The sequence below is a fragment of the Diadema setosum genome, chromosome 2, assembly GCF_964275005.1.
Source record: "Diadema setosum chromosome 2, eeDiaSeto1, whole genome shotgun sequence".
Lineage (NCBI taxonomy): Eukaryota > Metazoa > Echinodermata > Echinoidea > Diadematoida > Diadematidae > Diadema > Diadema setosum.
The window spans coordinates 32804933-32877021 of NC_092686.1; the positions used below are offsets into that span (position 1 = coordinate 32804933).

At 38.7% G+C, this 72089-nt stretch overlaps 2 protein-coding genes across 2 annotated transcripts; both read right to left on the reverse strand.

Annotated features, from left to right (window-relative positions):
- Window positions 1–7406: 7406 nt before the first annotated feature.
- On the reverse strand, window positions 7407–40953 carry LOC140241885 (ATP-binding cassette sub-family C member 9-like). The gene is made up of 32 exons (XM_072321640.1): window positions 40908–40953; window positions 39768–40368; window positions 38424–38666; window positions 37376–37564; window positions 36449–36610; window positions 35919–36074; window positions 34704–34838; window positions 32763–32925; window positions 31798–31838; window positions 30894–31130; window positions 30177–30362; window positions 29435–29513; window positions 28456–28558; window positions 27717–27815; window positions 27120–27285; window positions 26581–26718; window positions 25507–25741; window positions 23333–23541; window positions 22623–22789; window positions 22134–22203; window positions 20774–20931; window positions 20083–20175; window positions 19259–19361; window positions 17387–17500; window positions 16762–16873; window positions 15648–15775; window positions 14924–15002; window positions 10707–10815; window positions 10091–10194; window positions 9339–9472; window positions 8694–8756; window positions 7407–7868 (listed from the first exon to the last, which is right to left on the reverse strand). The coding sequence occupies exons 2-32, from the start codon at window positions 40359–40361 to the stop codon at window positions 7731–7733; spliced, it is 4707 nt and encodes a 1568-aa protein (XP_072177741.1). The 5' UTR covers window positions 40362–40368; window positions 40908–40953; the 3' UTR covers window positions 7407–7730.
- Window positions 40954–52578: 11625 nt separating this feature from the next.
- Window positions 52579–60076, reverse strand: LOC140244187 (cytochrome P450 1A1-like). Its single transcript, XM_072323822.1, has 4 exons — window positions 59701–60076; window positions 57909–58555; window positions 53913–54239; window positions 52579–52692 (listed from the first exon to the last, which is right to left on the reverse strand). Exons 1-4 carry the CDS (start codon window positions 60074–60076, stop codon window positions 52579–52581), a joined length of 1464 nt encoding a protein of 487 aa, XP_072179923.1.
- Window positions 60077–72089: the final 12013 nt, after the last annotated feature.

Genomic DNA, 72089 nt, shown 5'->3' on the forward strand with positions numbered 1-72089 from the left:
TGGCCCATGGACTAATAATGAAAGATATAGGAAGTCATATTGGAAATGTAATAATATAGTTTGTGTTTTGATATGGAATGATTTGTACAGGGAATGAATGAAGAAATATAGAAGTCTTGAATCACAGTGGTTGACGGAATTTGATACTAAATCTTCTTAGTGGGATTTTTTAAAGATGAAAATAAGAAATTTTCGCAATGAAATTTTCGAAGAAAAAATCAAAGGAGAGAAGATTAATATACAGCAACTTGAATATGAAATAGATAATTGGAGAAAGATCTTTTGTCGTCTCCTGATAATGGTGAAATTTTAAAGGATATAGAGAGTGAAAAAAAGTGAATTGAAGAGATTGTATAATGTGTATACGGATGGACCGAAAGTTAGTTCAATAATGGTTTGGTATAAAGAGGGTGAACAGAATGAAGAGTATTCAAAGCAGTTGCTTAAGTCAAATAAAGAGAAAACAGTTATACGGGAAATGTATGATGATAAGGGAGAGGTGATAAAAGAGAAAATGTGATAATGCGATTGTTTCGAGATTTTTATGGAAATTTGTACTCAAAAAATTAATTAGTGTTTGATGATTTTAGAGAAAGTGTATTTTGTAAGGATATTCACAAATTAAGTGATGAAAGTAAGAGTTTTTGTGAAGGAAAAATTACTAAAGAAGAATGTTGGGAGTCGTTAATAAGTATTGAAATTGATAAATCACCTGGAAAAATGGTCTCACGGTTGAATTTTATCTAACATTTTGGCCACAGATAGGAAGTTCATTGGTAAAAGTTTTTAATGAAAATGTTCATTTTGGCGTTATGGGAAGGGACCCTATATAGAATAAAAATTATAATACAATAACTACCATTTTGAAGTATATCATTTTCAGGGGGAAATTCCTACTTTGGGGGAAATTTATAAGAGAATAATTATTCAGATTTCGGGATGAAGAAAAAAAATGCTTTAAAAAGAAATAAGTTGTGATTACATTTGCGAAAATGGGAGAATGTTTCTGAAACAAGAGCCTAAGCATTTTTTCCCTTTAGTATTTACCATTGGTGAAGGCAATATTATGTGTTACTGGCCGCGCGCGGGGAGGGGTAAGCTGTGGCTTCTGCTGGCATAAAGGTTATATTAATTTTGTCAATAGCTTTGAGTCTGATGAGTTTGTTTGACGGATTTGTACACTTGTATTAGAATTCGGAGCGGGTGCTTGCGTGCGGGCGTGTACTGCTTTTATGCATACTGTCCATTATGTTTTATGTAACATTTGGAAGTTGCTTCATCAGGAAGGAAGATGATATCGGTTCGGGTTTGTGTGTGTGTGTGTGTGTGTATATATGTGTATGTGGGTTAGTGGTTGCGGTTGTGGGTGTGCTTTTGGTTTTGGTGAATCGGGGGGTCAATGGTGTGATTGGGATTTGATTTGAAGAAGAATATTATAAATTGTATGAAAGATATTGATAGGATTTAATATTTAGGATAGATGTAGATTTGTTTTGGTTTGGAGGGGAAGGGGTGGTAAGGTGTTTTTCTTTTTAATGAATTATTTCATTGTAGATTTGTATAATGTATTTTTTATGCCTCCGCCACGAAGTGGTGCCGGAGGCATAATGTTGTCAGTTTTTCCGTCCGTCCTTCCGTCCGTCCATTCGTCCGTCCGTAATGATTTTTGTGGACAGCGTAGCTAAAAAACCTTTTGAGGTCTCCTAATGAAACTTGGCATGTATGTGTATTAGGGAGTGAAGTTGTGCCTATCAACTTTTGGGTGCACATGCTCAAGGTCAAAGGTCAAAAGGTCAAGGTCAAATGCTTAGAATTTCACTATTTCCCCCATATCTAGCTGCAATGCCTGAAGATATTTTCTTGAAACTTAGTGTATACATGTATTACCCAGTTAAGATTCTCTTGTGACAGTTTGGGGTCACTAGGTCAAAGGTCAAAGGTCAAAAGGTCAAGTAAAAAATGTTAAAATTTCACTTTTTTCTCCGTATCTTGGAAATTGTTCAAGGTATCTTCATGGAACATAGTATATGTGCATATACTGACTGGCAGTGGTTATCTAGGAAGTTTGGTGTTCATGGGGTCAAAGGTCGGGGGTCAAAGGTCAAGGGCAATACTTCAAAATTTTACTATTTCCCTTTTGTATGCAATGCCAGCAGGATTTTTTTTTTTTAACGTGGTATATGAATGTATAACCCAATAGAGATTCTCTGGGATTTTTTTTTTTTTTTTTTTTTTTAGCCAAGAAGGTCAAAGGTCAAAAGGCCAAAGATCGAGTGAAAGTGCTGAACTTACTTCTTTCTCCATATCTCGGAAGTGGCTCAAGTTATGTTGAAACTTAGTATATATTTATGTATGTTTTGCCTGACAGTGATTCTCTTATAACTCTTCGGGTCAAAGGTCAGATGAAAATGATAACAATTTACTGTTCAATACAAAAATTGCACTTTTTTCTCCATGCCTGGAAATTACTCAATGCATAAACTTATGAAAGGGTCAAAGTCAAGATAAAGTTCTTAAATCCCCAAATACATGCTCTCCTATTCATCCAATTAAACCTAGGTCAAAGAAGGTGAACATTCAACACATTTATGACAAACATGTCATTTTAGATATTTTGCCAATTTTGTGAAAATGTAATCACACATTGTCCACATGAACTAAAGATCTATTAGGAGAATCATGCATTATGGCGGAGGTATGCCAGTCGCCATAGCGACATTTCTAGTTGTTGTTGTTTTATGAATATGCTCTTGTAAGTGAGAATGAGTTATAGGCCCTAGATTCAATATATTGACGGGATATAGGTTTGGTATGTGACAATACTTTCTCCTGCAGGAATTACCTGTTGGACTGATTCATAGAAGACTGAAGAGAGATTATTTGCAGTATAAATTGAAAAATTAGTTTGTGTTTTGAATTGCATTTGTACTGTTTTTGTTCATGTTACACCCAGAATGGGTTGATTAATGAATGATTTGAATGAAATCAATAAATATCAAGGAAAAATGTAGATATGGGTTTTTCTGTTTGCTGCTACATAATTGGTGAGAACTTATCCTTGATCTAAAAGAACAACGTGAGCTTGACACTGTGGCTTCATCAAAAACCAGTCAGTGCATCGCTTCATTTCCTGTGGTTCTGCTCTATAGTTATTTGCGTAGTCAGATATTATCAGTCAGGCGCAACATCCAATACATTATGCAGTGTGGCAACGTTGAAAAAACAAAATTCCGAGCCCCGAGGCCAGAGTTTCTGAATTGTACACTTTTTTTTTTTTTTTGGGGGGGGGGGGGGGATAAGATAAGAAAGTGATAAAAAAAGTGCAAATGCATTATTTACATGATAATCTATTGTGATTTTCGAAGGCGTGAATGAAAGAGGTATTTTAGAAGCGGAAGTTGGAAACCATTCCTTCAGTATGTAATTCAAGTATAGTGGATCCCATAAGGTATATATTTATTTATTTATCTATCTATCTATTTATATTTTTATTTCTTTCTTTTTTTGCAGACAGAAATTCAAGGCGTTAAAACGTCTACTTTGCATGAACTGGCGACCATATCTGAGCCTCTACTTTTTTTTAACCCAAGGTATGCTCAACAGAAATGCCAAATAAAATGATATCACCTTATCGTTTGTAATCTGGGTTACAGACAACGTTTTAGCTAATTGTTGGTTTACAACATTGTTTAAAATGTTGATTGTTGCCAAAATATACCACAGATACGGGTAGTCGCACTAGCAGTGTAGTTGGTGAGAATTTATGATTGTTTGTTTGTTTGTTCATTTCCATATTTTCATTTTCCCCTGACGATAGCCCATAGTCACCTGCATCAGTGCATTAGCTGGTCTTCCTAGGGCCCTAAATGCATTTTCATACTTCTAGTAACTTGCACGATGGGTTGAACGAAGGTTGAACCACTTAATAGTAACATGCACCCTGGACTTTTCGATGCATGAATGAAGCGGGATTTTTCACGTGGGTGGATTGTGATTCTCTCACACACGGGACCCCTATTCTATGTCCTATCCTATAGGGACTCTGTGGTTTGCCTCTACTACGCTATATTAGAGTCTAGACTACTAGATTGACGTGAATGAGCAACGTATTGGTTGTGCTCATTCAGTGGTTTCATGTCTGGTCTTTGGTTTGTTCAACAATTATTTTTTGTGTCTATATTTACAGTAGTTCTTCCCGTGTTATATAAATAATAGTTATTTTTATTTCTTATTTCAAACAATATTTTATTTCGATTGATTACAATAAATTGGACATTGAGTTATTGTTTGCTAGCCGAGTGACATCTCAAAATGTTACAAATAATTTCCATGGGACTGTCATTGACCCAAATGTGTAATTGTTAGACATTACAAAAACAACACACAGTAATTGCATTCATATTACATGTATACTCATCCCCGCACTAATTATTGAATAATGGAATCAATCATTGACAATATGTCAACAAAACCTATCACATAACTCAAATATAATACCCTTTAACTGCATTCGGGCACCACAGCAGTAATCATTATTGAATAATGGAATCAATTATTGATAAAGGGCCAACTAAAAACCTATAAGTCTATATATATATATATATATATATATATATATATATATATATATATATATATATATATACATATATACGAAAACTACTGGCTTAATGCTCATAATCAATGTCTTTGTAGGCCTACATGATCCATGCCTATTTAGAAAATTACCACTCCAACGTTCACCCGAATCCACCTCTTCAACAATTCCCACCTAGGCACACCCAGGGCATACCTCACTCAATATAAGCACAGATACAAGCACATACCCCCCCCCCCCCCATACACACACACCCACACACACACACACACACGCACACACACACACACACACACTCAAAAGAATTAAACACATAACCTGTTCACCAAACACAATAATCATTCATCGTCTGGCGTCCATGGTTCGTCGTGCGACGTGCGTCTGTCTTTCTTTTCATCTGTTCTGTCTGTAACTGTGTGTGTATTATGTGTATACTGTATGACGATTGTAATATGCTCTGTATCTCAAATCTGTGTAGACCTGTCTTAAAGGTATTAGCCCACATTTGTAAACCTGCAGCAATTGGTCTCATAGTTAGCATGGAGTTTGGGTATGATTGCAGTAACACCTGTGCAAAATTTCGTTCCAATTAGTCCATTACTTTCATAAAAATAAATGAAAATGCACCGTAATCCGTATGCATGCGTATAACGCTCGCTAGCTCCGGTCCACGTACGTGTTACATGTACAATGTACGTAGCTATAGCCCGCGCTCGTAATTCGATTTTGGGTCGGGTTGACCCGGTTTGAAAATTGATTTTAAAACGATGATTTTTCTCTCTTTTATCGAATGGTATAGACAAAGAGCGAGAGGTGAGGTATGTTACTGTTATAACTTGTACTTGAAGTCATATTGGACCTGTTTTATGCAGTTTTGATTTTCGTGGGTTTGCAAATGTGGGCTAGTACCTTTAAAAGCAGCCTTGGCTGACGAGGATGCTCCAACCCATGAACGGGAAATAAATACTGAATTGAATTGAACTAACAGATCAAGGACACAGCATGTACATACTTCAGAAAAATACATACATTCACTTCCCTAAACACACACACACACACACTAACACTCACCCATAACAATTAAAACTACTGCACATTCACTTATTTTGACACACACATACAACCGCACCAAATCATATCATTTTAAATCTTTTATAGCCACTTATTTTGACACAATACTGTAGGCCTGCACACCTGTACCCATGCACATCATAATTAATACAATTTGACTTATTACAGCTCAATAGTTTTTTAATTGTCATGTATTTCATACGTTGATATCGATATCATTTCTTGTATTCCTATAATATCTATACTACATACCTGTGTCTCTCACGTATGCATTTTACGTAAAAGTGTACAGATAAGGTACTATGTATGCATGCAAACAAGAGAAAATTAAATCGAATTAAATTGAATTGAATTGACAGAAACACATTATTCAATACACAACAACAACAACAACAATAATGAAAGTATCTTCCAAAATTTTACGAACCTGCCCTACTTCCAAATCACAGATGTCAATGAGAAAAGCCAATTTAAACCATTCTCCATGTTTAAAGTTTAAACCACAAAGTTTGTCTCAGACCGGAAACCGAAATCGACAGCTGCATGGATATCACATAAGACCAGGAAAAAAAAAGAAATAAGTGTAACTATATCCTCTAGACACAGCTGTATATTAGCTTCATACATTCATATCATGTGATAAAAAGACACTTCGATATGAATTTAACTTTCGGTATAGTAACAAGGTCAGGACACTGGTTTACAAAACATAAACAAGGTAACGCATGGGACAAGTAAGTAGGAAGTGACAGTTTTCACCCTATGCAAAATGCAATGAATGTTAAGTTCACAAATATATTTCACGAATTCCATTGCATTCTCTGTCTCCCCCGTCTCCAAGGGGGAAAAAACTGTTCTCTAACATTTAATGAATAATAGTCCTGCTTTCTATCAAAACCCCGTAGAATCTAAATGGAGCATAAATTCGATTTATTATATCACGAAGACATATTTTTGATATAGTCTGCATGGTGGTAAACAAATTCTTAGTCAGAGCATGATTCGGTGTTCTTTACATATTGTTTTCCGTTACAAACATTTTAGCTTGACAGGCTGCCTGATCCAGTCCAGGGGGGCATTTCATGAAGCATTTTTTGTCGGACAAAATTGTTGGACAAATTTGCTCTCGGGATTTCTGTAGCGTGTAACAGTTTGTTAGAAAAATATCCGACCAAAATGCTTCATGAAATGCCCCCAATGCTTCATTCATATATGCATTATCATGGCTTCATAGCTATTGGTAGCAGGTCCACATTAAATGTTCTTATTGCTATTATGTTATTAACTGTTATAAAAGGAAGGAGAGGTGTGATACAGACAGCAAACCCAAAAAAATAGAAGGTGATAGAAAGATATTTTCGAAAGACGCGCGAAGAAATTTTTCAGGAAAGATCTGAACTTGGTAACTAGAAGAAGGGTTAGATTATGGTTGAACAGTCACTTGAAGATTCGCAGTCTCCTAGCTAGCTATAGGCATACGTGTCTGTTGGAAGCAGGTTTGGGCTACGTTGCTTTTAGAAACGTGTCACCCCCCCCCCCCTTTTTTTTTTTGGAAGGGGGTGCTTGACATGTATAAGGAAGGGAAAGATACTGCTTCGATGCAACTTAATTTACAACTAATTTAAAACAAATTTTACGTATCAAGTATGATGCTGTTTTTTGTTTTTTTTTAACTACCGTTTGAGTTGCATGAAACGTATTTCAGAAATCGAAAAATGGACAATGAACATACCTGAATACACGCGCATGATGAAGCAAAACACCTAACTTTATGTCTTCATTCTTAAATTGAACTTCTTGAAATTCTTTCTTGAACTCTCTGAAGCAGCTTTATACAGACAAGGCATCAAATGCAGTGCTGGCATTCTGCCAACATGTTACCTATACAAACCATAGGTGTGTCAGAAATTTCAGTGGAAAAAATAATGATTTCTAAACGACGAATGAAAAACTTGGTTTGTCGTGTTCTGCTCACGCGTATAGTCATGTACCTCTTCATAGCAGACCACCAATGACACTGCCCTTTATTTCAGTTAACTGTAGATTCAAGAAAGCATAGCTTTCACTTTCCGGCTCTAACCAGGGACGCAAACACGCTGTCCTCGTCATCCAACAGGTTGTTTGGGGTGTCGTACTCGATCACGTGACCGTCACTCAGGGTGAGGATATGGTCTCCATTCAAAATGGTGCCGACGCGATGCTGTCAGTACATGAAAGTGAAGATCAAACTGGCTTTAGTTATTTTCCGTTTGGATTGGGCGATGTCATACCAGTCCTAATGAATTTGTCTTATGCTGGCGTGTGATTATGAATTATTATACGGGCCCATCAAACAACAACAACAACAATATATATACATGTATATATATATATATATATATATATATATATATATATATATATATATATATGTGTGTGTGTGTGTGTGTGTGTGTGTGTGTCTGTCTGTCTGTCTGTATATCATATACACATATGAATCTTCACCTTGACCACTGTATCAATTTGATAAGGGGAATAATCTACCACACAGATAGTTATTGATTATAAATTATTGAATTGTCATTATAATTATCCCAGGGTGTTAAAAACTTCATTAATATGTCGCTGAATAATAATAAGTTTCCATCATCATCGATAAGTTTGTCAGTCTGGTTCATATCTGCTTGATTTTCTTGCCAGTGGTGGATCCAGAGGGGGGCGCAACCAGCGCAGGCCCCCTTTATTTTTCGTTAAAGACAGAAGAAATAAAAAATAAAAAATGAAATGAAACCCGGAAGTGCCACCAGAAACATTAATTGCCCCCCCCCCCCTTTACAGAATTCCTTGATCCGCACCTCCTTGCGGTAAGGATTTGACAAATGGATATATTGCAAAGTAGCAGATGAACCTTGGGGGATTTAATCTTTTCTTTACATATTGATTACAGAATGAATTTACTGTTAAAACTGTGTACCCACTTAATCATCCATGTGGAATTATAAGAGAGAGTTTTGATGTGTTGTTGTTTTTGTTTTTTTTGACTTACCGCTATCGTCAGGACGGTTCTATCTTCAAACACATCGGCTACGACGTCTTGCAGTATGCGATCCTAGCAGGAACAACGAAAAAAAATGTGGAGCCCAGAACACTTTTTCTTTTCTATGTGATGATTTAGATAGTGCATTAGTATCATTTATTGGTAATCTGTCAAGGGTAACGAGACGTAAAGGAGAGTATCATTCACGAGGTAATTAAAAGTATACCACTGTATGTTTCTACGCTATATACTGGTCGACATCTAGCCAGAAACTTTGATGATTCATAGCATGATTATTATGTATGGCGCCATAACAGTATGTGTTTGAAAAAAAAAAATAGCGGCATTCCTATACCAGAATTATGTCCACATCCCCTTAGCATTCATGCTTGTATTTACAATTTGGCGGCATGAAAACTGAGAGATTGTCAGTGACACGAGTTTAAATGATGTGTTGTCTTGATAATATTATCATCAGTTACAAACTAGCGTGCAAGAGGCAGTGACCAAGAAATTCGTTACCGAGTGGTGATGTGTGGAGAATGTGGAAAATTAAGAGTGTTATGCGCTTAGGCCATGTATTACGGGGAAAACAGAGTCATTCCCTTTCTGTCCTTTTTATGACAGTATTAGCTTGAGTTTAAGTCAACTTACAGTTTCGTGATCGATGGAAGCCGTAGCCTCGTCCATGACTACGATCTGTGAGTTCCTCAGGAAAGCTCGGGCGAGGCAAAAGAGCTGCCTCTGACCCACGCTGAAGTTATCACCGCCTTCAGTGACTTGGTAGTCTTTGCACAAGAGTGATTGAAAGGTTTATCATAATTCATGTTAATTAAAGGTTTAAAATATGGGAGCTGAAAGTAGGCGAACTCTTCTCCTCATCTCTTATAGATCACGTTAAAACTTAAATCCGTTTTCGTGTTCACGGAGATTATTGTGAAATATCCCAAATGATATTAATCGAATAGATTTCTTTTGTTGTTTGTCCCGACATAAATCATGATGGACAACCATTTCTTCGTGTCCATGCAAACTGAACATGACTTGAAATGATGATTGTGAGGCCTAAGACTTTAAAGTATCATGATTACACACAGGCAGAATGGAGAAAAAAGAGATCCGCAGAAACATTTGCCATCAGATTAAAATTCTTTTGCTACATAATAGATGACTCCCCTTGGGCTGTGAAATGGATCTAGAGATTGGAGTACAATATTTGGTGATTCTATTTTCTTTGATGATAATTTAACCTACATACTATGAGGATATTATTTGTATCATTTTTGCTCACTCCACCGTAGTGTACGTAGGACAGGATTTATCAAATCTTGGCACTGTGATAATGAGAAATGTATGAAAAATGTAAATTGAAATGAATGATATTTGCAAGGACTGGATGAACGCACCAAGGCCTTCTTCTTGGCCGGAGACTATATCCTTGAGTTGAGCAATTTCCAACGCTTTCCACAGCTCCTCATCCCGTTTCGTGTTGGTAGGATCAAGGTTGCTCCTGCAGGTTTGAATATTAAATCAAAACAGGATAATATTTTAGACCATCATGTGCATTACCATCCTTTTCACAAGACAGAATATTTTTCGTTCGAATTTTGCTAGTGATGAGGAGGTAGGCAGAGCAAATAGTTTCAAGTTTTGCCCAACAATTATGAGTAAACTCAAGTAAACTATCTCACATGGCCTTTCAAGTTCAGCCATCGCTCATGGCGCAAAGAGATATAATATTTCCAGTAAGGGCATGGACCTGCTGTAGACAGGCTGTAATCGTGCAGTGAGATATACCTCGGGATATACATGTCACGGCAGTTTAAATAATGTTAAAGCTTGAGATTTCAGGACATTTACAAGTTGCAGTAGAAAGTTTGGAGTGCACTACAATGTCAGCCAACATTTCGACGCATAGAAACTGCAGACTCGCTTAATTATTAAAAAAAGGTCATGCTATGCACGACAGACCGCGAGAAGAACTCGAGAATCTTTAGAGTGGAGACTTTGGTTGACACAAACCTTATTGTGCCCGTGAATAGAAAGGCATCTTGTGGAATGATGGAGAGACGTTGACGTAAAGCTCTCAGTGGAACAGTGGAGATGTCTATCCCATCGATCACAATACGACCTAAAACACATTCCAAAAGAAGAAAATTGCATAGTGGACAGGTCAGTCAGTAAATGATAACACTGTCCGCTTTCAAACCTTTTCAAGAAAACATATCAAACTGTCGATCCGCATGACGCCGTCATGGTACAAGTGAAAAAAAAATTAAACAAACTAGAACGAAAATCATTCATATTTGAGCAAGTCTTCTCATCTTTTTTTTTTTGTGTGTGTGTGTGTTGGATTAAAACAAGTGACAACAACATAATAACGACTTTTTGTCATCCTCTGTTGTTGTTTTTTCTCGGTTGACCATGGACTTTGAATTCTATAAGACGAATAATCAGATTAGGAGTCAGCACATTGTAATTGCAGGGGCGTCACCAGCTTTTTTTCAAGGGGGGTGCGTTTTGACACTAATTGTAACGAGATTTTTTGGACAGACATTTGGAATATAGGAAGCTCTCAATCACTAGACTTTTACTGTTTTTTGAGGGAAACCAAGCGAGGAAAGGGCACCGGCGCAGCTAGGATTTCATCTTGGGGGGGGGGGGGGGGGGAGGGGGGTTAGTATGCGAGGGAGCGAGTAAGGGGGGTGGAAGTGCCTGTTTCCCCCCCCCCCCCCCCGTTAGGACTAAAATTGCATTTTGATGCATGTTTTGTTTGTTTTATCGACTTGAATCAGTCCCACTTGTTTAAGGTATCAGTACATTTTGAAGTAAATTGTTATACAACACTTTGCCTATAAATGGTATAATTCAAATAAACTTCTAGTAATAATTCTTACACTGATGTCATGAACGCGACCGAGCCCGAGCAAAGGGGGAGGTTGTGGGAGGGGGTTGTTTCCCCTATAAATGGATTATGGAATGACGGTGTGAAACGACAAATTACGGGCAGCAATATCAGGAGAATGACATAACGATTACATGCGAGCGAGCGGAGCGAGCGAGCTTGAAAATGTTGCCATTTTACAGTCCAAAAACTGCCGTTTGTAGCCATATTTTTTTTTTTTTTCGCTTTGGAAATTAAGGGGGGGGGGGGCGCACCGGGCGCAACTGCTGGCAATTACTGGCAGCAACATCAGGTGAGCATAACGATTACATGTGAGCGTGCGGAGCGAGCGAGCTTGAAAATTTTACATTTTACAGTCCAAGCACTGCCGTTCTTAGCCATATTTTTTTTTTTTTTTTCGCTTTGGAAATTAAGGGTGGGCGCACCGGGCGGAACCGCTGGCAATTACTGGCAGCAACATCAGGTGATGAGCGAAGAGAGTGAGCTTGAAAATTTTACATTTTACAGTCCAAAAACTGCCGTTCTTAGCAATATTTTTTCGCTTTGGAAATTAAGGGGGGGGGGGGGGGTGCACCGGGCGCAACTGCTGGCAATTACTGGCAGCAACATCAGGTGAATTGCAGAACGATTCAATGCGAGCGAGCGAAGAGAGCGAGCTTGAAAAATTTTGACATTTTAAAGTTAAAAAACTGCCGTTTGTAGCTATTTTTTTTTCGCTTTGGAAATCAAGGGGGGGGGGGGGCGCTTCGGGCGCAACTGCTGCCTGGCAGTAACATCAGAAGAATTGCATAAAGATTAAATGCGAGCGAGCTTGAAAATTTTGACATTTTACTGTCCAAAAACTGTCGTTTGCAGCTATATCTTTTTTGCTTTCGAAATTAAGGGGGGGGGGCACCGGGCGCAACTGCTGGCAATTACTGGCAGCAATTATATCAGGAGAATTTAAATGCGAGCGAGCGGAGCGAGCGAGCTTGAAAATTGTGACATTTTACAGTCCCCAAAGTGCCGTTTGTAGCCATATTTTTTTCGCTTTGGAAATTAAGGGGGGGGGGGGGGCGCACCGGGCGCAACTGCCGGCAATTACTGGCAGCGACTTCAGGACAATGGCATTACAACTAAATTTTACAGTCCAAAAACTGCCGTTTGAAGTTATATCTTTTTTTGCTCTCGAAATTAAGGGGAGGGGGTCGCACCGGCGGGCGGAACTGCTGGCAATTACTGGCAGCAATATCAGGAGAATTTTAATGCGAGCGAGCGGAACGAGCGAGCTTGAAAATTTTGACATTTTACAGTCCAAAAACTGCCATTTGAAGCTATATTTTTTCGCTTTGGAAATTAAGGGGGGGGGGCGCACCGGGCGCAACTGCCGGCAATTACTGGCAGCAACTTCAGGAGAATGGCATTACAACTAAATTTTACAGTCCAAAAACTGCCGTTTGAAGTTATATCTTTTTTTGCTCTCGAAATTAAGGGGAGGGGGGCGCACCGGGCGGAACTGCTGGCAATTACTGGCAGCAATATCAGGAGAATTTTAATGCGAGCGAGCGGAACGAGCGAGCTTGAAAATTTTGACATTTTACAGTCCAAAAACTGCCGTTTGAAGCTATATTTTTTCGCTTTGGAAATGAAGGGGTGGGGAAGGAACGCCCGGTGCGCCCCTCCCACTGGATCCGCCACTCGTAGCCAAGGGTGTCGGTTTATGTTCATGACTGGGGGAGGTATGACCAGCGAGGTGGCGTCGAAGTGACCAAGCGGGGGAAGGATGTCCAAAATATGCACTTTAGAGCATCTCTTAATAAATGTGCGTGTTTGATTGTGTGTGTGTGTATTATATACATGGAAAAGTTAGGAATTAGCCAAGGTCAAGTCTTTTCATTAGCAATGCAAGACATTTTTATATAGACTAGTATGTAAAGCAACACTGCAAAATCACGAAGCGAAGCGTATAAGGTACAAAGGTGTAAATTCTACATCACATTGCGCAACATTGTAGCGACTCTTTTTACCGTTCGGATGTTCTGATCTGAGTACACACTGTGCACATCCTGCTTATAATTATGCAGAATGCCAACCAGGAATCACGCTGAATCACAATCTTTTGTCGGCTCCGGGCTTTTTGAACAATGTTTCACAATACATATACCTATTTAATTATGGTTAAAAGAAATCATAGAAAAATATCTTATTTCTTGATCACCCTTTCATTCAAAAGCAGTTTACTAATCCTTGAATTACTATTTTGGTAAGTCTTTTTTTTTAACCAGAGGATGGGGGAGGGGGGTACCCCCCGCCCCCCGTGCGCGCCCCCCCCCCCCCCTCGTTGTACAGATTTCTAACAAAAAAGCAAGAAAATCTCTTCATCGCGGGAATTATGATTATGTGGGGTGGGGCAAATGGTGAGCTTACCTTCCAATATTTTTTTATGCATGGGGGCAACAATTTTTTTTTCTTTCAAAAGCAAGAAAATCTTCTCATTTCGGGAATTATTAATTATGTGGGGGGGGGGGCAAAATCATAATATGCTTGCCCCTCCGATATTTTTATTGGGGCAACTTTTTTTTCTGTCAAAAAAAAAAGGTAAGAAAATCTTCTTGTCTCTGGAATCATGGAGGGGGAGGGGTGGGCAAAATGATATGCTTGCCCCTCCATTTCTTTTTTTTTTAATGAGGCAAAGGCTCGCTCTTGGGCTGGCAATATGGATAGGTCAGAAGTAACGTAAATAGACCCTACATACTTGTAAGTAGCACACGTACATGCAAACGTGTACGTGCTCCGTACCGTACGGATGTACATTACGTTCGATAAAATAGTAAACACTGTATAGAATACTAGTAGATACGTATAAAATCAGCGCTGCCATATCGGGTGCGAATTGTTTTTGCCCACGATATATACATATATATATATATATATATATATATATATATATATATATATATATATATATTTGTCCCTGGTGCAAAATTGAAGAAAAAAAAAAAGAAGAAAATGATAATTATTTAGCGTCCGGCGTTGAGGTCGCTCGCGAACTGAAGGTTTTTTTTTTTTTTTTTTTTTTTTTTTTTTATTTAAGGATCTGAAGGGGGGTGCGTTCGCACCCAACGCACCCCCCCTGGTGACGCCCATGAATTGCTCATAGCATGAACTTTCATCCGAATCCGGAAAAGAAATTGTTTAGTAATGGTCGTGGTAATGGTGATGTCATAGGCAGATATGCGAAGTAATAAAGATTTAAATACATCATCCCTGTAGCATGGAAGCTTAGTATTCTTTATACCATGAAGCTATATGTAGCTCCGTGTTCATGCAGTAGGCAGCCATAGTAACAAGATACCTTGGTATGTGTCGATCATTCGGAATAGCGCCAGCGTGAGGGATGACTTTCCACTGCCGGTTCTGCCACATATTCCAAGCTAATGACGAAGAAACACAATTAACGACAATACAGCATGATACCAAAATAAATTGTAAATAAGTCTAGGGCAACATTAATCTCTGACATTGATATCCATGTACTCTTCTGTATCGTCTCCTTCGTAACACTTGAAGTTGAGGTTAGACATCAGTCTTCACATCAAACAAATTGACAAAGCAGGGGAATGTATACGACTCTTATCAGACAGTGTAATGTGAGTTACTGTCTCAGACAGCGATTGAGATAGGAAGTTACCAGTCAGCACAGTTTTGTCTTTGTAAGGATTGGATAAGGCGCTGTTGCATTACACCCAAAGATACATGTTGCGTGGATCATCACGCCATTGTCGTATCCATGTGGCAAAGCAGTTGATCACGCCATCCAGTGGCGCCCTCGTGAATCCAACTTCTCAGAGGATTAAATGGCACCATCAACAGTAGTTGCCACTAAACTTGGCTGCTTCCTGGATCACATCTGTATTTTTGTCTTCATCAATACGTTTTTACAATCATACAGAAACGAACTCAACTTAGCATGACAAATGCTGAACTCGAAATTCTAACTCAGGCTGCGTTTAATATCAGGCACATTATTCCTGCTGGCCCAGAGAGGTACCGAGTGTTCGTGCCTAGTGGCGGCCTACCTTGTCTTGAGACGGGATAGTGATGTTGACGTCATTGAGTACGGCGTCCAAGTCGCGAGCGTACCGTACACAAATGTTTTCTATCTGGATCTCGCCTTTCTGTGGCCACGAGGGAGGAGGTTCAATGCCTATCAGGAAAAATATCAGCATTTACTATTAGCACCTAATCATAGACGCGGTTCAGATGGGAGTATTCATCCTGTCTGTCTCTGAAATATTAACTTTGAAGATAGGTATATTTGATTTATGCGCAGTGATAATGCTCACACCGCAAAACGATGTCTTTCTCAGTCAAGTCAATCTTATGTTATAATCTGATCCAGAACTTATTATTTAGAGTATTTTCCACTAACCTAAGTCGCAAGGGAAGAAAGAGACTCCGTAGAGCTAGCCGAATAACATACAGACGGTGTACAAAATTTTATTAAAGGGACATTCCAAATGATTTTCATAATTTCACATCATGTAGTACATAAATCAACAGCTCCATGTATAGATTTGTGGAATTTATTGTGGTTCTTGAGCAGAGAAATAATACGTTGAAAAACCCTAAGCAAATTACACTGAACAAGGATGATGACATAGGAGGCTCACATATTTCAGAAATGTAGCAGTGTAATTCCATTACAATACCGCTTGCTTGCGAGTTCACCTGTGTATAATCTATGCATGCCTTCTTCTTTTGTTCTGTTCCTTGAGCCCCAACTAAAGCAGGCTTATGGTGACCCTGCCATGTCATCATCCTTGTTCATTGCAATTTGTTATAAATTTCAAAAAATGTTCTTATTCTTCATCCCAATTATCATAAATTCTGAAACTCTGTCCTCGGTATAACTACTTTATAGTTGTTCACATGTAAAAATCTGAAAATCATTCGGAGGTCTCCTTTAAGATCTGTATCACTAGGGCAATATTCATGAGGCTGGTGGTCCCAAAAAGGTATACGAACACAATACTCTGAAAGCATACAACGTTCTGTGGGGTTTAACATTCATTCAGTATTTCACAAAAGCGGCTAAGGCAAGGTAGCACAGGGGTATAGGAAAATTATGATTGAATTTCGACATGTTCCATTTAAAGTGATATGATGCATAATGCAGGAAAGTTCACCCACCACCATAGTCCTCTCCTTCAATATCGGAGTAAAATTTGACCCTTTCTACGGCATTCATCTGCAGCTCCAATTCTGCCGCCGCTCGAACCGTCAGGGTCATGTACAGCGATATCTATACATGGAAAGTACACAGGAATCATGAAGTATTATCCAGCATATATGATTAGTTAAGTAAAATTAGATAATTAATTAGCAATTTCTTTGTAGTTTTGGTACAGTATCACTTTTCTCCTAATACCCTGCCTCTGGAGAATATTTGTATTATATTTTCTTTTCAGACAAACAGCGAATTTATGAAGGTAAACATTCAGTGTGAAACAAAAATGTTAATGAAAAACAGTGGTTACCTCAAGTGAGCATGTAGCACCTAGTGATGGGGTAAACACGATACAGTTCCTGATTTTGAAAGAGTAAGCCGTCAGTTTGTTTATTTGTTTTTTGTTTTGTTTTTTCGTCGTAAAGTCTTTCATTTAAATCAAATGGTCTCAAAGTAACATAAAGTTGGACGCTGCTATAGGCATGGGGGGGGGGGATCGATTTTCTGAAAGGTTTTTCTCAGATATACAGTGAACGAAATTGAATATTTAGAATGGAACAAGAAGGTTATTGCAGAATTGGTGGTTACCTCGAGTGAGTATGTAACAGCCAGTCCAACGTAACTGGCTTCAATACCGAAGTAGAACGCTCCCAATAGACAAAATAGACTGGAGAATAGCACCACTGTGGCACCCAGCCATTCCTTGTGGAAAAGGACATAATAAGAAAAGCGGGATGATTACAATATTAGTCACTTTTTGTCCCCGCCGAACGAGTTCGAGCAGGGGACTATGAAACGGGCTCCGTACGTGTGTGTGTGTGTCCGTGTGTCCGTCCGTCCGTCCGTCTGTCTGTGCGTCCGTGTGTGATCAAAATGTTCAATTTGCTACTTCTCTGTCATTCATGAGCCAATTTTGATTCTGTTTGCTTTATATGATAGCACTACATGGGAGCTTTGAAACTTCTACACAGAATTTCAGTTGTGACCTTTGACCTTGACCTTTGACCTATATTGTACATTTTACTTCAAAATGCTACTCCTTCGCCATTTCTAACCCGATTTCGATTCCGTTTGCTTTATGTGATGGCACTAGGTGAGGGCTTCAAAACTTCTACACAGAATTTGGACCTTTGACTTCTTTGACCTTTGACCTTGATTTTTGACCTATATTGTACATTGGCTACAAAATGCTACTCCTTCGCCATTTCTAACCCGATTTCGATTCCGTTTGCTTTGTGTGATGGCACTAGCTGAGGGCTTCAAAACTGCTACACAGAATTTTGACCTTTGACTTCTTTGACCTTTGACCTTGATTTTTGACCTATATTGTACATTTTGCTACAAAATGCTAGTCCTTCGCCATTTCTAACCCGATTTCGATTCCGTTTTCATTATGTGATGGCACTAGGTGAGGGCTTCAAAACTTCTACACAGAATTTTGACCTTTGACTTCTTTGACCTTTGACCTTGATTTTTGACCTATATTGTACATTTTGCTACTAAATGCTACTTCCGGCGGGGACATATTTTACGCACCGCGTAATTTCTACTTTTCCTTGTTTTCCTTTGTTTATGATATGCGATGTTCCCGTAGAGCTTTATGGATTTTTTTTTTTTTTTTACGGCGTTGTATTTGCACGCAAGGTACAATGTTGTTTAGTTCAACTTATTTTCACATTTCCTTTTTTTTCACATTCCTTGAAATTGATTCAGCAAATAAGAATACAAAATGCATACAATCATATCTTGTGATCGCTCCAAATAAAGAACGTAATAAACACAAAATAAATGCCAATAGCCGTGTTATGGTATGAAGGCGTCTCAAAGAAGTAACAGAAATATTATGGGGCGTACACAAGCTAGCTTATAAAACTGTATAGGTCCCAAAATTCATGGGTGTGAAATTTATGAAGGACGGATATGAATGTCTAGACCAACTAGAATTATTCAAACAGTGATATCAATACGAAAGCAGCATGGTGTGCATTAATACATATAAAACTATTATAATTCATATATGCTACATTTATGCTGAGGTTCAAGATAAGAAGAAAGGGCGTTTTGTTTGTTTGTTCTTTTTTTTTTTTTTGGAGGGGGGTTCCGTTTTCCATAGAGTCGGTTGTTTTATCAAATCACTTTTTATTATCGTTGTGAAATGTTTTTCTTTGTTGTGTCAAACTACATATAATGCGACCAAGCATATATTATACGGACTTAGGCTTTGCTCCCTCTATTCGAGTGGGAATAACGACGTCGGGTTATTTCGAACAGATATCAAAATTATCTTTATAAACATTGCATATACAACTTGGGATCGTTCAGGAAGTGTATGTTACAATGCTGAGTTTTTATCAGTGTTGTACCCTAAATATTAATCATTTCTTTTAACAAATGCTAATGCGGCCAGTTCCTGTAATAGAGGCTATTTCTACGTAAATATAATTTTGACAAAATATATACCAGACGAAAGCCGATCCAGCGCTGAGACATAATAAGGTAGGCATACACTCTGTTGTTGACCAATATTCTGTCGAGTGCAGTCTGAAAGAACCTCTTCTGGTCCCTGCGCACAAAAGAATTATATACCGGACAAAGTAGAGACGTTTTCAGAAGAGAAACTTGGATGGCGATGTCGAAGAGAATGCAAACATTACCTTGGAATGACAACGGGTTTGACACTTTAACAGCATTCTTTTTGAAGGGAAAAATACACAAATAACGTGGATTTGGGTAAGTGGAGCAATAGCAGCTTCTCGGGTACAGTATACGCCATTCAATATGTCACATCTGACCAGTTTGACTCTCGAAACTACATGCAAGTTTCCCTTTCTTCTCCTTTCTGCTCCATTATTGTTTGTTCCCTATGATGTCATCTTTTTTTAAGACACCGGTCATTGTCTACTAAAGTTTTCGGTTTTTACTTCATTTCCTTGCATGCTCTTTTTTTTTCCTTTATTATGGGGTGAAGTAAACAAACGAATAAGTGTATTAAAGGAAACACGTGTGCAAAATAATGTAGTAAAAATTGGCCCATGAGAATCAATATAAACACATTTATCGTCTTTGGCAATGAATCCAGAAAATGAAATGAATAAGCGCATTTTGAGAAGCTAAACTATATACGCTTACTTAATGTCATTCAGCATTGAGTAAAGTGTTCACAAATTGAATTATAATGACTTTCAGATCTTTAGCACCCACTACTTTGCGTGAGACCTTACAGTGTAAATAAACCATAAAAGTCCTATACGAACAGTTTATAACATTCGAATAACTCAACGAACCCGAATGATCGGATGGTCGGCAACCCGTTTAGAGTCTCTGAGAAGTGAGCGAAGACCGGAGAACGCGTCACACTTTCGCATCGTTGGAGCTCCCTGTATGAAACATGAAAAGAATGTCAATGAATGCAGTTGGGTTGAGAACTAACTACTCTTGAACGTTTTCAGTTGCTCAAGCAATATTGATTAATTGGCAAAAGTTGCTTTTTTAAATAATTACGCTCTTTTAGGACCTGCGAATTTGCTGCCGTTTACAAAATATCTGGAAAAATACACTTCTCTCTTTTCTCTCGACAAAATGAAATTGCAGACATACACGTGATGTCCTAATAACAAGCTTTTGTGAAATACCGTTCATCGTCTTTATTACTTGTGTATTGATCATCTCACTTTTTAGGGTACAAATGTATATCATCTCTTTAACTGGATGATAAACTCCATGGTAACATTGGCATGATTTTTATGCCACCAAAGGCGCAATTGAAGAACAGATTGCACATAAATATTCATTTACAGCAGAGCAGAGTACTAAAGTGATTTTCTAACCATACTACAAAATTTATCAAGAATTTTATCATGAAATACAATGCACGAAGACAAATAAAAACACATATTGTCTTCCGTATAAACTCGTAAACATCCCGGAGTTTCAGAGAATCTGGGTGTTAAAGTGTAATGTTTTCTCCCACTTTACCTAGACGTGGTCACGTAGTAGACGGCCAGTATGAAAAAGACGATGCCGACGGGGATGATGAAGAAGATGAAAAAGACTTCGACGGAGATGATGACAGCGAATACGGCAAGGACCATGGAACCGAGGTTGAGAAACATGCGAAGGTTCTGAATGAGGCGCTGTAAAGAGGCATTGTTGATGCTGTTGATAAGTTACATTTTTATTGCATGAATAGACAGTATGAATCTAATTGATAGAGTAAAATCACACAATCAAAGTTGTCAAACTTCCTAAGGATGAAACACACATCAAGTAAGAAAGTGACAAGATTTTCTAGTTTCACCCGTTGTGAAAGAAATAGTAGTGTCACTCGAAACAATACAAATTCATAAAGAAATCAATGATTTCATCTTCTCGCAGATCTTCAATCAATTTTTACATGAATCTTCACTATATTACCTTCTTTGAAATCAAACCAAAAGCAATGAGTTGTAGGGTACCCATTTTTCGCATAAAAGTATTGTAGTGCTGTAACAGCCTAGCTCTGATTTTTTTTTTTTAATGCGATACGTTTACACCATGTTCAGTTACCAGTATCAGTGATTATCCAAAATGTAGCGTATCGTGTAATTTTGTCACTCTCCGTATTCAACTTTGTGAGGTCTTGGTCATTCTGCTCACGGTGCGTCACGGTCTTCGGAATAGTGACGTCACACTGTCCCGAAGTTAAAGATGGCAAGTATACGAATAATGATGGTGTTTTAAGTTTCGTGAGAAGTCGGTCCCGACCATGGTCAATGATGGTCAAAAGCCAATCAACAGCCAAAGCAAGTGCAGAAGGTCACACGATGGCACCCGCACCATATACGAAGGCTACATAAAGCTTTATCAAAAAGTTTACCAGAAAGACAAACAAAGGAAACACAATAGGGGGTAAGAGCTAAACCTCGAGGTTTCCTAACCTCGAGGTTAGGGTCTGCCGTCTGAACGTAACTAATGTGTGCACAAAGATTTCGTCACCGCTCATGAAGTTGCTGCTGGAGCTTGAGAAACTCTACCGGCGCGCCGGTGCGGTGGTCGTATGGGTTCAAGATGCCCTTATGAATGACCCGGAGCCGAATTTGAACATTTCCTTTGTCGTGTGTCTGATTTTACTAAAATTTCAGGACGGTGTGAAAAGTAACTGTTAAGTCTCCGATGCACTCACGGCCCAAAACGTTTCGGACCGTAACTGCCGTGAGGTGGTCGCCAGGAACATGGTGTAAACGCAGCATTAGACTCTACGGATACAGTCAGGGCAGTAGGTCCGCAGTCTGCCTCGGATATTAGTACGTCCCCTCCCCGTGTTGAGAGTCAGGGTATACTTAAATTGAAACGATACCTGGTCAATGAGTTGTGTGTCCGACGAGAATCTGTTTAACACCCGTCCTGTTGGAGTCGTGTCGAAAAATCTGTGATGTGTGAAAGATGGAAATTATTAGATGGCATAAGTTTGTTTACATCTCGTTTGCATGACTGGATTATACAGAGCAGAAAGTGAAGTGTTGGTTCTAACTCTACCACGATCTCCACTACACAACGCTGCATTAAAGACTTCACGATACAACTTGGTAAGATAGCATCTGTCGTTGAAACAGCAGTAGCTAGCAGAAACCACAAGCTATGTCAACACAACAAAAGTTGTCGAAACGGAATCACCCTATGGAAACTTTAGTTATCATCAAGGTTTTTATGTCTCTATATATCTCTTTAGCATGGTAATGTGCAATGCTGTAATGCTGACGGAGCCCTCAATAGAAGAATACAATACCACCACTGAAAAATAGAACATTAATAAGTAAGACAATACCATTACATGACCGAAACATACCTCATTGGGGCTTTGATAATGTTGTCGAGCATGTCAAAGTGCAAATTCTTTGAAGCGTAGTACACACCAGCAGTGAGGAAGAGTACGGATACGATTTTGAAAAATACATTGCATCCCGAAAGTGCGGCGTAGATCGAAATATAATAATTCGTGTCGTCGAGAACATCCTATGGGATACAGGGATTAATAGAGAAAAAATATGAGCGTTAGGGGTTACGTCAGAGCCATAATTGTGACCTAATCTGAAAATTCGCATAAAAATGAGAATTTCCATGTACTCAGTACTTCATACTGCACGATGTACATAGCAGTCGAGTGGCAAATTGAATGCCTGAAGAGTGTCCTGGTAATTTTATGTTATATCAGGCCGGTAAATCATCCAGAACGTACGATTTTGACCAAAGTTTGACGTAGCATATGCGGATTAAACTCTTCAAGACTTCGTTAAATAGTCAATTAACATTTCAAGAACAATACAATGTAATCATGGGAAAACTTTTAATGTGTATGTATCTGTGTATGTCTATGTGAGTGTGTGTGTGAACAAGAGTGAGTGGTGTGTGTGTGTGCGTGCGTGCGCATGTACGCTCTCGCGCGCGTGTATATAACGTATATCATAATTCATATATCTGCTTGTACATTGTGGGTGACCACCCATCAGGCAAACACTAAATATTGGCGTCTCATACTTACAATGCATCCTCTTTTACCTGAGTATTGTTAGCCTCCAAACTAGCCTCGGACCACGTGGCCAACCAAAAGTTAGTTCCGATTTCAAAGCCGCACCCTGCCAGCACAGTGAGTACCGCCGTGATGCCAACCACGTAATTCATGGCTTTCAGGTAGAAGAAATAGATTTCGTAGGACACGGATCCAGTCTCCTGGTCCTCCTTGACCACCAGTTTGCCTCTTTCGTCATCTACAGCAGTGAAAAAGGAACATTTCGATACGGCTTTATCAATTAAGACTTAATTCTCATCAATCACGTTAAGATGGTTATCCTTAACTTCAATGATAAGCTCATAGTCAAGAATGGGGTGCCAAGTGTCGCATTGTTTTCGTGACGAAATCGGTCATTTCGTCACGAAATGACAATCTCATCACGAAATGACATTTTTGGAACAAAATTGTTTGTTCGTTGACAAGAGACAACGTCATCTTCGTCACGAAATTACAATTTTGACAACGAAATAGCAATTTCGTCAAGAAATTGACGTCGTCACTTGTCAACGCAAAAAACAACAACAAAGTCAACGAAAAATGACTGATTTCGTGATATGAAAGGGACTATGTGACACTTGGCGCCCCATACTCCACTACGAGCTTGAACTTGACTTGACTAGTATCACCGCCTCCAAATTTAGCTCATCATCAATGATTGAACTATTCAACCACCTAGAATCCTACTGATGTTCTCGTTCTACAATGTAACTGTTTTTGTCGAGCCCACCGGAGGTGTGGGGAGACTAAGGGCTCGCCTGCGGCATCTGTCCGTCGGTCGTCCTTCCGTCCGTCGTCCGTCCGTCCGTCGTCCGTCCGTATGCTACAAAAACTTTAATAACTCTTTACTCTGGGATTCAATTGCAATCAAACTTCGAGAGAAGAGGGGTCATACAAAGTTTCACATTTTACCATATATGAAGGTCACCTCAAGGTCAAAGCTCACAGGCAGGGGTCAACGAACTTTTAGAGCCCAATGTTAAGTTTTTATGGCGCGTTTCTATTGTGGGTCATAACTTTTGATCCATAGGTCCGTTTGTGACCGAACTTGGATGGTAGATGTCCCTTGGGGAATGGATGGTCACCACAAGGTCAAAGGTCACAGGCAGGGGTCAACAAACTTTAAGGGCTCAATGTTAAGTTTTTATGGCACTTTTTTGCCATAAATTTTTACCCTTTTATATCTCTTTTTATCTAATATATATCTTTTTTCATCTGTTCTATCCCATTCGCGTACAAGAAATTGTACGCGAATGGGCGAGACACATTATGGCACTTGCCTTGTTTTCACTGTTGCACCGCACTCAACCTCTGTGCGAAGAACACGGACTAATTAATATCAATTAATTTCTGCATAATTTATGTATCTAATAGGCCTAAATCTTAGTTTTATGTTCAGTTGCACTTTTCACAAGTCTGGTAATTCGTTGCAATACGTCAAAATTACAGCTTATGGGGATCCATGGAGTGTGCGCTTAACAAAACTCATTGGAGCCGCAAAATCGAAGCCTTTTCTATACAAGATTAAACATTTACAATACCCAATCCATAACAAAAATTTGATAACTTACCACGTGGAAAGACCATGGGCCATTTATCTTACACTTAACATTGGATGATTATAATCAGTAATTGATTTACGGCTTTTAGAATCACCGTAAACACAGCAAACACCGTAACATAACACCACAACTACATTTTTTAGACTGCATGCGCTGTTATTGTAGCCGGCCGTGGAAGCTCATTGCTAGAGAAAGCTGCGCATTGACTGTGTTCATAGGAACAGCAGGAACCTCCACAAGTCCGGGCTAGCTTTTAAGTAGGGCCTAACTGTTATAGGTAGAGTCAATTCAGAGAAAGTAAATAAGCCTCAAACATTCATCGAAATACCAATGTGACGATATTCAGGAAAGACCCTCCCCCCCCCCAAAAAAAAAAAAAAAAACAAAACAACAACAACAACAACAACAACAACAAACAAGAAAATAAATAAATAAATAAATAAATAAATAAAACCGCACACATAAGCACACACACACTCAGTATGTCACAAAGACAACACCCAAATTAAACCAAAAGGACGTATGACTACGAAAGCATGCTCAAACCAGTTTAGAGTGAAACATTGCACATCCTCCAATCGTAATTCTTTATGGGCAATTACCTTCATCGATTTTATCGTCTGCAGTTTTCATCGACGCAGAAAGCTGAGAGATCTGCTTCTTCAACGATCTCCTCTCCTCCAGGGTGGCTTGGGACTCGCCACCAGACAATTCGGCCTCCGATTCGGTCATCACTTTCAGTGCCCTCTGCGACTCGGCCATAATGGATGGGTCAGCCTGGTTTATATCGTCCGGATCTCCTTGGTGAAGAATTCGACCATCCTTCATGATGAGGATCTACAGATAAAAAGAAGGTACGTTTTAGTGTGAGTTTTTTCAATTTGTCTCCCTCTACAAATGAAATTAAAGGGATGGTACAGTATTGGTGGAGATGAGAATTGGGCTTTTAAATTTTTATTTGCGAGATACCAAGAAAACATTTGTGAAATACTATAGAGCATACCATCTTAAGAGGAATTCAAAGTTTATTTGATGAAAATCAGATTTGGAATGGCTGAAACATCCAAAAACAAAGTAAAACAAAGCGATTGTAATAAAAGGTGGGTCCCACATTTTATTAGGATTGCTCTGTTTTGGATGCAGCCATTTCAAAACCGATTTTCATCAAATAAACGTTGAATTCCTCATGGAATTACATGCTCTTTCATATTTCATAACTGTGAGGTTTCTCATTATCTTACCAAATATATCAGAAATATGAAGTTAGGTCTCAACCAAAACTATACGATCCCTTTAAGATCGCAACAGCTGATCTGTAAATTAACAAACGTGTCGGAAAAAGGAACCAGTGGGACTCGAACATGTAATCTACTGCTTTCGGGGCAGCGACACTACCACTAGGCTGTCCCTTGTTGCCCGCAGTGACACGATGAACATGGAACAAATACCCAAGCTCCAAAATTCCGACTTCGTTATATTTAAGTAGTCCAAGGCGGACAAGGCATATTAAATGAAAGCAAGATGTTATTCCGAGGAATGAAGGTTCAGGTGTGATTTTCTTTAATTTGTCTCCCTATTTGAAACCGTCTTCTTAAATAAGCTTCAATAGTATAACATCGCAGCTATTATGAGGCTAACAATTACTATAGCCAAACCTCAATAGTAAAAAGTCAAACCTTATCAGCTTCCGGTAGGTATTGTAGCTGATGCGTGACGAGAATGATAGTCTGTTTGCGCTTCTTCAGTATTTTCAAGATTCCTCTCTCGAATAGATGACTTCCAACATGCATGTCAAGGGCAGACAGAGGGTCATCCTGTGAAAACAGAAGAGGAAAGAAAAAATAAAAGAAACATAGGGGTAAAAGTAAACAAGTAAGGACATATCATAGAAAAACGGTGAAAAGGTATATGATTATGTATAAGTTAGAAGAGACGGATACGAAAGTAAAAGTGAAAAATAGTAGAAAAGAAGTATTGAATGGGATAGAAAGTATAGACGATACAGGTAAAAAAAAGGAAGTAAGAACTAGTGAGAGAAGGGAGGACGGTTCAAAAATAAGTGGTGCGATTAGTGGATGATGGTGAAATCAAAAGAATCTCGTAACTTGACAGAGAATCTATGAATTTAAAAGTTCATGATTATGTGGTCGCTTGACGAACATTGAAGGGAAGAGGGTATAGGATGACGAAATATAATCATATAGAATATTATTACCAATATGATAATGTCTCGTCCAGAGTACATCGTTCTCGCCACGCTGACGCGCTGCTTCTGTCCACCACTCAGATTGAGACCCTTCTCACCGATTTCGGTATTGTCTCCACCCGGAAGCATTTCGATGTCAGCCGTTAGTGCGCATGCGTCGATTACCTCTCGGTACCTATAGAAATATGAAATGTAACCGTTAAACCGTCAAACGAAAGAGGAAGGGGAAGATTACACCTATGTCGCTAGCATGAAGACGGCCATTTTGTCGAGAAAACAATGAAAAGGAAAGCGGGAGATGCCAATAATGCAACATTTTCTTCAGAACGCCTAGTTCATTGCATTTTCTTTATATCCAATTGGGATGTAGCAAAAAAAGACAACCCAACGCACGCGCTCATTTCATTTTGTTGAAAAAGTTACCCATGCCCTTGACAAATTTTCACATACATTGTACAATAAAGCACTAAAGAATTGAAATGAATTGAAGCTGAGACAGCTATTTCATCGTGACTATCCTTTACAAAAACACAACATGAACGAACTTTTGAATTAACTTATCCCCTCATTTTTCTCTCTTTCTTATTCCTATAAAGTCAGGCTTACCTGTCACTGTCATACGGCTCACCGAAAGTAACGTTGTCCCGGAGGGAACAATTCACCAGCCAAGCTTTTTGTTGACCAAGTGCTATTTTCGCTCCTTCCCTGCGAACAGATTGGTCAGTAACGTTTCGTAAATTTATGAATTTAGGTACATGCTGAAATGGGAAAGGTATAAAGGTTGGTAATTTCTTTCCACTCTTTCTGTACATCTCCCCTGTTCCCTTTATTGTGCAATAATTGTGTATATAAAGTGTATGCAGGCTAAAAGAAGAATTTCGATTGTTAAAATATATAACGTATTAATTACATTGCATCTACTTTACATTAATACTGTAAGGCTGTAAAATGTTTGGTAATGTATGTTTGTGTGTGTGTGCGTGTGTGTGGGGTGGTCTGTTTATTCCTTGCAAAAAGGTGAACCGGTGGAGATGGATGGTGAGAAGGAATTTGCTGGCGAAGGGCAGACTGTCTACTTTGGTTCTATACAAATGATTTTTTTTTTACAATGCTGTATGTAAATTTGCTTAAAATTCCATTTGCCTGTTTTACACTCATTCAAGGGAATTCTTATGATTTATGAAATAATGAATTATCACATGAAATCAAATGAATATTCCTTTAAAAAAGTAATATCAGTCATTCTATTAAAAAAAAAAGAAAGAATTACACTCGGTTATATCGATGATCTGGGTTCCCAATAAATTAATGATAATGCGTTCGACGACGGGCTTTAAGTCCTTACCGTATTTGTATCCTGCCCCTCAGAGTCGTCATTTCTCCCAGTACGGCTTGGAGGATGGACGACTTTCCGCTCCCAACCGTACCCACGATGACGGTCAGTTTGCCTTTTAAAAATGACCCAGAGAATATTGCACAGATATGGATATTAAAAAAAAAATTGAGAGATATTATAGACAAAGATGTATTTATATGTAGACGAAGCGAACATAAGTTTCTCAAAGATTACGCCATCTGAAAACCAACATACTTATTCGGTATTCGGCATTTTGCTTTCCTATTGATGATTTTTTTTTTAAATAATTGTTGTGGTAGTTGTTGTTTTTTTTTTTGGTTCTTTTTTTAGGGGTATTTTTGGTATCGGAAGATAGTGTATGGTATATATTCAAGTTGCTGACAAAACCTAGTCAGGGTTGTAATCTGCATAAAGTGTTTGTGAGTAGGATGCATTAATTACAAGGTGATCAATGTAGCTAAATGCAATAAGATCTTGGAAGAAAAGTTAACGTCTTGTTAAATCGTGATTGCTGCACATTTCCTGAGATTGACTTGTTTTTCGATAGCAAAGATCATATTGTCTATATGGTTTCAGCCATCCTTATTAATCAATTACTAATTACCATATTATCATTTACAAAGAAATTGAAAATCGGAAAAAAATAAATAAAAGCTAATGCCCTTTTAATAGCTCCATAGGGATTCTCCCTGAAATTCTTCCAGTTGAAAGGACGGGGGTGATCACAATGTTTTGTCATTTGATTAAGTATGTTTGATCGTGTGTGTGCATATAATGTGTGCGTATAAGAACAAAGGTTTGTTTGTTTGTTTGTTTGTTTGATTGATTGTTTCATAGATTAAGATACTCACCACGTGAAAGCAAATTCTTCATTTTGGTCTTTCAGCTAACCAGTAACCATGATAACATATGAGAAAAAGAGAAGATCGGAATTCAATTCTATCAAGTCACTAACTAGATCTCGTACCTTCTGGTATGTCGACATTGATGTCATGTAAGACTGGCTCTTCCGAGTCCGGATCCCACGTGAAATAACCGTTCGAAATCTAAGTTAATGTGGATTAATAAATGAAACTACTTTAAGCTGACATTCCACGCTTGCTACGGACGGGCGGTGACCCACATCAGCTAGATTTACAATTTTACTTACAGGTTTACTCTTGATGCTTTTATAAGTGCGAAAACAGAAATATTAAAACAAACTTAAGAATACGGATAATGATTATGAAGAAAACACTCTTTCTACCTATTATGGGGTACATCACTTGTTTGAACACTCGTACATCAAAATCTAAGTCAGAATAAACCATCTGTCATCATGACACAGTAACAGTGCAAACAGTCTCATCAACTCCTCTATAATCATTGTATAGGGTATACTAGATTGTATCAAACCATTAGGACCGTATACGTCCATATATGAATATGATTTCGTACAGATCCATCACGAGATGACACAGCTCAGTATAACCAACGGATTTTACTAAAGTTAAGTGCATGATTCTGTGGCATATAATACAGACTGAGCTCAGTAGCCCTGACGCCTTCGATACAAACTTTAGTTTAAGTTTTAAGTATTGTAACCATGGATACAGTCAGAGAGGATGTGCACAGCTCTCTTTCTATATATAAACATCTGTTAATATCACAATTATAATCGTTGGAGATTAAAAGCGGAATACTTTCACCAATGCGCTTAGAAAACGTACCTGGATGGCAACGCCTTCCGGTAACGTCGATCCCGAAGATTTTGGAGAGCTGTCCATTGCTCCGTAGGTCTTCATGGCAGGGTTTTCTGCCAACAGTGACGGCGTGTATCCGTTCACTTCTCCGTCCATTGATGACCGCCTCAAGTCCCGATAGGATTGCCTAATATGTTGCTTCTCAGCGTTACCCTGAAATAACACATACACAAACATTTCAGACTTGGGATCGACAAAGTGTAAACCAAACTCTTAAGGGCGCCATTATTTCGAAAGCTTTCTCCACATCCACAGTAGGCCTACTCCGTCTGACAGTCCGGTTTTGTCATTAGATTTTTTTTAAATCGTTATTTCTGAGATTTTAGGACTGACATGTAATCACTACCTTTCATCTAATTTCTTTTCCTATTTCTATGTTCATCCATGAAGCTTGTAGTCACATCTTTTTACAGGAAAGTGTCGACTAATCAGTCAAGAAATGAACGCTTTGATAAGTACATGAGTACAGCGTTCCAAACAGTAACCGTTGCCTTTGTTTCACTGTACTTAATGATAGCTATCAACCTCGATCATAGCTGTCCAAGTATTCATAAAGGAAAGGGTAAACTAAACGAACTACAATAGTCTTAGCTTAATTCCCTGCCCCCCTCTCCCTCACTCTCTCTCTCTCTCTCTCTCTCTCTCGCTCTTTCTCTTTCTTGTTTTGCGAAGTGAGAGAAATACCTTGTTCGACCCATTATTGTCTTGATGGTGAGCAGTTTGGGGTTCCCTTCCCTCGACCTCCGGAGCGACGAGGAAGAACTTCACGCGCTTTGTGCTAATGTGTGAGCTGACGTAGAGACTGATGACGTAAGGGAAAACGAACATCGGGTCCACGAGGGAGTTGAAGAGATAGAGCGAAGAGAAGGCGACGTCGGGAGAAAGAACTTCGCCAGTGATGGCTGTATAGATGCTGAATGACTTCAGAAGGATAGTGAAAATGGCAGACAGGCGAAAGGTGAGTGAACGTGACAGTTACATAGCCGCAAGACGAATATACCATTTTACTTTTTGTTGCAGGTCATGGTTTAGCCATCAAAGTACACGCTGTAAGGATTTATTTACACATAACGGAAACAAGTTGAAAGTTAATTCTGGTATCAAACAGTAAAACCAAGGTGAACACTGCGAATGAATGATAAAAACATTCCAAACATGATTGGAGGGGGGGGGGGGAGAGGGGATGCCTTTGACAGAGACATCGGGGTCGAGATTGCACACCTAATTTAAGTATATTCAATATATTCAATATGTTAAAATTATAGTCAATTAATATTCACCACGGACACACGACATACACAATTGACGTCATAATTCTCTTAACACGATTGTATTGGTCAAAGACATTAAAAAGAAAATACATAAGTCTTTTAAGAAGCATGATAGATATACAGTTTCATAATATGTCCCCCCCCCCCTTTTTTTTTATTCCGTCTTTGATATTATGTCAACTATTGTTTTGCCTCATCAGCTTTCCGCAGTCTGGAAAAACCATAGCACTCGATGTGGAAAAAAAAAAGAATTAGGTACATCGGATGTCACTTTTTCCACTCACGCCAGGGTTATCTGACAGGAATTTACAACTTACCACCAGATTCACAGTGATCGGAACTCCAAGGTTGACAACAACTATATAGGAGAGAGAAAATTAAGCGATTCTCAATACAAAGCAAAATGTACTCTTAAAGGACAAGTTCACCTCCATAGACATGTGAGTTGAGTGAATGCAGCAATATTAGTAGAACACATCAGTGAGAGTTTGAGGAAAATCAGACAATCCGTTCAAAAGTTATTAATTTTTGAAGTTTCTGCTCAGTCACGGCTGGATGAAAAGACTACTATAGCTTGTGATGTAACATGAGTACAACGATATAAAGAAAGAATAAAAAAATTCAACATATTTCCATTTTTCTCGCATAACAAAAGAACACTCGACTTCTCTCTTTCAGAAGACAGGGGGAATAATATTACCCTTAACATACGTCAGTAGCAAGTCGAAGAAATGTGCACTTTATTCAAAAAGTAAAGTCTTGTAAAATTCTCTTTTTATTTTCCTTATATACTTGTACGCATGTGACATCATACACTGTAGTAGTCTTCTCTTCCAGCAGTGACTGCGCAGATACTTAAAATATTCGTAACTTTTGAACGGATTGTCCAATTTTCCTCAAACTTTCACTGATGTGTTCTACTAATATTGCTGCATTCTGTCAATCCTTATGTCTATGAAGGTGGACTTGTCCTTTAAAGGATAGCTGCAGGTTACTGCCTCAATATGGAAGTGTCAAGGATTATGATACAACGTTATAGCTGTAATCAGACCAGAAGAAACTGTTTGGAATACATGACAGACAGCAGATATCAAATCGATCGAGGAAAAAATGTTACTTTATCACTCTGCAGGTTTTGAAAACTGTTAGATGATGCGTTTTAATTCTAGTCTTCAATCTACTATTATTGTCTTTGCTCCCTAATTTTCTTGTGTTTTTTTTTTCTCTCTTTAGATTTGAGAACAGATAATTCTACGGAATCGAATGGGCTTATGGGTCTTACAATTCACAGCCTGAATGATGAAAACGTTGACAAGCTTGCTCAACTCGTCCTGTCTCGTATCCTTCACAGATTCACAGTAGAGACGTTCCCAGCCGTAAAGTTTAAGGATCTTAATTCCTTGAAGCATCTCATTAGAAAACTTCATGCGCTGGTCGGAACGAAGCTAAGGGGATTGAAGATCAACAAGATAAATGTTTCAGTTAGAACAGGTGAATATACATCAGAAACCCATATGCACGAAAGTAAACTCATAAACTCTCACACACAATATCAGTAACTATATGATACAAACAGCGCAACACAGAGCCCAAATACAAAGAGATATCTCAATACATCGTACACAAGTATATTCATTGCTCATACTGATTTACATACTCACTCTTTAGATTTTCATTAATGATTTCATTCGTGTATATTTAATGATGAAACAAATAAGTTATAGAAAGTGAAACTATATTGAGTAGGTTTATTCCGGCGGGAAACATGCTAATCAATGGGGTTTGAAAATGGTTGATATCGGAAATCTGTGTGGGTCAAATTTATTTTAGATAATACTTTTCATAGTCGGGGATAGTGAATGGAAACGAAAAGAAAACTTAACTGAATATCGTGATTTCATGGTCTTATTTGGAGCACAAGCTACCGAAAGTGTTCTCTAAACTTTAAATTTTCAACTTACAGACACTTTGAGATTTTGGCGAGTGCCTAAGTCAAAGAATATCAACAAACTTGAACTCAAGTTTGTTATCAATGGTTGTGGTATAACAAGAACAGTTGTTTGAAAACAACAAAACAAAACAAAATATTATCCCGTCTGGTATAATAAAGGTATTAGAGCAATTAATACAGGATGTAATTCATAATAATAATCGCTTTAAAGAATTTTTAAGAATCTGTTGGAATTTCATATTCCAATTCGAGTTGAGAGGAAATTCAATTCTTTAACAATGGCAATCCCTTTGTATAGATTGTGGTCGAACGATAAAAATGCCCATTGACTGATTAAAGGAAATATTATTGAGTGCTAACAACCTTTCAAGGTTTGCCTGTTCACTTTTCATTAAACCTCTTTTACCCCATGAATGATGTAGAAAGTGGAATGTAAATTTCGGTAAGATCTAAGTAGTGAAGAATGGTCCGTTATCCACAAGAATAATTTCAAATGTGCAATTGCAATACAATTGAAATCCTTTTATTTCAAGAGTTTTTACAACGCTATAGCCACGAACGATTTTTGTACAAGATAAAAAGATCAGGCAATGACCTATGCAGTTTATGCAATCAGATGTCAGATTCCACTGAACATTTTCGTTTTTATTGTGCACTTATTATCCCTTTATGGAAATGTTCAGAAAAATATTTAAACTCAAAAGTAAAAAGAGATGAGCACAATTGTCATCTTTCAAAAAGATATTTGGTTGAGCAAAGACCATTTTTGCATTAAGTTTTCTTTTTTGTATCCGCTTTTACTATCATCGTTGTAAGTTTAGAAAAGAAAATCCCAATATTCAATCTCTTATTTCTTTTATCAAATTAAAACATAAATCGGAATACCTTATTGCTGCTAAGCACAATAACACTAGGCAATGTTTTTAAAAGTTTGCATTTTTTTACTTGAATTGTATAGACCTGTACTATTTGTGTGTGTCAGCTGCTTGTTGAGTACCCAGTAAACCCCCCCCCCCAAAAAAAAAAAACAAAACAAAACCCCGAATAACCAAACATGCAGTATGTTTAAGGCATTTTGCGTTCACGTGTACCACCACGCAAGTATTTGGGTTTATAAGGCAGAGATGACTAGATGTTCAATTCATATTTTCGTAGCGTTGCAATGAACGAAATATCAGACATGAAATGTGTGATTTTAATCGAATGGAATGAAATGGTTATTGTCTACTTGGCATTATCATTTTTTCGCCCTACATTACGTGATTTCTTTACCAGAACTTCTTTGATGTACTTGGACGTCAACCATGCAAGGACCAGTTGGAAAGGAATTACGAGGATGAAGACTGAAGCCCCAATAAGTGACGGATATCCCAACTGCTCGTAGAGGAGGTACAGAGTCATTCCAATCTAGAGAAAAAAAAAATGCAAGACATAAATTAATCAGTGTTTCATGAGGATTTTGCTTTTCTTTTTTTGCCCATCAGTCAACAAGAAGATCAAAATAATGCTTTATTAAAACTCGTGAAAAGGGAAAGGGCTGCACAAAATAATGCACCATGTGATACGCTAAGAGATGACCAATGATTGGGCTCCTCTTTACAGAAAATAATATTTTTGCTATCTAGAGTGCCCCAAAAGCGAAAATTCATCAAAAGAGCACCGAACAGATTTGAATCTAACAGCTGATTAACTGTTTCTTCTTTTCTGTGTGTATTTGTTTGTATGTGTGTGTGTGTGTAATAAATGCGTGTTAAATGAATTATTCGAGATAAAGCCTGGACATGGAAAAGACTCCTATTGTAATAGCTATTATGACGAAGATAATGATGTTTAGAATCAGCAACGGTTGTGGCAGGATGCAATATCTAGTAGTCATATAAGACACGTCTCTAACTGCCGAAACAACCCAAATGAGATGTAATCAGTTATGGTCGTGAAAACACCACAGTCGATCAACACTAGGTAAGGACCCTCACACCACGTAAACACTTATGTAAGAGAAATGCGTGAAAGAACGCCATAAATAACACGATTGCCGTTGGGTAGGCCCTAACGACGGAAATGGGAAATATTAACCAAAAAAGTTAAAGTTTCAGAGCTTCGATACCCGATCGTGGTTGCTACGGAATATTTTAGATTCGATAACATCGATCACAAATATATCGGAATAGCGGTATCCATTGCTCTACATCACCCTTTGATCTCAAGATAGTACCAAACTAGTCGATATCCTAGCTAATCTCGCTAGCCAGACAAGTTTCTTGGTAGAGCTTTTCGATACTTGGTATATAGACAGCAGATTCCACCTGGCGGAAGATAAATGCAGAGTACCATGTTTTTGCTGTAAAACACAAGGCAACAACCCGCATAAAATCCCCGCTTGTCTGCATGAAGAGCATTTAGTATGCACTCATTACTTCACTGTCTGAACCAAGTGTCAAATCAGAACTGATCTGGAGATAGACTGCCATCAGTATCTAATGATACCTTCACTGGTATTGTAAAGATTTCGACACCATAGTTGAAGAAGAACTGGACATTGGTGGCGTCTATGGACATGTGGTTGGTGATCTGGCCCATGGTCATCATCCCTCCCGACATTGCGTACGTCGACAATCGAAGTGCTTTCTCGTACACCATGCTCTATAAAGAGAAAAAATAATATACAAACAAGACAACATGATCACAGGTGAACAATTTTCAAGCAAATCATATTACTAGTATTAAAAACGACATCATTCTATAGTTATAGTACATGAGATATACGTTACAGCCCATGGTTACTGCAGCGGTGATGAGGTGCGTTAACAGCGGACCATATTTGTGTGTGTGTGTGTGTGTGTGTGTGTGTGTGCTTTCACAGGTTTAAATAAAAATTGTGTCTTCTTATACTATACCTATCATGTATATGTGTATTATTGGTAGGACTATGTATGTGTGTGTGTTTATGTGTGTGTGGATGTGTTTGTGTCTGTGTAGTGTGTATGTCTGGCGTGACTGTCTGTATGTGTACCGACCTGGATAGCAGAACGGACGTGAAGCCCTTCCATCAAATTCCAGTAAAAGTAGGCTTGCTCCAGAAGTCCCTTCACCAATGCAGCTATGAATATACATCCCACCAGGACGTAGCCATTGGAGAAAAACTCAGAGGCGGTCACGTGGTAAGGAGTGACATCAACCTGTGAGATGACATGAAGATGTTGCGCAGTTATATCATACTCCTGTTAAACGATGTTTAAATGACATAACGCACTGCACTACTTGTTCACTGCTGGCGCATTTCAGAGCCAGTTTGTACTCCATTCCCTTTTATGCTACAGTCCGTCTAAGTTTCTTAAACTTCTAACAGATATATAGATAGAGCACCGATAGAACACGTAATTTCTGTGATTTTCGCAGTTGACAAGGAGATAATGACACTTATCATAATAATCATAAAACACAGTGGAGTAACAACGACAAAACAGTTTTTTGTTTTCTTCCTCATGGCGTATCTCAATGGAGGAGACATCGTCGTGACTGGTCAGTCGCCGCGACTCGTGCAACTCGAGAGACCAAAAGATGACTTGCATTCTCACAGAGACGGACACTCCGGGGCGACTTCAGAGACGTTTCCAAATAAGATGACTACTGATTCGTCCGGAAGTCGCGGAGCCTTCCCCGTGATGTCTCCGAGATGTCTCCGTGGGGTCCCCTGTGTAGGTCGCCAATGGGTCTACGTGAGGTCGTTGAGACGTCTCGGAGACCTCGCGGAGACGTCACGGAGACATCTCCAAAGAAATTGATCATGTTCGATTCTCTCGCGACTCCCCGGACATTCGGCTACATTCCAGGAGACGTCATGGAGACGTCTCCGCGACCAGGGAGACTCGAGTCGCTACTAGGTAGCCAAATAGTCTCCAATCTAATGAGATACCCACTTGAAATATCTTCTCATTTCTCACCGTTTCGTCGTCGGAGCCGTACAGGGTGTCGGTAACGAAGAGAATGATGCCGCTGATGCAGAGTGGAGCCACGTACACGGAGAAGTCTGCGCAGAGCTTGAACACGCCTCCAGTGACCCATCGTGTCCCGTACGTGTTCCAGTAGATTCGGTACATGTTGATTTCCTGCCCTGCCTTGTCCGCTCTAACCTATTATACGCCGTAGATACGAGTTAGGTGATAAAACAAATTAGATTATATACTTGTTTTACGAGATGATTAGAAACAACTTATGAAATACTAAAGAGCATTACAATTCTACTCAGAGGAATTCAGAGTTTAATCGATGGAAATCAGTTCTGAAATGACCGAGATACCAATAGAGTATTAATAGATGCTAATGGGTACTTATAGAGTAGGCCTACTGATACGATAACGACTAAAATGATTAATGATTCTCCATAGCCATGATAATAATTAGGATGGCAGAGATAATGACAGTAATAGTCAATAATGAAGATGTCATATTGGTGATAGTAACAATTGTGGTGAAATTAAGATGTTAATATGTCTTCCCGTTGATTTCCACACCGTCTTCATCGTCCAATTTTGTCATTTTTCAATTCAATTTTATCCGGAGGTTAAATTCCTATAGATGTAATTGCGACAAATTTTCATTCATAATCGTGTTCTTTATTTTGGCTGTCAATTAACTTTAAGAATGAAGCTTTCAAAAAAAATGGAATGCTATTCACGATACAGACATTCTCTGCATCATGTTCATGGTTTCACTCTTATCATGCGCGACTGAGATATGCTATCTAGGGGAAGACATATCTTTCTTCACTCTTACATCATGCATACAGAAGAGCTTCCTAATTTACTGATACTGTACTCTTACACATGAGAATAAATACACACATGCGTAAAACACGCACACACACACTCACACACTCAAACACACGCACACACGCTCACACACATATAATTACATTACGTAGGTGAGTATACCTGCATTAGGAATGTATTATCATGTACTTCACGGACATTTAGCGTATGTCCGGCTTACCTTTTCTTTCAAAAAGTTCTCCTTGAATATCTTGTGATTGTACTCGGACGTGTGGCAGTCAGGCACGCTGCCCAGCATGGAAGGCTCGATGGCCTGTTTGAAGCCGACTGTGAAGATCCAGTTGGCCCACCAGTATGTCATGGCTGACAGGATAGTACAGTGATCGTGGAGGTACTTCATGTCCTTCTTCATCGTGGTACTGTCCGATGTCGCGTACAGCGGGTTGTCGTAACCGAGGAACACCTTTGTGTTAAAATTACGTTGAATCACACAAGGCGTAAAAAAAAAGGAAAGCGGTCAATGCTCAAAATAGTAACAAATCCGGTTTCCATTTCTATCTTCAACTCATATGAAAAGGAAGAAATGAGGATGTTCAGACAATGAATGTGAATTATATTGAAAATCTTTTAAAAAATGAAAAGTTTTCGACTGCTACAACTAAAGGTGTCTTATTTTTTCCTTAAGCATATTTATGATAGCCTGAATCAACAGTACATACAACATTAACACACACACACACACACACACACACACACACAAATACACACACACTTATTATATATATTTATGTATACATATATACATGTATATATCATATATGTATATTTATTCATGTATATGAGGGAGGTGACCACAGCGATCGTCAACTCTACCCTAGGTACGAACAGGTATGACTGCATATGGAGCAATTTTAGTGGCCCTTTGATCGGACCACTAAAATCTTGACATCTGAAATTCAGTTGACCTGAAATAAACAAAAACATGACAATCCATTTTGAATCTTAAGTGCCTTTATCGGGCCACCGAAAGACACATTTGGCGACCCGACGTGGTGGCTATATGGGCCTACCGGGCCACCCCTAATGTCGAGCCCTGGGATATGTATCCAAGTTTTATCATTATCATTATTATTATTGATATTAATATTATCATTATTATCAATATTATCATTATTATTGATATAGACATTATTATTAGTAGTATTATCATTATTATTATCATTATTATTAAAGTTATATGAATTTTTAGTGGGTCCCTCCGTTTTTTTCACACAGTGCATATATTGAAAACTATTTCACTTTCGTTATCTTAGCAACTATTGCAATGTATCGCTACTGTTAGTTTTTTTTTTGCTATTATTGTTGTTTTCTCTGTACAATTGTATGCATTGATTATGTCACTTAAGATAGTGAGATTTATGTTTGTGTTATATATTGTGGAAAAAAAACGAATAAATATGAACTTGAATTTAAAAAATATGAACTTGAATTATAGTAAATAGGCGAAACGTTTCATTTCCTTTCATTTCACCCCACCCCTCTCTAAAAATATGAAGCAGCTTACTATTGAACGGATGAGGACAATTTCTTCGATGAGCATGACGGCGAAAAGGACGACGGCGGCCAGTGCGACGTCGAAGACGAACACGTGCACATCGATCAGGCCTTGTCGCTCGAGGTGGATCATCTTGAATATCGACGTCAGAAGAGACGCGACCCAGTACAGGAGGAGCGGCCACACCATGTGCTTGACTCGCCACGTCTCCAGCCAGTGGTAGAAGACGAGGGAGGTGATCACGGCTATTGTCATCACTGCCCCGGGCACGAAAAGGTACGGCTGCATCGGCAGCGTGTTCTTCAAAAAAGTGTCGTTAGTAAGGATGCCTTCGGCAAGGGCCGCAAGCGACACGACGAGCAAGAGGAACGTGACGACCCATCGCGACGAGTGGCCCGGCAGTCGAAAGAGGTATTTCGACGACGGGAGGCTGCCGTACGATGTGCAGCATTGGAGGACGACCAGGATGAGAGGAAAGCCGACGGCAAATATGACCTGCGATATCACAATGCTGGCGTTCACTTTGCAGGTGCTGTCCAAAAAGTTTTCTTTCTCAACCGTGGAGTTTTCTCCACAAAACCAGTCCCACTGTCCAGAAGACATCTTGACACTGCGCAAGTAATACAAAAAATTAGAATCATTTATCGTTACAGCATTCAAACAACAATGTTCTATGAAATTGATTAAGGTGACGCAGACTCTACAGGCACATGCAATATATAAGCTTCAACTGCTCCGAAATGAGCTTTACAACAAAAGTGATCATTCCATGCCTTATCGTGTTTTTCGAATGCTATGGAACTATGAACTTTGTATGGCCCTCATGTTGAAGGGACCTAAACAGAAGCGGAACAGAACACTTGTTGCTGTCATTGCACCATCAGACCATGAGGCATGTTTATGGAGTATAATGGCTAAATCGGAACAAGCGCAACATTCGCTGTGGCGGTAGCCAATCAGTAATTCCGTCTCAGCCCAATGAATACAACGCTATTACACCACGTTATGTCGGTATAACTTTTCCCACACCACTGCACGAGACAGAAACGCTGGCTCTTGCTTAGTGACGACTTTCGTGAGTGGCTGGCTACACCTGGCACGTGTCTAGTCTGGGCGACAGTAAAAAACAAAAATCTTGAGCGCTCTTACACTTCTTGTATAAACTCTGTATTATCCTGCGCATATACTCTCACCGACGCCACAAAATGTGTTTTGAATGAAATGCTATGAGGACTGTGGAGCAGCAGCATCCATCTCAAGCACAGCTGCACTTCCGTAGATAAACAAACGAGTCAATTTTTGCTGAATTAACACTGGACACTTCGACTCGACAATGCGCATGCAGCCAAGTTCGATTCAATTCAGACTATACAGTACCAAGTTCAAGATGAATATTCGCCCTGCACCATCAAACATTCACTTAATCGAGACACAGAAGAGTAAATGATTTGTTATGTTTTCCCAAGCGGACAGCGATCGACTACTATCAGCACCGACGCCACAAAATATATTTGTGCGGACTTCGGACTGTGTGCGCGGAGGTCAAAGAGATCCACGAACTTGACTTTGCAGCACCAAACCTTGCCTTGTGTGGTTTTTGGTGAAGGCTTTCTTACGAAGCTATGGTGCAACAACCATGCGTCATCTGTACTGGAATCGTGTCTGGAAATGCGCAAAATGCAGGGAAAAGGAGTTGAGGAAAGAGGGAAATAAATGTACATTGTAACTCGATAACTTTGTCATGTAGCAAAGGTAGCATATGTCCCATTCACTCCCATACAAAGTTACCGGTATCTTTTTTTTTTTAAGGTAGCATTGAAAAGACAGTTCGTCATTGTAACAGAATCCTAAACGTGCATGTCGTGACATATGATAATCACCTCCCCATGTAGAATGTGCAGTTGTGAAGGGAATTCTCCCCCGAATGTTCACTTGATCGATGAAAGTTTTATCAAAAATGTAGTTGAAAATAAACATAATGTATCATATTCCCTGAACATCCATGTACAAAAAAAAAATACACCCACAGGATAACCATTTTTGTTTCGTGGAGAGCTAAAAAAAAAATAAAAAATAAGTTTTAATTGACATCATATTTTCTCCTAACCTTGTTCTCATCGAAAATAAGGAAACGAACAAGTTTACAACTAAACAAGATACACAACTGAAGAAGATTTGACTTTTAGGTAGTACTTAACGTAATGTAACTGTTGTTGTTGGTTTTTTTTGTTTGTTTTTTTTTTGTTTTTTTTGACCCACTTCTACTTGCACCTTGAACCTGCCGATACCGGGACCGTGCACTGTATGGATTTCGGACTCAAAGTTTGCATTTATCACTTGAAGGCCAAGCGGCAAAATGATAACATGATATGAGATCCATTGATCACATGATTGCACTTCCTGTGTAGATTCGGGGGAGGTGATAAATCACAGAGGTCGCAATAAAAACTACAGGTGTAGGTCAAATTTGTTGTTGTTGTTGTTCTGTTTTCATGCAGCTTACGTGCCTACACATAGACTCTACTGTAGCAAAACATGTGTGATAGAGTCAACATTATGACGTCATCAATGATAATTGTGAACTAAAGGAGGTATGTTTAAAAGGACAAACAATGAATGGAAGTACAAGAGGAGAAATAGAGGACTGTAAGAACCTACGTCTGCTTTCTCGCTTTTTTTTATTAGAGTTTGTGATATTTGAGTTTGCTTGTTTCCATCTCGGTGTGAGTGTGAAGTGGTAGGTTGAGCACGGCCTTCACCCATTTTATACTGGAATCTAGTGGCGTGTATTAAGTCTATGGAGACTTCAGAATTCAATATGGAACGAATTAACTTCACGTGATGGTACGTACGTACATTCGACACATCAAATCATTTTTATGCGGGTGTTTCCATGCGTAAGTACATTGGCCAGAGATCGCGGTCCACAGGTGAATATTATTGGCATCATGTAGTCTTTTCATGTTTTTGTTTTTGCTGCTGCTGCTGTTGTTGTTGTTGTTGTTGTTGTTGTTGTTTTCCTCGACCATTCATAATTATTTTCTAACTTCTTTCCTGCCTTCTAGGGCCTATTGCTGCTTTTCTTTTACTTTATATCACTTCTGAGTCTACTTCTATAGAATAGACTAAACGCATCTCTCTATCTTAGGGAGTCTCTTGATCAACATGCTGTGCTTTTGTAGACTCTTATATTTTTGTATCTTTTGTGATATCATCACTCCTTCAAAGCCTGAACAAGTTTCTATCCTTGTCTTGATTATCAACATACAATGTACTTGTTTAATGGCACGCCTATTGTTTGTGCAGTGCTGATTTTTCCATGTTTATTCATGCGTGTTTGTATTACATAAATTGAATCGTTTGTGGGGGTTTACTAAAATGAATTGTGAAAAAACTAAACATAAAGACTAATCTAAATCATAAGCCTTGTACTTTCATGAGTCTTATTCTCATTCTACATCTATGCTAGTTTGTTCTGAGCGACATTAAAGGTAGATCATGACTTCTTTCGAATATATATCAAGAAAAGGTTGAAAATGAGAAGAAAATATATATATATATCTGCTCCAGAATACACGAGAAAAGAGTAGTATTGCCAGTGAATGTAACAAAATATACTAGATACAATATCATATGCGTTGATTGTACGCCAATTCCTAACGAAAATTAATTGCAGACATTATTCAAAATACCACTGCAGGACTATGATTCTGCCTTGATCACTTCAAATGGCATATTTTGTTGTTGACTAGACATAAGCACCATTAAGATCATAAGCACTTGTGCATGTCTTGCCTGATTGATTATCGGGTAATTATTAGCTCTATTAGTGGCATGGTAGAAAGGTATGTATTTATCAAGTGTTGTTGATTTTATAGTTACATTATAAATGTACAAACCGTATGGCTACCTTTCATTTTGATACCTGAAATAGGGGAGCGGATGGGAACACAGTGTCTTCCTAACCCTGTGATTAATACTGTGTTATTCATTCGGTTTTACAAAATGTATATATTATCAGGTGCAAATGTTATAAAAGTAGATAAAGATGCCTCCATAGGTACAAGTGAATTACCGTCAGTTGAGAACATCTAAGTGATCTGAATACCATTGTCAATTCACAAAGCCCGAATGAATGCTTAAGATACCGTAACTACATCTGTATGTCATACATAATATTATGTTATGGTTTGTATACGCGACGTATAGTAAGGACGTTCTCTGCAGTGAACTTTGAACGCACTTCAACGATAAAGACAGCCTTACGATTTGTTGATAAATCGAGGCAAATCAAAGGCGTATAACAATCAATATCTAAAATAACTAAAAAAAAAATATTTTTGGCCATATCATGCTTATGGCCTTATGACCATATGTCAGTAATATAGTCGATGTGTGTGTGACGGGAATCGCTGAGTTTTGAATGACGCCTTGACTACCGATAGTTTCAATTTCTACCATGAAACCAATTATTAGATACATTCAAAATCTACACATTTCATAGTCTATGAAAACTAGTGTACTTGTGTACTAGTGTACATACTGATACACTGAGGATGTGCAGTCTCATCAATATACACTTATAGCACCATGATTTGCCATGAGCAATTTCACCTGATAGGCAAGTAGCTGAGGGGGTGTTCGTTTGCGTAGAACAACCATTTATTCAACACATTTCCAGCAGACCAAGATAAAGCAATCGCCATCAGAATAATCAACGCATAAACAGGCTGAATAATCACCACAGGTGGCGTTGTGTATCAAATCACGTTAACAACACTGAATCGAAAAGAAAGAAAGAAAACATGTCGATTGACGACAGCTTTCCACAGATGGCGCCCAAGTGCTCTACCTACTGGTGAAGCGATGTAAGGAGACGGGTCGTCCAGGGCCGAGGGCATTGGTGGAGATAAGCATAGGTGCACCTCAAAATCTTGACACTCTGACCACCAAGGACATATCGCGGGGTATTACGGTTGTCGATCGAGTCCTCTGCCTTGCGGATCAAGAGACATCGGGTTCATTGTCAGTGAGAACGCATGCGCGGTGTTGTGGCCGACATCCAGTCTGCTGGCAGTGGCGACGGAAAAGCTTTTCAATCTGAAATTGTAGCCAAGTGACATGTCTATGATGATGGAGCTTGCAACTTAACCTGTAACTCTAGCTAGGTTTGCCCTGCCTGGTGACATAAAGGCAGCACTCTGTTCTTCTTGACAGCAACATCCGTGAAGACCAAGAGCTTGTAGACACACTGTAGAACGGCGGATGATGGTGCGAGGAGTCGCCAGCGCATCCTGTGTTGGCTTAAAGGAATGATTATATAGTATTGTTTGATGTAAAGATTCAGCTTAACTTTTTGCGAGGTACTGAGAAACTGTTCTATGAAATGTTAAAGAGCATACAATTCTAAGAAGAAATGAAAGTTTATTTCATGAAAATCGGGTTTGAAATGGCTTTGAGGTCCAAAAACAAAGCGATCATAATAAAAGGTGGGACCCAGCTTTTATTAGGATCGCTTTGTTTTGGATATCTTAGACATTTCAAAACCAATTTTCATAAAATAAACTTTGAATTCCTCTTAGATTCTTTTTTTAATTATGCTTTTTTTTTCTTATTTCATAAGAGGTTTCTCATTATCAACAAAAAAAAAGAGAAAAAATATCCCCCCAAAACACAAACACTGGAGACCTAAACCCCATCTCAACCGAAACTGTATCTGAAGAAAGGCACAATCTTCCTATCTAACCCAATATGTGACACCGTGGACTCAGTGGTTACGGCAGCTTCGTGACATAGTGTAGCAGCAGACGTCATTGGCATTTTCTCTCTATTTAGGTAGAAGAGTAGGCCTACAATTTCATCCTTCAAATTTAGAATTTGACTATCACTTGTGTTTTTTTAAGAATTTTAATATATTCTATATTTGATCTGTACAATTTACAAAATACTCTTTGCAACATATTCATTTTTGTGGTAAAAGTTATGTTACTGGCACTTTATGTTTGTTATTGTTGTTTGAGACTGTTTGAGTCTGCACACACCAATCGTTTTTTCCTCATTCTTGGTATCATTTTTCAAACGATGTGATCTTGTCATGATTGTTATTAATATTGGCACATATAAAAAGTGTGATTTTGTTTTAATCGTATTTTTGTGTATTTGAATGTAGGACCTATGTACTTGTATCTCTTTTGTCTATATTGTGCGGGGACCCTTGTAGCTCTTTTTTTTTTCTTTTTTTCTTTTTTTTTTTTTACTAAAAGGGCTACCCTGTTTGAAAAAATAAATAGTTAAACCTTGTGGAGGCAGTACCAAAGTGGAAGACAGACGAGGCTTAGAATACGACAAACCTGCATGGCCGCGAGCCGGTCGACACCGTTGGTGAGACGTGGATACCGAATATAGGCGCTGGGTAACTGAGAGTGAGCAATGTCTCTATTCGTTCCTTCTGTCGTACAATATTCGGAACAGCGTTGACCGCGTGGTCACCAATATTTTGAAATTTGTATCGTCTAATTCTTTGCATAAGGTACACTATCTTCTTGTTGCTGTACATGGAAAAAAAACCAACTGAAATGAAACCAAACAAAACCAACGTCTATCATTATCATGACTATCATAAACTGATTCTATATGATGACGCCTTGTAGACTGTAATCCTCTAAAAGGTAACCCGGAGTTGCATATTATTATGAATATCATATTATTATCACTTTCATGTCAAATCATCATGTAATATCATCTCTTACAGGCTAATTGACGATTCTTTCTCTCTTTTAATTAGCGGTTGCGACGAATGCAATAACCGTCTCATTCCTATGGGTTATCTTTTTAGTGTAGTTTCCGGACAACCTCGAGGCGAATTTAACGCAATTCTGGGAGATATATATTAGATATTTTCATTGCCGTACAACGCAAAGATCAAAGGCGTTCACGACAGTAGGTTCTATCATAAAATGCCATGTTGCGTTAACTCCTAATTCAAGATAAACCTTGTACTACCCGTGAAAAGACCTCTGAAAACACCCGCAATGGTTTACTTTGAATCATGTGAAGGTGGAAATCTAAGATAAACCTTGTATTAGCGGTGAAAAGACCTCTGAAAATACGTGCAATAGTTTACATTGTATCATGTGAAGGGGAAAAACTAATTTAGGAAGCATAAAACAGACTTGGCAACAGTTATCACAGTTTACCGTTAGCACTGATTAACTGCTGCTGTGACACGCTATTAATGATTCATCATAAGACCAACGTTCCCATGAAGTTATGATGAGCAAGGCTCGCATACAAGCCGCCGTATCATACCAAACACATGGCTTTGGAAACGGAAATGTCACCATATTCCCTTTCTCTTTCCACTTCAGCTTGGGTTTGTCAATATAGTTGGCTTGTGTGTGTGTGTGTGTGTGTGTGTGTGTGCGTGTGTGTGTTGTTGTTGTTGTTTTGTTTTGTTTGTGATTGTGTTAGTCTGGTTTGATTGTTGCAACGTGTACCTAATTGGTCCTGTTTGTTCCCTGACGAATGGTTTCTGACACTCGTATTGCATTAAGCATTATAACATTTAAGCCTACACATAAAATACGCGGGTATGCTCAGTTACATAATGGTGATGTGAATAAAAAACGCTCAGATGTTTACTCATGTACCATATAATCAATCAAGTTTGTCATGAGCAACTTCTTTTCAAAACGGCAAGTACGTATAATACATAATCATCATGCTACTGTTATCCCATGCGGGGGGAAAATGGCACAGACCAGGGCCCCATTTCATAAAAAGTTGATATGATAGCAAGTCTTGCTGGAATGACAGTGGTCATAGTAACGACAAGAATCCAGCTTCCTGATTGGATGTTGCCATTGAAAGTTGTCATTCCAGCAAGAGTTGTCGTCCTAACATCTTTTATGAAATGGGGCCCAGATCACTTTGAGGAGCCGTTGGCTCTATCAAGGCTCAATCAACGCTAAAAATAAGTGATAGAAATCAAATATTTGCATATAAACTTTATGCACAATCATTATCATAACCAGTACCGCAGTAGGCTTAGGTTTTTCCCCGTCGTATTTCGCGCTTAGTGCAAGCAATTCAAGAGTATGGATAGGTAATTCAATTTTGCATTAAGGATAGGCAACCATAAGGATAACCAAAAATGCGAATTTAATACTCATTCAAAATCGCCATATAGGGAAGCCAAATATGTGCAGTGTGCGTTCAAATTCGCCATAGTGCATTCAAATTTAGCACGGGAGGATACGTGACTAAAGGTAGAGTATACACTTTCGCCAAAAAGGTTTCCATGCCCATAACTTATAGTGTATTCAAATTACGACTTATCTATATTATGGTACACAGTATATTACATAATACGTAAGAAATAATCTCAATTTATTCAAAGATTGATTTGTTTATGAATGTTTCGTTTCTGGTTCTTCACGATCATGTTTGCAAGATATAATGATTATTATTATTATTATAATTATCATTAATATTATTATTATTATTATTATTATTATTATTATTATTATTATTATTATTATTATTATTACAATGTATTGTCTTCTTTGCCCAGGGAACAGCCTCTTCGGTGTTGCCACTGCTGTACCAGAGGGCCCTGCCGTTATTATTACCCAAGCGTTGCAAGATACCCATTAAAAATACAACTTGGGCGTGAGGGACAGTGGTTACAAACACCTTGTCCAAGGAAGTAAGCGCTGGGCGGATTGTCCGAATGGGAGTTAGGAGTCGGGAGTCTCATCCACCATGCCACAGCGCCTCCCGCTGATGCATGTAAAGCATTGTTGCAGATATTCCTGTACATCTGCGAGATCTAAATCATGAATTCTTTGCACGTTTATCCCACCTGCAACGATATATTGATGGTCTATGACAGAAGGAAATGATAATTTTGTATACATTCTATGATTTATGTCTCTAGTCTATGCATATGTTTGAAGTGATCACAAATAATACATTACAAAAGAGAGTTCAGACAGATAAACAATCAAAGAATGCATTTTAATTTAATAGAAGGAAATATTCGTTTTATTTATTGAAAAGTCAAAAAATAAAAGTTGCTATCTTCCTTTTGGGGGTCATCCGATGAACATGATTTTTATTCAACGACTTAATATAGAATTTAGAAATGCGGAAAGTGCTTTACATTCAACACGGAAAGCAATTAAAAAAAAAAGATAGTAATAATGATAACTGATTCAGTTAACGTTAGCAATCAAGAAGTAAAAAATGCCGCAGACATCAAAACACATTTAGCTCCTTATTTTGCTTCCGTCGGTCCCAAGACAGCCTCCAAGATACAATAGCATTCCATTTTCCAGATTTCTTACCCATTCATTAACCTAATCAATTTTCTTTTATCAGATAAGAGTGGTACAGCAAATATTGCAAAATCGTTTAATCCAAGACATCGGAAGAATATGATGACATAAGTATGAAAGTGCTTAAAAAAATACATATATATATATCATTGAATCACTGGTTGAATAAACATTCAATTTGTCTCTATTGAAAGGCACAGGTCCGAATATGTTAGAAATTGTTCAAGTTATACATTTATACAAAAATGACCAACGACCAACGATTAATCCAACGTTACCAACTATCGTCCAATTATTTTGATACCTGTTGTATCAAAAATATTTAAAAAGCTTGTTTATAATAGACTATTATCATTCCTAACAACTAATAATATCTTTGATATGTCACAGTTTGGGTTTAGAAGAGATAGAACTATTCAACTGAGTTTAATATCACACAATTGTTGAATAAAAATCACCGACTTCATTAAACAAGAAAACACGCTATGGCATTCTGCATGTACTTACGTGAGGCATTCGACACTATCGATTACGAAAAACTTTATCTTGGTTTAAAGGTTGTTTATCTATTAGGCAAAATTTTGTTTTCAGTGCCGGGTGCAATTCATTTTTTTCTAATATCTAATTCATCTAATGGGGTTCTCAGTGCTCCATAATCGGCCCCTTATTAATCTACTATAGTATAAATTATACAGATCAATATCAATTCATCATCAAAATTAAAAATTCAGTATATGAGCTAATGATATACTACTATGCTTACCTCCTATAAAAGTCTCAGTGCCCAAATTAATACTAGTATTTTAGATGCAGGACTGATCAAATAATGAAAATGGTTCAAATGTAAGATATTGTATTTTGATTTGAGCAAAACGATTAAAAAAAAAAACATTTTTAACAACATAACAACTGTTGCAAACGAGCCTTCTCATGCGCATTAAAATAAGAGTGATGGTTTATGGTTTATGGTTGCACAAAAACAAATAGTACACAATCGCTAGGCATTACCAGTCATAAACTTAATTTAACCTGGAATTAGCTTACTGAAGTAATTGGTATAACATAGAATAAAGGTTTCATTCCTGAAAAAAAAAAAGAAAACCGCTTCTCATGCAAACGTATAGGAGGCCTACTCTTAATGGTATTCATTATTGAATAATCCGAAACTCTTAACAGATCATGCATCGCTTAGACATCATCATTATCATCATGGGCCGGATGTACGGAACTATTTTCCTTGATTACATACAGCAATTTTCATTTCTAAATCATTTAGAATAAAAATGGAAGATAAATTTTTATACGAGAGCTCTACTGGTGAGTTATAAACGTTATAAAAACATTAGCAATCACTTAATTATTCAATGAGTACAACAGCCCACGCTACGATACTCTCTCCTGTTCACAATACCTTAAGCAAAAAAATAGAAAAAAAAAATATATATAGTATAATATATTGTCTTTAGATCTTATTCACTGAGCTGTCTTATGCTGTGTCAGTCTATACAGGCATCATCCCTCCCCAGCCCCTTGCATTGCATGACAATGTCATGAATAAATAAACCATTCATATTCGGTTTGAAATGACATCAATTATTTACAGTTCTAGATTTTATATTCTATCCATTTTGTCAGTATTTTTTCATTACATGTTTCGTTAGTCTATTATGCATAATTAACGTTTTTCATCTGCCTTTATGACATTTGAATTTTCTTCCCATTTTTTGTGTATCATGAAACGTTACATAATGATATTGAACTGAACTGAAAGCACTGAAAAAAAATCCCAAGAAAACAAAAAATTGGGGGGTTCCGCAGTATAAGAGATTCTTCTCAATCAAGGGAGGGCGCGATTGTACAGATCTTTGACCTTTCCGCTGCCCATGGATATGACCAGGGACAGATTCTCAATGGTTAGGTCCATGGTATAGGTCTGAGGATAACTGCTGCAGTGCCTTAGTCAGGACTAAATGATCAACAAGGTCCTGTGGAGGAAACTCGGGGGGGGGGGGGGGGTCATCCCAAGAGACCGACACCCACGGAGTCCATACAGCCCTCGAGTCATACAGTCTATGACACTTATAGGCAAATAAGGACCATGGGTTTGACACTAGGTAAAAATAGCCCACAAGTTCGACATTACAGAACGGGGCTTAAATGGACTGTACAGTACTGGTCGAGGTGGGGATTCATGTTTTGAACATTCCTTAGTGAGGTAATGAGAAACCTCTTATGAAATATGAAAGAGCGCGTAATTTTAAGAAGGACTCAACGTTTATTTGATGAAAATTGGTTTTGAAATGGCTGAGATATTAAAAAAAAATGTGATAATGATAAAAGGCGACAGGCCACGCCTTTTATAACGTTTATTTGATGAAAATTGGTTTTGAAATGGCTGAGATATATAAAAAAAAATGTGATAATGATAAAAGGCGACAGGCCACGCCTTTTATTAGGATCTCTTTGTTTCACCTTGTTTTTGGATATCTCAGCCATTTCAAAACTGATTTTCATCAAATAAATTTTTGATACCCCTTAGAATTGCATGCTCTTTGACATCTCATAGAGTGGTTCCTGAATATCTCACAAAACGTTAAAAGCTAAATCCTCAACTCAACCAGAACTGTACACGCCCTTTAAATATGTCGGTCTCGTGGGCTGTATAACTCGTGGGCTGTATAACTCGTGGACTGTATGACTCGTGGGTGTCGGTCCCGTGACGTGCACTCATTGCTCCTGCGGCTGCCTGCAGTAAGGACTTTCTAACAACGTGTTTCCTCAGTGGCCACATAACGTATACATCCACACACACGCACAAAAAACCCAATAACTAATAGCATGATGTTCGTTCATATGTGCATATTGATTTGAAATAAGTTAATAACCAAAATCATGATGATGAGTTCTATTCCTGAAGATTTAAAGGAAACAAAGGTAAAGTGCTAAAAAGTGTATTAGAAAGCACTTACAAATCACTACAGAATAGAGCGAATAAGAAGCAAAAGGAAGTATCTCTACAGGAATGCTTGGCAGGTAGACAGTGAAAGATAATGCCCACTCTCGCTTCACTTCAGTTGAATTGAGAATAATTATTGTTATGATACAAAATGATAAATCATCTTTTGACATTTGACATACTATTCTTTGAAGCAATGTTCATTGACCGTTCTTTAGCAGTCACCAGCTTTGCATAAGACTAATGACTTTATTAAACTTCATGGTAATTTGCGATAATTGCACTCGGTGGAAAGTGCTCCCTTGGGATAGAACAGTTGGGCTATTATCACTCATAATACGTAATAGAGCTGCTGCACTATAGGTATCCCATTAATGCGACTGGATTGTTAAAGACATGTAGGTGGGTTCTAGAAAGGAATCGGTTAATGCATCGAATTATGGACAATATCTATCAAAGGACGATAATACATTACTATACAGTATATATCTACTTTATGTTGGATTCCAGCTTTGCAACAAGAGCGTCAACGTCTTCTGATAACCAACTTGCACTGTCGGGGATGCAGGATGATGTCTTCAAAGACCCCATCGTCCAGTTCGTCGGGCTTGTTTCCTGGGGGGAACTCAATCCGGTATCGCTGCATGATCCTCGCGAAGATGAAATAGAGCTCGAGTCTCGCTATGTACTCCCCTGGGCACATTCGTGGGCCTAACTCATGCACACACACACACACACACATACACACACACACACACGCACAAAATCGGGAATGAATGAATACATATATAGCAGATATAAGATATCAAACATGATCAAGTACTGACGAATATAAACACCATGAAAGTCATATACACTAATCAGCGACTTTTTTGATGAAAAATAATGCACATAAATTCAAAGATGATCACCTGTATCATCTTTAATTCATAAATCATTGCGGATGTGCCATCTTATTACCAAGGGCCTGAGAATGAAAAACAGAAAATCAAATGTGCTATTATGTATTCTCTTGATTTGGAAAAACGGTGTATCTGTACATAGGCTTACAACTCTGAATTTTCATAGAAGAGAGTTTAGATCTGGCAGAAGAGGGTATGTCTAGATACATCCCTTCGCAACAATACTTAAGAGAATTTTTGAAACCTGTGTAAAAGGATGCGTGTATCTCAGGATACACCCTTTTGTCAGATTGAAAAAAAAAAGAAAAAAAAACCTAGTATATTGCCAATACATTACATTGGCAGAAAGGGTGTGTGTTTTTTTTTTTCAGAAATAGATGAAATGCGGTATCCGGAAATATAACTAAACAAAATGGTGCATAATAGAAAATGAATAAATCTATCAATTCATAAATTATTTTTGTAACTTTGAGGCAAGAAAGTTATCAAATAATAATGGTTTCAAGCGGACAGAACATCGAGCAAGACTGGCAACCTATATAGATTAATGATTTTTTTTACAGTGCAGAGGAATTCCAAAACGTGAAGGCCGATTTTCTCGGCTTTGTAGTCATTGTAGTAGAACAGAGGAACCTTTGGTTAAAGCACGGCAGAGTATTGTGCTGTTCTTTCCAAAAAGTTATATTTTTCAGCTGAGGCCCGTCAGTGACATGCATATCTGATTTCTGTTCTTTGAGTAGTTTTCAGGCCACTGTGGATTGTTCATCTTATTGATTGATAAATCACAGCATTTCATGCTGTTCAGTCTCGAGTGTACGATTCTTTTTTTTCTATTACTTTGTTTGTCGTATTTTTCGAACTATAATCCACAAATAATGGATCACTCCACTTTACCTATGCAATTCAATCCATGATAATGCCAATGCCAATTAAGCACTTTAAGCTTTTGCTTACCCACTCCGAATGGCATGAAGGCAGGGTGTGCCTTCAAGACGCAGCCAGTGCCTTTGTCTAGAAACCGTTCCGGCCGACAACTCTCGGGCTCGTCCCAGAACGCCTCGCTGTGGTTCATGGCCATAAAGTTCGCATAGAGCGTCGTGCCCTTCGGAATGAGGTAATCCCCGAGCCGAGTTTCCCGTGACGTTAGATGCGGAATTCCGAGCGGGCCGAGTGGCCGAAGACGTATCACCTCTAGTAACGTTGCCACCACGTAGGGAGTCTTTGTGCGGTCGTGTTGGGTCAGCGTCTTTTTCGCTCCGATCTTCAAGTCCAGTTCGTCATGCACCTAGTGAATATCATGTTGCACATGATATAATATATTATTACCTATACGAGGTAGTTTTGCGAGGCAATTACAGTTGTTATTTTGCAGGGTCGGGAGTTCAGCGGGCGATATTAGAGCATATTACGAGCATCCGGGGTTTTACATATACAGTGGGCTCCCGTTATAACGAAATCCTCGGGACCGGCAGTTATTCTTTCGTCATATCGGAATTTTGTTATAACCGAACCAATAAACGATAGAAATACATAGAGTGTATGACATTGCAGCCCAAATTTTTACTTTGTTATAACCAGATTTTTGTTATAACCGCGTGTTCGTTATAATGGGAGTGCACTGTAAAACAGGGAGATGGGAAGAGAGATTCCACTCCTTCTCTTCTCACCTCATGTAAACATTCCGATCGACCGCGAAGAGAAAACATTCAAGGAATTCGCTGCGTGTCGATTACACGCACCGCAGAAGAACGCCGATAAATCAACTCATACAAGGTCGACCACTTCCACTAGTTCCAGCAGCACGACGCGTCAAACAATGAAAAAATGCACAGTGACCATCAGTTATTACAACTCTCCAAATTGAAACAGAAGCAAAAATAAAGTGTAAAAGCGTTCAGATGTTTGAAGTTCGCCTGTTACAACTACATATGTATCTTTGAAGTTGGAGTTGAATGATATACATTGATGAACAATTTTTCAATTATTCGACATGTTGGTGATGATCTACAGGTAGTCAAATGTGGCTTGATCTATATCATAGTGTATAGCTGTATTCACATATTTTCTTAATTTACCTAGGGGATAGGTAATAATTATGATATTGACTGGCCTTGAGGGAGATACCAGATAAATATTGCCCGCACTGAAAGAATATTGCCCTCGTCTTCGACTCGGGCAATATTCTTTCAGTTTGGGCAATATTTCTGGTATCTCCCTCGAGGCCAGTCAATATTATATAAATATATTATTACCTATACGAGGTAGTTTTGCGAGGCAATTACAGTTGGTATTTTGCAGGGTCGGGAGTTCAGCGGGCGATATTAGAGCATATTACGAGCATCCGGGGTTTTACATATACAGTGGGCTCTCGTTATAACGAAATCCTCGGGACCGGCAGTTATTCTTTTGTCATATCGGAATTTTGTTATAAGCGAACAAATAAACGATAGAAATACATAGAGTGGATGACATTGCAGCCCAAATTTTTACTTCGTTATAACCAGAATTTTGTTATAACCGCGTGTTCGTTATAACGGGAGTGCACTGTAAAACAGGGAGGTGGGAACAGAGATTCCACTCCTTCTCTTCCCACCTCATGTAAACATTCCGATCGACCACGAAGAGAAAACATTCAAGGACGTCGCTGCGTGTCGATTACACGCACCGCAGAAGAACGCCGATAAATCAACTCATACAAGGTCGACCACTTCCACTAGTTCCAGCAGCACGACGCGTCAAACAATGACTAACTGCACAGTGACCATCAGTTATTACAACTCTCCAAATTGAAACAGAAGCAAAAATAAATTTAAGTGTAAAAGCGTTCAGATGTTTGAAGTTCGCCTGTTACAACTACATATGTATCTTTGAAGTTGGAGTTGAATAATATACATTGATGAACAATTTTTCAATTATTCGACATGTTGGTGATGATCTACAAGTAGTCAAATGTGGCTTGATCTATATCATAGTGTATAGCTGTAGTCACATATTATCTTAATTTACCTTGGGGATAGGTAATAATTATGATATTGACTGGCCTTGAGGGAGATACCAGATAAATATTGCCCGCACTGAAAGAATATTGCCCTCGTCTTCGACTCGGGCAATATTCTTTCAGTTTGGGCAATATTTTCTGGTATCTCCCTCGAGGCCAGTCAATATTATATAAATATATTATTACCTATAGGAGGTAGTTTTGCGAGGCAATTACAGTTGGTATTTTGCAGGGTCGGGAGTTCAGCGGGCGATATTAGAGCATATTACGAGCATCCGGGGTTTTACATATACAGTGGGCTCTCGTTATAACGAAATCCTCGGGACCGGCAGTTATTCTTTTGTCATATCGGAATTTTGTTATAAGCGAACAAATAAACGATAGAAATACATAGAGTGGATGACATTGCAGCCCAAATTTTTACTTCGTTATGACCAGAATTTTGTTATAACCGCGTGTTCGTTATAACGGGAGTGCACTGTAAAACAGGGAGGTGGGAAGAGAGATTCCACTCCTTCTCTTCCCACCTCATGTAAACATTCCGATCGACCACGAAGAGAAAACATTCAAGGACGTCGCTGCGTGTCGATTACACGTACCGCAGAAGAACGCCGATAAATCAACTCATGCAAGGTCGACCACTTCCACTAGTTCCAGCAGCACGATGCGTCAAACAATGACTAACTGCACAGTGACCATCAGTTATTACAACTCTCCAAATTGAAACAGAAGCAAAAATAAATTTAAGTGTAAAAGCGTTCAGATGTTTGAAGTTCGCCTGTTACAACTACATATGTATCTTTGAAGTTGGAGTTGAATAATATACATTGATGAACAATTTTTCAATTATTCGACATGTTGGTGATGATCTACAAGTAGTCAAATGTGGCTTGATCTATATCATAGTGTATAGCTGTAGTCACATATTTTCTTAATTTACCTTGGGGATAGGTAATAATTATGATATTGACTGGCCTTGAGGGAGATACCAGATAAATATTGCCCGCACTGAAAGAATATTGCCCTCGTCTTCGACTCGGGCAATATTCTTTCAGTTTGGGCAATATTTTCTGGTATCTCCCTCGAGGCCAGTCAATATTATATAAATATAAAATAATATAATATAATATAATATATATGATATAATATAATATAATATAATATAAAATAATATAATATAATATAATATATATGATATAATATAATATAATATAATATAATACAATATATCATGTGATACATTTGAAGACTAAGCTTCACTCATTTTTTCCCTTCTAGCATGTCGAAAGAGCATCAGACTAACTTCTTTCCAAAAGCAGTTGGGACACATTATACTTAACATGGCAGTAACATGTCGGGGAATTTGTACTTGTTAAGAAAATACATTTCAGTAGAATTCTCCCCGCATTTCGTCTTATCGTTGTCGTGCAGTGATGTCACAAATTGTTGTAGTCTTCTTACCTGCTTACCCAGGAATGACATCATAAAAACTTCACAGATTCATAATATTTATAATAATAATAATAATATATCAATTTATAAAGCGCAAAACCTAAAGACATATATTCTTCTGCGCTGCAAAAGCTTCTGATGTGCTTGATAATAATGAACAGTTAATGAAAAGATGTGTTTTGAGTCGTGATTTAAAGACTGCTACAGTTGGGGATTTCCGGACTTCTAATGGTAGATCATTCCAGAGGATATCTGAGAGAACACTGTCCAATTTTCTCCAAACGACACAGATGTGTTGCATTGAATATTGCTGCATTCACTCAATCGACATATTGAATTAGGATTTCATTCTCTATTTCTTTTCTTTTTTTCAAATTCTCAATTTTTTTTTCTTCAAATTTGATTCTTTGAGAAACGTGGTGTGAGCGTGACATATGACGGGAGAAGTTAGAAAATTTAGAAATGTTGATAAAATAAAGGAAATCACAAATATCTTTAATGTACCTTTCTCTGTACATCCGGGTAAAATGCCATGATGACGAGAGACCATCGGATCGTACATGCAGTGGTATCGGAGCCCGCGAGAATAAGATCCAGCAGCATTCTCCACATACCCTTTTCCTCGACAATGCTGGCGTCTGCAACATCGCCCTCGCTTGTCGACTGAAGTTCGTTTAAGATGTTTCTGGTCAGACTACTGACCTCTTCGCCACTGGCGCCGTGCTCCTTCGCTCGCTCAACAAAGTTTAGCATCTGTTTACGCAGGAAGGCGCCACTTTCTCGAAGCGGGCGCCAAGGTTCCGTGTAGTACATAAACGGAAAGATATTCATCAGAAATCTATTTCCTGGGCATCCCACTATCACCTTGGCAGCCTTCAGTATGTGGCAGAACATCTCATCGTTGTAGTCGAAGCGCGATCCGTGTAACAGAGAACACATGACATTCGAGGCTGCCATCATAACGTGGTCACTAGGATCAAAGCCTTCCATCCGGTCAGCGTGGGCATCTAACACTTCCAGAAGATGATCGACTTCTTCCAGCATGATGGACTCCAGTTTACTCCCTGATGGACCGATATCACGAAGGGCGGGACCGATTATCTTCCTAATGAGCTTCCACGTCGGTCCTTCATTAGAAACTATCCGCCATTCTGTTCGCGCATAATGGTTATACAGGTCAAACAAGATTAATTCGAGTTGAAACTCTTCTGCATTGGTATTTCATTTGAAATTGGTGTTAAATGCTTGATCTCAATACACACTATTTTCCTCCGGAATGTTCAGCTTTCAACGCTTTACATCTTTTATAACTTCCGAAAGTCTATGACTCGAATATCGAACATCACGTCATCAAGGCGAATTAGACAGATCATTTTGCTAGTGACGGCTTTAGCACTGACAGCTGAAAATTTAGGAGGTAATATTGACATTAAATGCTTTTAGGCTAAATTTTACGCATTTATGTTTAATTCGGCTATACACTAACATATACATATATATATATATATATATATATATATATATATATGTACAAAACAGATGCTTCATTATTACATCACAACATAAGCCTGCTGTATTCATAAATGAAGATTTTTCGAAGATTAATTAACATCTGAAGGAACTAATTTACTTATTTTGCAAGACGTTTTGTGTGTCGGTGGAGATCGTCAACCATATTTACTGTATCGAAATTGTACAGGGTTTTACGAAACAAGAAGAAAATACATATTGTTCCCATTCACACACACACACACAAACACACACTTCTGAATGAAGCATAATCATGTGAGTATTGGTATGACACCTCAACTAACCGAGCTGATCTTATTCACATCTCGTTTAATAACAATGCTAAACAATTTAGAACGGGGTGGAAGTTTGGGATCAACTTTGCTCAGGATAAAACTTGATAATATTGGTCGAGTGTGAAATCCCAGACTTGACATTCTATGCATGATAATCACTTCGAAAATCCCCACAATATGAACCGGGATGGGGGGGGGGGGGGGGGCATACCAACTGTCTGACATTTTTGATGGCACTATTACCCGGATGGCACACCTAGGTGATTACTTATTGGCGCCAATACGTCAATGCCGATTACCTATCGTTTGAGAAAGATGACAGCCCGTCGTCGAAACTGTCACAGCTATAAATACATCAATTGGTAGTGTTAGAGAACTCCTTATCTATATTCTGCTACATTGTTTTGCCCTTCTTTTTTCTGTGTGTGTGTGTGTGTGTGTGTAACATAACATTGACAACTACAAGTTTATCCGAATTGACATCGACCTACCGTCTTGTTCTCCAAAAGCGAGCAAGCCCCATTGGTGTTGTATTCTTCCGCTAGTTACAGCTCCTTGTCGCAAGAACGCCTCCCGCACGACATCCGGGTCACTGATGACTACAACTAGCCTCGTGCCGATTTTCAAGCTGAACACTCTACCGAATCTTTCTGAGAGCTTCTGAAAAGTTAGGTCGGGTCGGGAACCGAGGCTAAATAGATGACCGACGACGGGCCAACCCCAGGGACCCGGCGGAAGCTGACGCTGGCGGCGCAGTAGTTGAATCACTGAAGACAGCGCGTAGGCGACAACCACGCCCAAAGTAACGGCAACAACATTCGTCGAGATGCCGGCGGCCAGCATTTGAGCATGTAGGATGCCTGTCATCTTTGCCGTATTACCCACAGAAGTGTTACTGCAAGTGAACAATAAGACAGACAATACAGTAGTTATTTTGGGTGGGTTTTTTTTTTATGAGGTCACGTTTGTACGATTCCTTCGCGGATAGTATGTAACAAACTTTCCAAATTTGGTGTTTGCTCAATGCACATGCGACCACCAATGCTATCACAATAGACGATATTCATGCAGTAGGCAATAACGTGTGAATTCTGCCCGTGTAAGTGGACCTGGAAACAGACAAAAAGCTCATAATTATGGGTGATCATTTTCTTCTTTTATTTCGGCTGAGTTGTTTTGTACCTAATCAATCTATTTTGAGAGTGCTAGCTAGTTGTTGTTTTCAAGAGCATTCTGACATTATACTGGTCTTGGAGTACTCCTATTTTAGATTTCATTTCAGTCTGACGATGTAGTCAGTTATTTTCATATACATGTACTCCGATTTTGTACTTGGATTCTGTGTTCACCATTGATTCTGTACAGTAAACGTCATCAGGCCACATATGCCTATATAAGGATTGTGAGCTTTAGGAACTTTGCAGCAATTTTCTTTTTTTACTTTCCATACGCTGCGACAAGACAAGCTCTGGAGTGCATTCCTAACTACTTGAGAGTATTGGGAACTAAAATCTAGGAATTAATTGTCATGGCAACGACAAGAATGCAGTTTCCTGATTGGCTGTTACTATGGGAAGTTGCTATTCCAGCAGGAGTTGACATCCTAACATATAGTGAAACGGGGCCCTGGTGTGAAGAACTAAGAATTAAGAGCATTTAACGAAAGTGAACCGTGAAGATCTTAGAAGCAGTATAAAGTATGATATAAGAATACCGGAAGGTGGTTTGAAGTACACGACGCTGGAAGGAATTAAGAAGATCTTAACTTATATATCTCATCTGTCTTTACTTTCATCTTGAGAGCTCTTAACTACACGTATAATTAAAACGACAATGATCAATTTGGGAGTCATGCACATCACATTTTCGTTTAGGTAGCTTGTTTCATGATATTGACATTTTTGTGCATCTTTCTGGTAGCTCGAGGATTGCATTGTCCCGAACACTTCTTTCTGTGTATTTCCCGACTGTGGAAATCTCAGTTTAGCTTTGCCTGCATGCATGGAATAAGCTTGCACTTAATAACAAGATAATAGCCAGATTTACCCTTTAACTGCAGTAATTCGCTACTGTTTAATTCTTTTCACACAGTTTCTTAGCCCTGAGATGAGTTTGGGTCGCTAATCTCTTAACAAATAGACGTGTCTAGACTGCTAAAAAAAAAAAAAAGACTTTTCAACATGTCGCCCGGTAATAATACGCTTATCAAGGGATTACTCGAGGATGACGATTTCGTGAATGCCGTTGCTGACTTGGTGTTATCGCAGTGGTTGATATCGGACTAGCTGAATAGAAATTGAACATCGAAAACAAGATGGCGACTTTTGTGTAATCTAGTGTGTTTCATTGGGATGGTACGCATTTATTTCAAAATTATACCTATTTCAGTTCTCCTAGCTATATATCAAAACTATTTTAGAAAAGGGTATGTATGTATAACCGCTGGTATTTCTGCTTCACAAATTGAAAAAAAAAAAACACTTTCTAAGTTGCCACTGTGGCTTTAGGTGTAGGCCTATATTTGTTCTGTAATATTATTAATATGATAATGACAGTGGATTATGGATGTGCGAATGTGGTTATGTACAGCACTGTACGTACATTGCATGTACACTTACATAAAAATTTGTACTGTATGTCTTTTCGTTGTGTAAAAAGGAAAATCATATTTATATTTCTATGACCGAACTGATATTAAATACCTCATATCACCATAATTTTGCTAATTTAGGTCCTACTCTCCGTAAATCAGATACCCTGAATATTTTATCCGTATATTCATAATGTTGCTGTGCTTGGATTCTATTAACTCAAAAATAATCATGTCATCTTATAAATCATGTCTTGCTTTAAAAATCCATTAATTTGGTATACTATTCCCGGGAATATTTGATTACGCAACAGCCTTTTAAGAAGCTTTTGAAAACACATTTTATTTCATTTCACACGTAGTCAATTTACGGTATGATTTTTTTTCTTAGTTTTACACTGTCCATGCTTATACAATTATTATATTTTGTTCTCAAATCTATCACTCAGTGTAGGGCAATTTTACATATCTGATAGAATTGAACTTGTTTTACAAGGCCTCTTTGGCTTTGGTAAATTCAGTTCTTTAATTATTTATGTGTCGAGAGTTAATTCTCTCTATCTGTCTATTGCGTTGCAAAATTTAGTGATTCAACAGTAATTGTATTGCTTTATCAGAAGATGATATAAACGAATTAAATTGAATCATGAATGCATACTGGAAATATTTATGTAACTCAGTTGTAGTGGAAACTGCGTGCAAAAGACTAGTGATGGTCGAGGCGGCAAGGCTAGTAAAAGTGACGGTTAAACATTATACGGCAACAAACAACTGTAATCTATTGACAGCGATCAGCGCATAGATCTGATCTTTCTTTCTTCTAAAACAAAATGACTGGTTTTCATTCGATGACTTTCATTCGATGACATACAAGTTTTTGTATCTTTTCCACCGCATCAAATCCAAGCATCTCACGCACTGCGCTGTCTAGAAAATTGCATCATTGATATTGATGCTTGGATGAGGTCTAACTCATTGCTTCTAAACCACAGCAAGTGTGAATTTATCCTTTTTGGTTCTAAATCTCACTTGAATAAGTTGGATATTAATTCTATTTCGATTGTAGGTAATGATATCCCTCTGTCAAAGTCATGTCGCAATCTGGGTGTTATGTTTGACTCTCACATGGCTATGTCTGATCAAATCACCAACATTTCTAAATCAGTCCATTATCAACTGCGCAATATTGGTTTTATTCGCAACTATTTGACTCGCTCTGCCACGGAAAAACTTGTTCATGCACTTATTTCTTCACGCCTTGATTTCGGTAATGGTTTGTTTTTCAATCTACCAAACTCACAAATTGCCCAACTACAAAAGCTACAAAATGCCGCTGCACGTATTGTTTCTTTGTCAAGTAAACGCAGTCGTATCACACCTATCCTGAAGAGTCTTCATTGGTTGCCTGTACAGGAGCGTATTCGGTTTAAGATACTTCTTTTGGTTTATCACGTTAGTGAGGGAACAGCTCCTCATTACAATGTTTGTTTGTTTCGTCAATACCAACCTTCACGAACTCTTCGATCCTCAACTTCAGGTCTTTTACATATTCCGTTTTCTAGGAAATCTTGGGGGGAACGAGCTTTCGCTCACGCTGGACCAACACTGTGGAATTCACTTCCTCGTGAGCTGAAAGACTCAAGCTCTATAACATCTTTCAGGAGTAATTTAAAATCCTATTTGTTTAGCAGTGCATTTTGAAGACCAGTGCCTTTTGAAGACAGACTTTCATGTCTTTTTTTTTCTTCTGCTTCTTCATCTTCTTCTATTACGATGATGTACTTGTAGCTTCAGTCTGTTTGCTCTGATGTATTGTAAAGCGCCTTGAGCATTTAATCAAAGTGGAGAACGGCGCTATAGAAATTGTATGTATTATTATTATTAATGGTATCTTTATTCAACAAATCATTGATCGCAGCCTGAGGCTGAATTACAAATGATTTTACAAAAGCGAGAATATACATACACAGTACATGTATTACATAAAAATACAAATGTAAGATTACAAAATCAAGATGACACGCAGGCTCACACAAAACAAGAACAATTCGAACAAGAAAGAAACTCTCAGACACTGCATACACAAGAAATAATGAAAATTTGAATTGACATGGACCATTGACCCTAAAGTTTCCAAGATAATCACTGCCAATCAGTACATGACTATTCATTAAATTCCATGAAATTACATTATACCTTAAACCATTTCCGGGTATGAGACAAAAAAAAAATCACATATTCACTTTATTTTTGACCTTTAACCGTAATATTTTCAAAACAATTTCTGCCCACCAATACATACATATTCATTTAATTCCATGAAAGTTCCTTGAACCATTTCCCAAATATATATAAACAAAATTATTTTCACTTGGCGTTTGACCTTTGACCTCAAGCCCCCCCCCCCGAAAAAAAAAAAAAACATTAAATAATACGAATACACACTAAGTTTCAAAATATACCCTCCAGCATTGCACAAGCATGGGAAAAACAAAGAAGAAGAAATATACATTTGGCCTTCATCTTTAACCCTAAAATTTCAAATATATATAACATAACATAAACATGAATATTCATTAAGTTACGTGAATGTACATTGTACCTTAAACCATTTCCGGGTATGGGGGAAATATATAACATTTTCACTTTATGTTTGACCTTTAATCCTGATATTTCCAAAAAAAAAAATTTTTGCCCATCAATACATACATATTCACTTAGTTCAATGAAAATTCCTTGCACCATTCCCAGATATATAAAAAAGTATATATATATATATATATATATATATATATATATTCACTTGACGTTTAACCTTTGACCTTTGACTTCACGGCCCAAAATATTCTCTCAAGTTCATTGGTATACATAACAGGTTTGAAATCAATTTAAAAAAAAAATGTTTATCATTACAACGCTTTTCGTGACCAACACAATAATCATACCTTTCACATTCATATTTCAATACCACAATGTACACCAACTTTAATTTCAGTTACTTCACAATTGCCTATTAAAAAAAAAAAAAACTCATACAACTATTTCCCTATTTATTGTGAAGTATTCAATAACCCAATAAGATATGGAATTGGGCTTCTCTTGTACTTTTCTGTTCTACCCCTCACAGTGGGATATTGTGTTGACCTTCTTAAAGATGAAGAGTACCTGGTCTGTCGAGGTGCTGGTAACCAGTGCCTGAATTGTTGTGACTTAAGCAGTGACTTGGCAAATTTGCAGCATACATCATGCCTGCGAGCCTCAAGAGACTGAAGTTGTGTTATTTCGAGAGCATTGAGATAAGTGCCATAGGATTCGCCTAAGATCGTTCGTAGGGCTCGTTTTTGCACCCTTTCAATTTGGAGTGACAGCTGTTGTGTTAGACCCGGATGCCACACCGGGACAGCGTATTCAACCAGGGGTCTGATGTAACCTGTGTACACTTTTAACAAATCTTTCATTGGAAGTTTAAAAGATTTCAATGATCTTAACATGAACAATCTCTTACTAACCTTTGACAGCATGGCACTCACGTAGCTGTCCCACTTGAGGTTAGACTGCACAAGTACACCTAGGATTTTTACCACATCCACTTCAGCCAAAGTCTGGCCATTTAGACTACATTGTGTAAAAGGCAACTGGGTTTTACCAAAATCAACCCTCATAACATGACATTTAGAAGCATTCAGTTGCATGTTATTTGTAGTGCACCATCTGTCTAATTTCTGAAGGGTACCTTGCATTTCACCGACCGATCCTCGTTGTGTTGCTTCCGCTATCGTCATGTCGTCTACATATTTCCAATGTTCAATACTGGATGGCATCAAGGCGTCGTTAATGAGAATCAGGAATAACACTGGGCCCATACGTGTTCCTTGTGGTACTCCCGCATAGAGAGATCTACTTGAGGACAGGCAACCACGGTAGTGAACACGCTGGGATCGGTCAGTGAGGAAGTTGGCAATCCAAGATATGAGAGAAGGATGGACTTGTAATTCAACCAACTTTGACATGATTATTGAGTGGTCTACTCTATCGAAAGCTTTGGAGAAATCTGTTGTAACTACCACGGACGTAGTACCTAGCTTGTCAGCGTTTTTGGATAAAAAGTTGACAATATCCACTAAGCAGTGCGTACATGACATACCAGCTCTACTACCAAATTGTTTACTGTCATGGGAGGGATCAATGGCAGACACCAACCACTTAGTGATAAACAACTCAGCAAGTTTTGCAAAATGATCTGTAAGTGCTATTGGTCTAAGCTTATCGATTCTGGCTGGTTTCTCTTTTGGGACAGGAACTACTATTGCTTGCTTCCACTGATGTGGCACAACACGTTCAGTATAGGAACTGTTCAGAATGTGACATAACGGGGAGCTTAATTCAAGTGAATACATCTTTATCACTCTCGCCGGGATTCCATCAGGTCCACAAGACTTCCCTGGACTCACTTTTTGCAACTCTCGCATCACTTCCCATTGTTCAAGTCTTGGAAGTGGTGGGGTATCAGACGTCAACGGTGGGAGTTTGGACATGTCAAGGGGTGCGATACCACTTGAGACGTTTATGAAATGGGAATTGATGGTTTCAGCGACAACGTCTGCTTTCGACTGATCAACATCCGGAACATGGATTATCTCGTTTAACTGGCTACGTGACGTCATGAGCTTAATGTTTTTGTACCATAACGCAGGATCATCATTCTTCAATTTGGCAACACGATCATGATAGAATTCTTTCTTCGCTCGGTGAATGCTCCTGCAGATTTTATTGCGACAGGATTTCCAAGCACTTATGGGGCCGTTCACAAAGAGATGTTGTCGTTTACTTATCAGCAATTTCACTTCAGGGGTGATCCATGGTTTGTCTCTGTTGTGGGCTCGTACCTCCTTCTGAGGGAAGAATGTGTTCAGGGCTTGGTGAAGGATGGAGTAGAACTCATCACATTTAGTCTGGGTATCTGGGGCATCATGAACACTAGACCAGGACTGATTTGAGATCCACCTACCAAAACATCTTGCGTCAGAGTCACGGATAGGTCTCAAGACACGCCTAGTCAACACATTGGGCTCTCGGGGAAATACTTCCTTGGGAAACCAGGTTACCACGTTGTGGTCACTTTTGCCGAGGGGGGAAAGAATGGCAACTTGTTTGTAGAAGTCCCCGAGGTTTGTTAAGATCTTATCCAGGATTGAGCCAGATCTTGTGGGTTTGTCCACTACCTGTCGAAGAGAGCAATTGGCACAAATGACATCTGTATCTAGCCGATTAAAGTCACCCAGCACAACCAGCCCACTAAATGGATGTCTCAATCGCAGGTCATCGATTGACTGAACGACATGATCGATCATCTGATCTTCAGTACCACTATTTGGGGGTGAGTATAGAGCTGCGATGTATACGCTGGAGATTTTGCGAGGGAGGCGCCGGGGGCGAATATGCACCCAGGCAATTTCAAGGTCGGTGGGCACAGCGATGTCCGTAACAGGGGAAGGATTAAGCTCGTGTGTTATGAACAAGGACACCCCTCCTCCTCTTCGACTAGTCCGACATTTTGAGAAATGTAAATATCCATGGACTGAGAAGTAGTCAACAGTATCCAAGGTCAGCCAAGATTCAGTCACGGCGCACACATCAATGTCTTTATCTCGGAGTAACAGCTCTAGTTCATCAAACTTGTTAACAAGGGATCTCATATTGCTCATAAAAAAGCGTGGGAAATTATAACTCACATGGAATGGCTTGACCTCTCTGATGATTTGAACGAGATTGTGGTGGCTTACACTCCGTTGAACCGGTAGCATACTTGATTCAGGGCGGTAGGAGACACGAGTGGCGATGTGGTAGGATTTGTTAACTTCTGCACGGCATACCCCAGTTTTCGGTATACCACTGATTCTCTCATCTGGTCTGCTCCTTCTTCTACCCTTTGAGCCACGGTGGGTTTTCCGTCGGCGAGCAATGCCCAGTTGGTGGATTCGATTCCATACCTCACGGTCGAGCTTCTGAGTATGAAGACAAACTGCAGCTTGACCCGCGAGGGAGAGTCTGGGCCCATGATAATATACGAAGGGTTTGTTTGCAAAAACCGATAAGTCCATTTTTGAAGATTTTGAAGTACGATATCTGTTTTAAAGTACAAAATAATACCTTTTAAATGATATATTGGTCACTACATATAAAGGTATATTCTTTAAGTTATGGTCAAAAGAAGCAAAATTTTCTTATTATTCTCTTTATTTTTCTTGACCTTTAATCGCAAATATCTCCATTTGGCAAATATGGACTTATCGGTTTTTGCAAACAAACTCTTCATACATTACTTTTATCTTGCCACTGCGGCACAGCCTGCTGGTCATGCTGATGTATGTGAGATGCACGTGAAGGTCCCGGGTTTACGTCACCACAGGTCACAAGAGATGGGCGAAAATTCGCTGAAGAGTTCGAATAATATGGTACTGGTGGTCCGGAGTACTTGGTAGTATATGAATACTCTGCTTGCCCAACATAGCCCTTGTAGGTGGTGTACAAGTTAGCTAACACAGGTATTGCCCAGGGATTTCCATTGCATTCACAGGCCAGTGTACACAAAAGAAGGCAGAAGAGGACAATAGACTCAATCCTCTTAGAGGCCATTGTGATCCAAGTCCAAGAATCTGGGTTCTATGTAGCATGAATAGCAGGGCTTCTATTCATCCCTGGAAGGTCATCCAAGTGTGGCTGTGAAACAGGCTTGCATGTATAGTCAACATGGCAGCTAGACAGACTCAGCTATCGCAAAACTCCAAAACTTGAAACTCAGAATTCTTGAGATTCACACAATCAAACTGGAAGAAACTTTCCTAGCAGTATCCTGAGACAAAGTTGCAACGTTACACATCTTTTGATGACTCTTTGTGAAAGCAAAATGGCGAAAAATAGAGTATCACTGGGAGCTACTTAGAGGGGCAACCTCCATAGGTGCCGGTGCACACACTCATACAACATTTGTATGTATGTATGTATTATTATTATTATTATTAAATAGCTGTTGAGTGATTCTGCGAATAGTGTAGTTGATTCTTTATATCAAAATGACTACTTCTATATATAGAAACAAACATAAAACTAGAGTACAATAAATACTGAGATGTCAAAATTGAATGCTCCTCGTTTAAGCGGAGATCACCGTGTCCAGCTTAGGCGAGGGACCGTGTTTTTCCCCATACTACTGCTATCTTGTATGCTGACTTGCTTCCATTTTTTTGAAGTTTAGAATGTTCGTTCTCACTCACTTTGGGACTTACTGAATATGAATGTTTTCTTAAACCTCTGTTCAACAACAACAACAACAGCAAAAGATATTCTTATTCTATTGTCAAAATAATACATAAAGGCATTTGTGTCAAAAGTCGCGTATTCGTTTATGGAATATCCCACATGCCTGTTCGGCACTCTACGATGACGACACAACGGAAACGTGCATGGAACCTATATACAGATATACAGGAGACATCGTAAAAATGCATTCACTCAGTATTTCTAGTCAAGCAGAACGCCATTACAGTGTTACAACATTTTCGTGTTTACTCCTTTTTATACATTAATGAATCGTGCATTGTATGATCGGTCAAGCCTGGCTATACCCAACCGAAGGCTCTTCACACCGCTTTCTGCCAAACGCATTGTACGAGAGCAGACCGACAAATGATATCAATGTCCATTTCCTGTCACATAGTCACTTTGTCAATCTGGAGCTTTCTGAGCTACTTTTGATTAAACATGTTGTTACAGAAATTGATGAAAATTACGAACATGGGCAAACTCATGCAGACAATACAGTTCATGCCCATTGCAGAGCGGCACCCAGAATACTGGCAGAATGATGATGTACTCTGCATGGGGAGTTTCGATCAACTAGGCTTTGGTATAGAGTCTGGGGTCCACAAAAACTCTCACTCAGCTGCACAGAACAAACTTACCCCCACGTACATCCGCTATTGCTCCTATTTGCTCCAGTTGACGTTCTGCAAAATGTACTCGAGTCCGAAAAGGAAGCGCTAATAATGTTGGTGAGCTGTTTACCGAGGTGGGTTTGACAATATCGCCTTGATTTCGTCCGTGCAACGTAGTATACAATATGTCTCGAAAATGTACCATTCACTGGGCGCTGTATAATGGCATGAAAATGAACGATTCCACCAAAAATTACTTTACATGATGATAGATACGTTGGGTGCTGTTGTCTATCAAAGCTGCAATAATGCGTTGTAATCCAACCGTCTCGGTTCATGGGATTGCTATTATTCTACCATGCAATGATAGCATTGAATTTTCTCTAAAGGCCCCATCCCGCTGACTACCAGAGGCTCGTCTGATCCCCTTGGACGGAGGAATTAATACCCTGGTCCCCATTACCCCTATTAACAAACTGCTTTTAAGACCCAAGGCTCCTTTACGTATTAGTGGGAAGTACAGTTGAGTTTACGAAACGGAAGTAAAAAGTAGGGGGGCCTAACAAAAAAGATCTGCATACGATACTATATATTTTGAATTGTTTTAGCTTCCTTCAGTAGACTTCAGAGATACATGGAGTCGGCATTTCAGTTTTTGGAGAGTCTGTTTCCATACAAGATTTCCGATTTTGGTGCAAATCAGCCAAGTACACATGTATCTGGTCTGAATCTGATTACCATCCGGTTACTGACCGATTAGTCAGACTGGTGTCAGTGCGATTGTCGGAAGTGTTGAGTCAGTGTCAGATCAACCCCAAACACAAATAGATAAACAAATAACGGATGTCGGGCGGCTACCGGCCTTCGATCCAATTACCCCGATCAACGAGAGATCTTTGTTGGCTTTGCTAGAAAACAGGGCCCCCAAATTCCGTTTGACAGCTCGGAGTTCATCGGAATGCCAAAATTTAAGCATAGCGGGGATCAGACGAGCCTCCGATGGTCAGTGGAATGGGGCCTTGAGCTCAGAGCTAAGTGCGTCATCAGACGCCTTTCCCGATCACAAATCGAATTAGTGTCGGATGAGTGTCGAGTCAGTCTGTCCAACGGCAGTCTAGTGGAGTGTCCGATGATTAACGCTAATCGGGCGCTCATTGATCTGTTTCCAATCTGCGGTCTATCCGAAGTGTTGGAGAGTCGCCCAGACTCGTCGAAGGGTAAACGATATTCTGCACCGATAAGTCGGACTGGTCCTGAGATCGTCGGAAGTGTTGGGTCAGTACGTGTCAGATCACAATACAATCACAATCAGTAGAACAGATGACAGATATCGGGCAGCTACCAGCCTTCGATCCGATTACCCTGATCAAATCAGATCTTTGTTGGATTTGCTGGAAAACAACACCCCTGAATCGGAACTCATGGGAACGCCAAAATTTTGGTATTTCAGTGATCAGATGAGTCCATTAAATGGTCAGTGGAATGGGACCTTTAATCGGATTACTCCCGACATTTCTTACACTGACCTGGTGGTACTGTATATACGTCGATCAACACACGACAAATTCATCAGACTCCAATCTGATAAAAGTCTAGTAGCCTGTAACTGTTCGAAAAAGTTTATTCCATTAGAGACCGTTAAAACATTTCCAGTGGTTTCTGATGGTATGAGTTTGATGAATTTCAACTGAAGAATCTAAATACATGTAAGAACAAATGATATTATATCTACATGTATCAGTTCAAGATGTATGAGATTAGGCTACTGAAAAGAAAAGAAAAAGTTATTAAAATGTATAGGCCTATCCTCAACAGTATTCTAATACAATTGTACTACCTTCAAAACATATTGTTACATGCAACGAGTGCAGTATTACCTCCGACACCGGATTTTTTTTTCTTGGTTTAATGAAAACATCACTTACAAGTTGTAACAACAACAACAACAACAACAGCAACAACAAAAAGTTATAAAGGCGTTTGTCTGTTTTTGCATTTGATATCTTCTAGCATTACCATCATAATTCTACTTTTCAACACAATAATTAACAGAAGAGCTTACTAGTATTAGACGTAGTATATATTTAGGGCGTATAACATGTAGTGATCGAGTATAATGACCTCGAGGCCTTACAATTTTAGTCAGTGGCGTACCGTTGGTCAAGACATTGGGGGGGGGGGGGCACCTCATGGCAGCAACATCAAAATTGCATAACGGTATAAATAAATGCGAGCGAGCGGAACGAGCGAGCTTGAAAATTTTGACATTTTACAGTCCCCAAACTGCCGTTTGTAGCTATACGCTTTTAAAATTCAGGGCGTTGCACTGGGCGCAACTGCTGGCAGTTGCTGGTAG

Bases quoted from the DNA above. Each gene is read 5' to 3' on its own strand.
- LOC140244187 (XM_072323822.1), bottom strand. From the start codon at position 60,076: ATGACAGGCATCCTACATGCTCAAATGCTGGCCGCCGGCATCTCGACG. The intron at 58,556-59,700 runs GTAGGTCGATGT...ATGCGCGAACAG, and splicing joins CGCTTTTGGAGAACAAGACG to AATGGCGGATAGTTTCTAAT. The intron at 54,240-57,908 runs GTACATTAAAGA...GATATTCACTAG, and splicing joins ACCCGGATGTACAGAGAAAG to GTGCATGACGAACTGGACTT.
- LOC140241885 (XM_072321640.1), bottom strand. From the start codon at position 40,361: ATGTCTTCTGGACAGTGGGACTGGTTTTGTGGAGAAAACTCCACGGTT. The intron at 30,363-30,893 runs GTATTTCTCTCA...GTGTTATTTCAG, and splicing joins ACAATAATGGGTCGAACAAG to GGTAACGCTGAGAAGCAACA. The intron at 8,757-9,338 runs GTAAGTTGACTT...TGTTCCTGCTAG, and splicing joins CTTCCATCGATCACGAAACT to GATCGCATACTGCAAGACGT.